This window comes from Leucopleurus acutus, assembly GCF_964270905.1.
Source record: "Leucopleurus acutus genome assembly, chromosome: 18".
Classification (NCBI taxonomy): domain Eukaryota; kingdom Metazoa; phylum Chordata; class Mammalia; order Artiodactyla; family Delphinidae; genus Leucopleurus; species Leucopleurus acutus.
The window spans coordinates 21,266,431-21,337,313 of record NC_139160.1 but is presented as its reverse complement, the minus strand read 5'-3'; the positions used below and the strand labels follow the sequence as shown (position 1 = coordinate 21,337,313).

At 45.0% G+C, this 70,883-nt stretch overlaps 2 protein-coding genes across 4 annotated transcripts; one reads left to right on the top strand and one right to left on the bottom strand.

Moving 5' to 3' along the window:
* Positions 1 to 33,141: 33,141 nt before the first annotated feature.
* LOC309974509 (eukaryotic translation initiation factor 4E-like) lies at positions 33,142 to 34,061 on the bottom strand. The gene has a single exon (XM_082859160.1). It carries the CDS (start codon positions 33,801 to 33,803, stop codon positions 33,405 to 33,407), a length of 399 nt encoding a protein of 132 aa, XP_082715286.1. The 5' UTR covers positions 33,804 to 34,061; the 3' UTR covers positions 33,142 to 33,404.
* Positions 34,062 to 41,058: 6,997 nt separating this feature from the next.
* On the top strand, positions 41,059 to 69,978 carry SLC25A30 (solute carrier family 25 member 30). 3 transcript variants are annotated; one of them, XM_082859320.1, is made up of 11 exons: positions 41,088 to 41,119; positions 44,621 to 44,646; positions 52,987 to 53,108; positions 54,674 to 54,821; positions 58,633 to 58,727; positions 59,626 to 59,711; positions 61,496 to 61,591; positions 62,282 to 62,406; positions 63,678 to 63,816; positions 65,178 to 65,258; positions 66,186 to 69,978. In XM_082859320.1, the coding sequence occupies exons 3-11, from the start codon at positions 53,045 to 53,047 to the stop codon at positions 66,225 to 66,227; spliced, it is 876 nt and encodes a 291-aa protein (XP_082715446.1). In that variant the 5' UTR covers positions 41,088 to 41,119; positions 44,621 to 44,646; positions 52,987 to 53,044; the 3' UTR covers positions 66,228 to 69,978. The 3 variants fall into 3 exon arrangements, with proteins under 3 accessions (XP_082715444.1, XP_082715446.1, XP_082715445.1); XM_082859318.1 differs by lacking the exon at positions 44,621 to 44,646 and having other exon boundaries at positions 41,059 to 41,119; XM_082859319.1 differs by lacking the exon at positions 41,088 to 41,119 and having other exon boundaries at positions 44,415 to 44,646.
* The last annotated feature ends 905 nt before the right edge of the window (positions 69,979 to 70,883 follow it).

Below are 70,883 nucleotides of genomic sequence, written 5' to 3'. Positions count from 1 at the left end.
CAGCCGCCTTGTTCCTGAGGCCCTGGAAGGGGAGCCAGCTCCCCGGCTGGTCGCTCAGATTCCTCCCCGGCTCCCAGCTCTGATCGCCAGCCTCCCCGCAGGATCCGCCTGTAACTGCTGAAAGGCCGGTTTTCACCAATTGCCTCTTTTCCTGTGCTTCGCTCACTTGCCTGAACAAAACAAATGTGCGGTCGCGGTTTCTCCCTGTAGGCGTGGCTTAGTTTCCTCACCGGCTCTTGTCAACTAGAATCGGGGATAACCTTACTAGTAGTCACGTGGCCTGTGGCGGCTGCTCCGTCTCCTGGAACATCTCCAGGCAAGGTCAGCTCTGGGCGGGGTTACCACGTACCTCCTGGGGCAGGCAGTGCGGTCTAATGGAAAGAAAATGGGTTTTGGAACCAGCCAGGTGTGTTTTCAGATCCTGGCTCAGCCACTTACCAGTCACGTGACCCATGAAGCCTGTCTGAACTTTAGTTTCCTCGCCAGTAAAATGAGGTGTGACTTTCTGGGTGATTGTAAGGAATGAGTGCCGTCAAAGCAGGTGGAAGCATCTACCTCACACCCAACTGGATGGCTCTGCTATAATAAAAAAAAACGGAAAATATGTTGGTGAAGACGTGGAGAAAAACTCTTGTGCATTGCTGGTGAGAATGTAAAATGCTGCAGCCTCTGTAGAAATCAGCGTGGTAGTTCCTCAAAAAATGAAGCATGGAATTACCATATAATTCAGCAATTCCATTTCTGGATATATATCCAAAGGAACTGAAAGCAGGGGCTTGAACAGATATTTGTACATCAATGCTCATTGCAGCATTATTCATCGTAGCCAAAAAGTGGAAACAACCCAAGTGCCCATTGACAGATGAATGGACAAACAAAATGTGATACAGACAGTTAATGGAATATTATTTAGCTTTAAGAAGGAAGGACATTCTGACACAGGATAGATACAACATGGATAAAGTTTGAAACCATTATGCTAAGTAAAATAAACCAGTTCCAAAGGATAAACTCTACATGATTCCACTTTTTTTTAGGAACCTAGCAAATTCATAGAGACAGAAGTAGAATAGAGGTCACCAGGTGCTGGGGGTAGGAGGGAATGAGTAGCTATTATTTAATGGGTATGGAGTTTTAATTTGGGATGATGAAAGAATTCTAAAGATAGATGGGGTTGATGGTCACACAGCAATGTGAATGTCCTTAATGCCACTGTACTGTACACTTAAAGATGGCTACAATGGTAAATTTTATGTTATGTATATTTTCACACACACACACACACACACAGCTACACAGTGAGTGAATTTGGATCATCCACTGTTTCATTTTATTGACTAGCATACAAAGGAACGGCACACATCATCCAAAAGGTGCTTTGGTAAAGCTCATTTGTAAAGTTACAAACACTGAGGTGCCTTGAGTCTTGTACACTTTCATGTCTTTCTCCCTTTAAGTTGCTAATTCTGTCCTCTCCTTCAGTAGAACCGTTTTCCAGAACATCATATCTATGGTGGAATAATGCTTCATAATTACAGAGAGGCAATTTTTCACAGGGAAGGGACATCATCTTCTTACCGGTTACTTGTTTGACCGAGAGACAAACTTTGAGAGACTTGGTATTTCCCAAGTACTTTCTGGCCAGGGAACTGGAGCAACTGAACCAATATTCCCAGGGAACAAGAATCACCCCTTCCTTTCCAAGCAGCCTGCTTAGGCTTTAGGAATCAAGGATGGTAGTTACAGTAAATCCCATTAGGGAAATACTTCTTCCAGAGCAGCTGTAATCTCAGAGTTAATAAGATCAGAACGTTTAAGGGGAAATTCCATTTAAGTGCTAGTTTTCCTTTCCATTAGGTCAATAAAAAATAGGGTGATGTATGCTTTGTGGGAATACTGGAGCCTATAGCTCAAAGATCATTATTACAACAAGCATGAGGTAGATACCCTTTCATTTACATTCTCTTCAATCTCCCCTCTTCCTCCTCCCTCCATTTCTTTTTTTTTTAATAAATTTATTTATTTTTATTTAATTTTGGCTACATTGGATCTTTGTTGCTGAGTGCAGGCTTTCTCTAGTTGTGGCGAGCGGGGTTTACTCTTAGTCGTGGTGCGTGGGCTTCTCATTGTGGTGGCTTCCTTTGTTGTGGAGCACGGGCTCTAGGCGCACGGGCTTCAGTAGTTATGGCTCGTGGGCTCTAGAGCTCAGGCTTAGTAGTTGTGGCGCACGGGCTCAGTAGTTGTGGCTTGCGGGCTCTAGAGCGCAGGCTCAGTAGTTGTGGTGCACGGGCTTAGTTGCTCCGCGGCATGTGGGATCTTCCCGGACCAGGGCTTGAACCCGTGTCCCCTGCATTGACAGGCAGATCCTTAACCACTGCACCGCTAGGGAAGCCCTCCATTTCTTCTCAGAGTGTGCTATGGGTGAGATTTCCTTCAACTCCCCTCTTGGATCCCAGGCCGTGGGCCAGGATGTGGGTGCTCCCAGGCCCAACACGTCAGAGGTGTAGTCACCACGGTCTCCCTCACCAGTCAGGACCAGGCGAGCTGATGAGTCAGGTCTAATTTCCTTTCATGGATAATTAACGAGTGGAAAGGACTGCGATTCCAGTTCTACATGTCGGTCTTCATTCTTTTAATTTTAACAACCTAAATAAGGATTGGGGAATTCCCTAATGTAGAATCTTAAGAGCAGAAGCAACTTTTTTTTTAAAATAAATTTATTTATTTTTATTTTTGGCTGCGCTGGGTCTTCCCTTCTGCACGCAGGCTTTCTCTAGTTGCTGCGAGCGGGGGCTACTCTTCGCTGCGGGGTGCGGGCTTCTCATTGCGGTGGCTTCTCTTGTTGCTGGGCATGGGCTGTAAGCGCGAGGGCCTCAGTAGTTGTGGCCTGCGGGCTCAGTTGTTATGGCTCGCGGGCTTAGTTGCTCCAGGGCATGTGGGATCTTCCCAGACCAGGGCTCGAACCCGTGTCCTCTGCATTGGCAGGCAGATTCTTTAACCACTGTGCCACCAGAGAAGTCCCAGAAGCGACTTTTAATTTTTTAGAAATGTTTTTGTTAACATATAATATACATGCAGAAACGTGCACATTTTATAAGTGTACAACCCAATAATTTTTCAGAAATGGAGCACCCAGATCTATAAAGAGATTGTTACCAGCCCTGAAAAGCCCCCTTTGTGTTCCCGGAAGGGCCTATGAGAAGTTATTTTATACATTCACCTGTCTTTAAGTAGGCCCACGCCTAAATCCACCTACACAGATGAGCAAACACTCTACCTTTTTATTTTATTTATTTCTATGTATAAAACTACATCTAATTCATTTTAGGAAACGCATAAATATTGCTGTATCATATGTGCTTTTTGTGTTAGCAGAATGGTTTTCTTCTTTTTCTTGGTTCTCCCCTCCCCCCTCCTCCTCCCTGTGCTATGGTAATCTCAGCACGCTGGCTGCAAACACCCTCCTAATCACAGGAACTAGAAGAGTTTTGAGCCACCCCAAAAGTTGCCCGTTGTGCCCCATCCCCATCATTTGTCCTGCCTTTCTATAGGAATCCTACCCTGGCTAACCACATAATAGATGCGGGAAAGTGTCTTTTTATGAAAGGGTTCCAGTAAATACATTTTTTTTTAATAAATTTATTTTTGGCTGCGTTGGGTCTTCGGTGCTGCGCGCGGGCTTTCTCTAGTTGCAGCGAGCGGGGGCTACTCTTCGTTGCGGTGCGCGGGCTTCTAATTGTGGCTTCTCTTGTTGTGGAGCACGGGCTCTAGGCGCGTGGGCTTCAGTAGTTGTGGTGCACGGGTTCAGTAGTTGTGGCTAGCGGGCTCTAGAGCACAGGCTCAGTAGTTGTGGTGCACGGGCTTAGTTGCTCCGTGGTATGTAGGATCTTCCTGGACCAGGGCTCGAACCCGTGTCGCCTGCATTGGCAGGCGGATTCTTAACCACTGCGCCACCAGGGAAGCCCAGTAAATACATTTTAAATAAGAAACGGTAGAGTTTGTTTGGGATAATACAAACATTCAGAAACAGTGGTGATGGTTGTACAGCATTGTCAGTGTGGTTAATGCCACTAAATTGTACACTTAAAAATGGTTAAAATGGTGAATTTTATCTATGACTATTTTTACCAACATAAAAAAAGAAATGGTAGGATAGAAATCACCATTTTGCAGCCCTCAAATTAATCCTATCCCACCTCGCCCCTGCCTTTTCCTGATTTTGTAGTGATCACTTCCTTATAGTTTTTTATAGTTTTATCAGCCAAATGGCATGCTTACACATAGTCTTGCATTTTAAAAAGATTTGATGGGTCTTCTAAAATTTTTTTTAACCTGTAAGTTCTCCTCTGTTCCTTTCTTTTTTTTTTTGCGGTACGCCGGCCTCTCACTGTTGTGGCCTCTCCCGTTGCGGAGCACAGGCTCCGGACGCGCAGGCTCAGCGGCCATGGCCCACGGGCCTAGCTGCTCCGCGGCATGCGGATCTTCCCGGACCGGGGCACGAACCTGTGTCCCCTGCATCAGCAGGCGGACTCTCAACCACTGCGCCACCAGGAATGCCTTGTTCCTTTCTTTTTGTCTAACTCATCTGTTGGCAAATTCAGATCGTTCGACCTTTTGCCTTCTATAATAATTTCTCAAGTTGATCTTTCATTTTCACGAATTCTGTTCTTGGCTGCATCAATTTTATCATTTATCCCATTAATTCTGTTGTTTATTTCAATATTATGCTTTTCATTCTGATTTTTCATTCATTTCATTCATTATGCTTTTCATTCTTTTTTCACTTGAAGTATATGGTTTCTGGCTTTTGTTGGGGGTTGGAAGGAGGGGTAGTGAAATAAATGCGGGCAGATACTCCTAGGGTGGAAAGTTCCAGGCACAGAGGACTACAGTCTCACTCCTAAATCAAGATCAGGGCTTTCCCTTAACTCCCAGGTAGAGTACTGAGGGTTGTTGTTTTTTCTTTTAAAGCTTTATTGATTGATTGATTGATTAGCTGCATCGGGTCTTAGTTGCAGCACGTGGGAGTGTGCAGGTTTTTCATTGCAGTTCGCGAGCTTCTCTCTGGTTGTGGCACACGGGTTCCAGAGCGCCTGGGCTCAGTGGTTGCGGTGCGTGGACTTAGTTGCCCCGCAGCACGTGGACTCTTAGTTCCCCAACCAGGGATCGAGCCAGCGTCCCCTGCATTGCAAGATGGATTCTCAACCACTGGACCACCAAGCAAGTCTCTACTGAGAGTTTTAGGAAGAGGCTTCCCTTAGACTATAATCCCCCATCCTGTCCCTGGATGGGAGGGTGGAGAAGTGAATCCCTAGGTCTGATCAGTCCCACCTGTTGACACAGCGTTTCACCCACACCTGCCTCTTGCCCTGCATGGATTTTCCTCTTGAGCCTGAGGATCCCTGTGTCTAACTCACCTGATGAGGAGGCAAAGTATCAATTGTCTCAAGCAGGACAAGACTCCTTCCCCGGCCACCCTCTCCCACCTGTACTCACAGTTCCAAACCACTTCCTGTCTCCCAGGGCTCCTTGCTGCCTGTTGTGATCTGTTACCTCTCTGCTCTCTGGGTGACACTGAGGAGGAAGCCAGGAGTCCTGAGCTACTTCTGCATGGAGCTACGAAGGGAAAGCAGAATGTCCCATTTGAGAAGACAAATTCACAGTTGATTTGTATTATCCTAGTTATTTTTTGTTTCTTTGCTGTATCCATGATATTCAAAAGGTGGCTTGTTTGCCAGCCATGTCAGCATCACCTGGGAGCTTGTGAGAAATGCAGCATCTCTGTGGCCACCGCAGACCTCCCAAATCAGAAGCTGCGTTTTAACAAAATCCCCAGGTGATTCATATGCTCATTAAAGCGTGAGAAACCAATTCTACAATAAATATACATTTATAATTAAGAAAATGATAGATTTTTTTTAAATGGTAGACTTCCCCAATGACTTATTTACCCTGTTTCTGGGCTGTCAGGCTAGAAGCTGGAGACTTCTCTGCATAGAATTGCACCTCCCTGTGCGATTGTTGGGCCTTAGGGTGAAGAGTTATCTTTCTCCCTACTATGGGGACAAAAACCTCTTAAACATTTAGAGTAGCGATTCTCAAGCACCCAAAAGGGATGTGAAAGAGAAAAATATAATCTGCACATTGATGAATGAGGAGATTATTATTACCATGGGATTATGGGGATGAAATGATTGCTAAAATCATAATGGCTTCTGGGGGGGGGATATAAAAGAGCAGAAAGAGAAGTGGGTGAAATTAGGGTCAGTGGCAGGGAAAGATAAAAAAAGGAAAACCACCGCAGGAAATGACAAGACTATGACTCATAATACCTTAGTCCCACCCATCCTGAACGCTTCTCCCAAAGGTTTGTGGGCACCTGCACCTGAGCTGGCACCCTGTCCACTCCTCGGTGTATCCCTGTGAGCCCAACAGGAGACTGAGGGGTTACAGGAAAGTGTTGAGACATCTTTCTATTTCCCGGTGTACTTACTACTTCCTAGTATAGAGTGATGGATGGGCTTAGACAAGCCTATGGCGCCCTACGAGCTAGCCTAGACTTGGCACTGACCGCTCTGAGTCTGGGCCAATTCCTCCCCTTGTGTAAGGAAACAGCAAGGAGGTGTCTTCCTTTTTCAAAGGACCTAGGCTGTGAGTCCTAGGCTGCTTTTGTTTTGTAATTTCATCCTTCCAATTGGCTCTCTTTCCCTGTCTCTGTCTCTCTCTCTCTCCCACCTCACCCCCTTCTTTTCTCAGATCCAACCTCCAAACGTTGGAGTTTCTGAAAGTCTGGTCCTTGGAACTCTTCTCTCCCAGGGGAACAGCATCCATTTCTAAAGAGCACCTATTAGGCTAAAAACAACACATTCACGGAGGGCTTCGCTGGTGGCGAAATGGTTAAGAATCCGCCTGCCAATGCAGGGGATGCGAGTTCAAGCCCTGGTCCGGGAAGACCCCACATGCCGCGAAGCAACTAAGCCCGTGCGCCACAACTACTGCGCCTGCGCTCTAGAGCCGGCGAGCCACAACTACCGAGCGCGTGCGCCCTAGAGCCCGTGCTCCGCAACAAGAGTAGCCACCGCAGTGAGAAGCCCGCGCACCACTACGAAGGGTAGCCCCCGCTCAACGCAACTAGAGAAAGCCTGCGCACAGCAACGAAGACCCAACACAGCCAAAAGAAAAGCTTACAAAGATGTCTCGTTATACTTAGAATAATAAAACTCAAGCTCCTTATCAATGCACAGAGGCAGTAGAATATTGAGGCTGGGTGAAGCTGTACCACTGTGGTTTAAATCCTAGGTTTGCCGCCTACTATCTACAGAAATAGATACCTCATCTCAACTCACACCCTCACACCAAGCCCTTACTCAGGATGCTCCTGGCTTCCTTTGCCTCAAATGGGAGCTCCTTAAGCCACCTGGAATCCCCTCCCTGCTTTGTGTGGCTCATTCCTTCTCAAATTTCAGATCTTAGCTTCAAGTGAGCTCCAGAGAGGACTTCCTTGACCATCCTTCCTAGAATAAGGCTCTCAAAACCTAGTTCTTTCCTTCAGAACATCCACACCATTTGTAAGTAGATATTTATGTTTGTTTATTTGCTTAATACCTGTCTCCATCACGAGACTATAAACTCCACGAGCAGAGAGTTGTTGTTTATTTATTTATTTATGTCTTGTTTTGTGCTAGAAAAGTGCTTGGTATTTACTAGGCATTTAATACTTGTTGGGAAAGATTAATGAGTAAATGAATCAAGTTTGGGCAACTACCAGGGAAGCAACTCTTTACCAGTGGTGCCCAAAACTACTGAATAAACCATGTATGTACCCGCCTCCCCTGTCCGCCCCCCCTCCACCAGAGCATGTGGTTAGTACTGTTCTAACTAAAAGCAAATTCTTAATTCATTTGTTCATTCATGAATAGACTATGATCGTTATGCATTTTCTCAGTCAGCTGGTATTAGTAGTACTCACGTCCACATGACGGTGGGGAACTGCATTACATTTTGTGATATTACAAAGGGACTGGTGAGCGCACCTGGAGCCCCTGTATACATACCCCTAGGGGAATTGGTTGCACTTTAGATTTTTACCGCGTGTCCAGCAGAAGGCGCTGCGGAGACACAGCTGCCGCGGGCGCAGGCGCAGCCCCGAGGGAGGGGCGGGGCGAGAGTAGAATGACGTTCTAAATGACGACAGTGAGAAGCGTTAGCAAGGTCTCCGGAGGCTTTCTGAACTGCTGGGCGGCCAGTATCATGCAGTGGTTTCCGAGTCCGGCTGAGTATCACTGGTATCCGGAGAGACTTTGAAAAATATCTGATTTCTGTGTGGCCCTCCCAAAAGTTTCTGGTTCAGCACGACCTGGGCGGACTCAGGACCGTCTTGAAGATGTTCCCGCTGATTTTGATGATCAAGAGATTTGGGACCCATCGGTGGGCATTCCCTGGGCCAACTCGGGGAGCCGAAGGGGTAAGGAGGAGACAAAGCCGGTTTCCACGCCCAGCCCTGTTGCTTTTTAGCTGTGACCTTTCAGAGTACTCCACCCCCCTTGTAAACTGGAGTTAATAAAGATGGAGTAATAGTGCATACTTTGTAAGGTTGTTTTAAGGACAAAAGGATATCCAGGTGTAAAGAATGCTAATAATAAGTGTTCAAAGTAAGGTAGTCTCTGCTCTGAGTAAAAGGCAGAAGAGGCATTCTGGTACCTCTACTGGGTCTTTCCATCGGCAGGAAGGAGGAGATCGAGCAATTTAATCATTTGGGAACTGACTGTAATATTTGGCTCTAGAACCTCCAGGCCACCTCTGTCGCTGCCTGTCTTTAGTTCATTCACTTTTCCTCCAGAAAGCAGGCAAGAACAACCTATGAGGAGATAAAGGACGATGTTTCTAGAAGTTAGAAGGGACCTTACGCAGCATTTAGTGAACCCCTATATTTCTCAGATGGGGAAACAGGTTCAGAGAGGTTGAGAGACTTAACCCAAGGCCACACAGCTGGTGAGCACAGAGCCAGGCAGCACTGAGTGCTCTCGCCAGCATTCAGTGCTGCCTCTGGAAGGTTTCTGGTGAATCTTTTTGGGTCTTGCCCTTGTCCTCCAGAGAAGAGAATCAGTGCTTCTTACATTTCTATTTCAGGGATAATAACGTAAGGTCCTTATTACTGACTTATCCAACAGATCAGATTTGGAACAAAAGAGGAATGATAGTAATAGTGATAATAACAAATGCCATTGTTAAGTTGCCTGACACCCTCCAAAAGCTTAGGCACATCCTCTCATGTAATGCTCATCTTATCCTATGCATGCATTCATCAACGACTGATTAAGACTTCAAAGTGTTTCAGGCACTGGGGGTACCACAATGAGCAAACAAGCTCCCTGCTCTCGTGCAGCCTGCATTCTGCTGAGAATTGAGAGAGACTGACAAAGACAATCACACATCTAAGATGATTTCAGAGAGTGTTGAGAGCTTTGAGAAAACAGAACACGTGATGTGACGGAAAGTGCCTGGGAACCAGGGAACTGAAACTGAGCAGGACCCTGCGGGGCCCTCCCCCATACAAAAGTCCCTGTGTCCCTCACCCCCCTTCTTGTTTGTAGAAAAAGGCTTAAGTCTCCTAGGCCTTCTGGGAGTTCCAAAGAGCACACTCAAGCAGTTACTAATTAGAGTGAATGCAGAAACAGAGGGAAAGCGGTCAAGAAATGATAGCTCAGGGATAAAACCAAGTCCTAGTTCCTCCTCAAAGGGTATGCATAACAATCTGATACAAATCTTTGAGTTGTTTTTCAGGGACTAAGGCCCCCATCCAGGTGGAGGATGGTAACTACCTGCTGAGACCCTAGACTGGTCAGAACCAGTAGGTTCCAGTTGAGATTCCTGGTCACCTCACCACCAACCCGAAGAAAGTCATGCACCCTCCAGCCCCCACCCCAAATTTTGCCTTTAAAAAGTCTTCCTTGAAGCCATTGGGGAGTGCAGGTCTTTTAAGCCCAAGCCACCTGTTCTCCTTGCTTGGCCCTGCAATAAACCTTTCTCTGCTCCAAATTCCAACATCTTGGTTTATTTGGCCTCGCTGTGTGTCAGGCACATGGAGTTGGGTTCAACAACAGAACCAAAGGCTTGTGGGTCCAGAAAAGCCTCTCCAAGGAGGTGACATCTGAGCAGAGCCCTGGACAATGAGAAAGAGCCTGCCACGCTAAGGTCTGGGAGGAGAGCTTGCCGGGCAGTGAACAAGGCAAGTCATCAGAAGTGGCTTGGTGTGTTCATTGACCTGGAAGGAGGCTGGTGAGCAGTAACGGAAGCCAACAATAGCTGGAGGGGAGACGCATCTGGAGAAGGCGGGGAGGGCAGCTCCGTGAGGGTCCAGCCTGCCTGTCCAGCCCCTGCCCCAGGACATACCCTTAAGCAGGTAGTTACTTCCCTTCCCTTAGGAAAAATAGTGCAGGGAGGACTTTGGGGGAGGGGTAATGGGAGGCTTTTGGAAAATAGTTGCATAACTTTAAGAGGTATTATTTAACTTGTTTCACACAGGAGGCCCTGAGCCAGGGCAGGTTGAATGATGGCTTCTGTTTCCTTCCAAACCGTGCCTCTCATTTTCTCTCATCCATGCCTTTCGGTATATGAGAGGCTTACCCTCCTCTCAGCCCAATCCTGCCCCTCCCCAGCTGTCGCAGGGCCCCCCCTCCTCTTTGAGCCTCTCGGGGCTCAGAGCTGAGCTCTCAAAGGGACTCTGGTAGTCGGCCTTGTTCTCAGGTCCCTGTTCCTATTGGAATTAAAACCCACTTCCTTTTGTGTACATGTCTATTGCTACTCTATGCCAAGGCCCTTTCTCTTCTCTGTTTACTAAGTGACACCATCTGTCTTCCAGGTTGTCTCTGGGCTCATGCTACCCCCTTGAAGGCTTCCCGAGGGGCTGCTGGGGATGAGGGAAGGGCCTCCTCACCTTCCCAGCAGCCTATATAGTGACAATAGCCAATTAGGAATGTATTTCACTCCGGATTTTACAAGTAAGTGACGTCAGCTTTGGTTTCTAAAGGAAAGAAACACAAGACACTTCCCTCTGGGACTTGGTTGATGGTCATGTCCCTCACATAGCTTCCTACTCTCAGCCTGGGAGAAGAATTCCCTCATCCAGTCATACATTTACACAAGCCCTACTACATGCCAAGCCCGAAGACTAGAATTCAGTCTTTGAACTTCACGGAGTCACAGCAGAATAATAATGTCAGGCACAGTCTATAATAATGTTCCCCTGTGTTCCCTCATTTGATGGTCATAATCACCCTTGGCAGGTGGGGTGGCTGTGGGTATGGTGGTCTCCTTCTGCGTGTTGTCCAGGGTCACAGCAGGTTCCCGCAAGAACTGGGCCTAACCCAGGCCTCTCAACTCTGTTTTTATTCCCCTGGAATCTTAATCCTTTCGACTTTAGAATGGGTGAATTCAGGACATTGGGGGTTAGGTTTCAACATATGAATTTGGGGGAGATGAGCGTTCCGTCTACACCACCATCTCCCATCACTCCATTTCTAGCCACACTGGCCCCATCGCTGTTCCTCAAACAACCGCAGCACACTTGCCTCAGGACCTTTGCACTTCCTGTTGCCGGTGTCTCAAATTCTTAGGTGCCTTCTTCCCTTTGCCCTTATCCCAGATGTGTGCAGCCTGTGCTTTCATCTCATTCAGTCTGCTCTCAGATGTGCCTTTGCCTGGCCATTCCATCTCACGTGGCACCCCAGCACACCCCCACCATCATTCTCTCTCTCTCCACCCCGCTTTCCTTTTCTTTGTGACGTGGCTCACCTGACGTTATTTCCTTGTGTGTGCGTTTCTTATCTGTCTCCTCCTAAGCATAGTTAAAGTCTGGGAGGGTAAGGATTTTGATGTTGCTCACTGCTCCACGCACTGTGCCTAGTATAGTACCTGGCGTATCAATAAAATTAATATGGGTCAACAGAATGGAAGAACTCACACATCATCTGTCTGAAAGAATGTATTTTTTGAAAATACAACCAAATGGTTGCCTTAAAACCAGGCTGTCATCACAGGGTGGTGGTTCTTTTTTTTCCCCCATTCTACATATTTAAATTGGTTTAAATCAAGAATAAGATTTTATGGAAACGAAGTATTAAGGAAATGAGAGGTAGACAACTGGGTAATCTGCTCACCTGCCATTGAATTCCTTTCCCTGGTGCCTAGTGAATTTCCTGTGAATCATAAAAACAGGTCATAAAGGAGATTAAGTATAATATTGCTGTGTGCATTAAGCTCTGGTTTCTAATTAGAAACCACAGGGGCTTCCCTGGTGGCGCAGTGGTTGAGAGTCCGCCTGCCGATGCAGGGGACGCGGGTTCGTGCCCCGGTCCGGGAAGATCCCACATGCCGCGGAGCCACTGGGCCCGTGAGCCATGGCCGCTGAGCCTGCGCGTCCGGAGCCTGTGCTCCGCAACGGGAGAGGCCACAACAGTGAGAGGCCCGTGTACAGCAAAAAAAAAAAAAAAAAAAAGAAACCACAGAAAGTTATTGCTTCACAACCAGGTGGGCCTAGCCAGCACAAAAGGAAGTAGAGACTGGGTAAAATAAACATCCTGTCTAGATAAAATCAGGGCATCCGACATCCAAATGGGTCACATTATTTAGGTACTTGCCAATGTCTGTTTCATGTTGCGACAACCAGCTGAGCTCGCAAAGGCTCATTTATTTAAACAGTGAGGGGATGGGATAGAATATCTGTACAAAATAGTGATGAATTGTAAACTTGGTCTTTTATTTAAAAAGGAAACAAGGGCCTGACACTGTGGTGGAAACTGACTGCTGAGAACTCTTTGAGAGGTGACTGGTTTGTCACAGTTGGGGGTGAATACACGTATGGGCGCAAAAGGACTGTATGTGCTGTGGTCAGCTGAATAATGGACCCACAGATACCCAGGTCCTAATTCCCAGAACTTGTGCTGTCAACTTATATGGCAAAAGAGACTTTGTAGATGGGATTCAGTTAAGCATCTTGAGATGGGCAAGCTACCCTGGATTATCAGGATGGACCCTAAATGTAAATTACAAGGATCCTTGTAAGAGGGAGGCAGAGGGAGATTAGACCACAGAGGAGAAGGCAGCGATGTGACGGTGGAAGCAAAGCTTGGAATGATGTGCTTTGAACATGGAGGAAGAGGCCACAAGCCAAGAAACAGAGGCCATCCCTAGAAGCTGAAGAAAGCAATGAAACAGATTCTCCTCTGAGAAGCCCCCAGAAGGAACCAGCCCTGCTAACACCTTGATTTCAGCTGGCTGGAACTGATTGCAGACTTCTGACCTCCAGAGCTGTCAGAATGAATTTGTGTTGTTTTAAGCCACAAAGTTTAAGACCACTTGTTACGGCGGCAATAGGAAATTTACACAAGTGCATTCTGGGAATTCTTGGCTTCGCAGGAGTGGGAACCGGAGCATCTGAATCAGAAAGGAGCTTCCTAGATGTGACGTGCACATTGGCCGCTACGTTAGCAACAAGCAGAACCTGAGGCTTTTAGGTGTGCAAGCCCCAGGCAGTGAGGGAAGTAAAGCAAGGAAGGAGGCATAGACTCGCTCTGAGATACGTTAACGCCTGGCCTCTGCTCTACAGTGAGCTGTGAAGAGACACAGCGGGTTGTTCAATAGCACATCAGGGTTGCAAAGAGGAGCTATTCCTCAGAGTCGTCCACAGAGAGAGGAAGGAGAGAAAATGTCTGACTGTCTTGCTCAGGTTTCTCATTCCCAGTTGGTCAAGGTTCATCCATGTCGGGGTGGAGGGTGGCGTTAATGCCCTGGAACTTGGAGTTGATTCCATCCAGCCCTCAGAGGCTGCGTAGGAAATCCTGTCCTAAGCCTCAGACTCTGTTGCTTCTTTTACATCCGAAACTGAAGTTCAAGTTCACACTGTGGTTGGGTAAGGATCCAAGAGACTGAACAAAAGCTGGAAGCTTCTTGAGGCCCAGCCTCGGAACCCACACAGCGCCTTTCCAGCACATTCTAACGGTCCAAGCGGCCACAGGCCAGTCCAGACTCAGCGGGTGTGGAAATTGATTCCATCTCTTGACGGGAGAAGCTGTGGAGGACCTGGCTGGCAAGAGGAGAAGGAAGGATGGGGAGTTTTTTGCAAATAACTTACCACAGGCAGTTAGCAGAGGAAAGGAGTGGAGGGGGCCGGGCGGGAAGAGCACGGAGCTTGGACACTGGGAGGCAGACGTACCGCGGGTGTGACCAGAGCTGAGACCAGCTTAGCGGCCGTGGCGCGGAGGAAGATGGGTGGAAGCCGAGAGCCGCATCACGAAGGGCCCCGGGTGCCGAGCCCGGGCGTTCGGATTTTGTTTGGAAGGCGGCAAGGAAGCACGAAGGAGAGGGAGACCCGCAGGCTTTCCGTTCTGAAAGCTCTTCTGACTGGGACGCATAAAGTAGGTCATCCAGGCAGGCCTAGGGGCCGGGGGCGGCAGCACGGGAAGGAGATGGCGGTGGCCTGATGGAGGGATGTGTGGAGGGGGACACAGTGGATGTGTGGGGGGGCATATGGAGGAAGAAGATGCACCGGGACGTGACGGAGGCGATGGAGGTCTGGTCAACGTAAAGGAACAGGAATGAAGGCAAGATGCTGGACCGAGAAATGGGTACCATGGTCAATAGTTAAGGAAAGGAGGTAAAGAGTAGGGTATTCAGACAAGGGAAAGAGCCCTACACTGGTCCGGAGCGACTGAAAGATACCCTTCCTGTTCAGCTGGATACCAGGCTGAGCGTCAGAATTTCATTATCCTGTATGATCCAGGAAAGGGAATGGGAGTGGTTATTGCCACCCACCAGCCCTCAGAACCACTATTTTATGTTCTTGATCTTGAGCACAGTCCATTTCCAAGTGTATTTGTGTGGTTCTAACAGGCCTTTGAAGAAAAGGGGGGGGGGGTTGGAGCAGGGGCCTTTGCCGTGGCCGCCACTTCCTGCTTTGTAAGGCTTGCAAACAAACTCACGGGAGTCTGATATAGAAAACTCAGAATGTCACTTCCTGTATGTTAAGTGAAAACTACAGAGTAGATGTGAAACTTGTAGTCACTGCCCAGAACATTTTCCCCCAAAGCAAAGCTATACAGGAAGTTAAGTGATCGTCAGGGTGCTTGGTAAGTCCATCTCCTGAGCCTCGATTTCTCTGTCTAGAAAATGGGGGTAATAATTCCTACCTCCCATGGGTTGTTACAAGGATTAAACAAAATGATGTGTGTCACACACAGCACATAAACATGATTTTATAAACCTTGAACCCAAAAGTCAATTGCTGAAATAAATTTAAAAACTGACTATAATTTTATAACTAATGACAACGTGAATAACCATATCCTATTAGTTAAGTGAATTCTTGGCAATCAGACCTGTTTGGTTCAGAAGTTAGAAAGATTGGACCCTTACTACAACGGACCCCAAGTCTGTGTCCCCTCAAAATTCATATGTTGAAATCCTAACCTCAGTGTGATGGTGTTAGGAGGCGTCGCCTTCGGGAAGTGATCAGGTCATGAGGGTGGATCCCTCATGAATGGGATGAGCGCCCCTATAAAAGGGACCCTACAGAGCTGTCTTGCCCTCTTTCTGCCATGTGGGGACACAGCGAGAAGACAACAGTCTGTAACCCAGAAGCTGGCTTCACCGGCACCCTCCTCTCAGAGTTCCAGCCTCCAGAACTGAAAGAAAGAAATGTTTCTTGTTCATAAACCACCGAGTCCATGGTATTCTGTTAGAGCAGCCCAAACTGACTAAGACGGTTACCAAGGTTAATTCTGAAGTATCTAACAAAGCCACACTTAAGATGCAGGGTGGTAAATGCTGTGTTGCACAAAGCTGTCCTATAAAATCCCCCTCAAGGCAACATTTTGCTTGGTGTTATGTTCGTATTCCTGGTATCAAGCCTTTAAGACTGTATGCTTTCGCTTTGCTTTCTGGTAATTCCCTGGAAACCTTTGAAAGTGTAGCCTCCATAGATGAGTTTCACTGTAGCTTTTGCACTTACTGCCTTTGTCAGTTCTAACTATGTCCTTTATCAAGGTCACCTCCCAATGAATAGTGTCTCATGATCCTGTTTACAGTCCAAAGTAGTTATTTGGCCTCAGGACTTTTTCAGTTTGGAAGAATTATACTCAGCGGATTTTCCTCAGTCACCCAGAATGTTAGCCCAGGGAATCTTAATTCCACTTAATTGCCCTCTCTGAATCTTGCTGTTTTCTCTTGAGTGTTCTGAGTTTTTCTGGAGATGAGAAATTTTACTAGAGGAAAGTGTTTAAAGTCAGAGGACAAACAGGTGCAGAGTTAAGGATGAGTCCAAAAGGAGATGAGGGAGAGGAAGCCCTTTGGTAAAATTCTAGATTCTCTGTCAGACAACAAGTGTCATGGAGCAGCTATTATGTACAAAACACTGTGCTCATTGACGGTAAAGAGAAGCATAAAGATGTGATATCAACACTAGATTTGAGAGATAAGATTTCAACTTATGAAAAGTTAAATAATATAAGAGAGGGACTTCCCTGGTGGTCCAGTGGTTAAGACTCCACGCTTCCACTGCAGGGGGCACTGGTTGGATCCCTGGTCGGGGAACTAAGATCCCGCATGCCACGCAGGGCGGCCAAAAAGAAAGATAATAATAACAATACAAGAGAAATACCAAGCTAGGCTGATGGTCGATGCTATTAATTAGTGCAGTAATAGCATCAGCAGAGTCATTCTTTCACAACGTACTTGGTCCCAGCCCCTGGGATGTAATAGTGAACAAGCCACATGGTGAGGCATCCTGGAGGACTGGCCATCCATTCCAACTCAAGTGAGGAGAGAGGGAAATGACAGTGTGAACAGAGGCACTAAAATCTGGGATGGATTTATGGGACCAGGAGTAAATCATTTGAATTATTTCTTCTAAGCACAATAGCTGACATGAGAGAAACTTGTTAGGAGGCTTAATTTTTTTTTTAAGAGAATTTTTAAAAATTCATTTATTTATTTTATTTTTGGCTATGTTGAGTCTTCGTTGCTGTGCGCGGGCTTTCTCTGGTTGCAGCGAGCGGGGGCTGCTCTTCGTTGCAGTGCACGGGCTTCTCATTGCAGTGGCTTCTCTTGTTGCAGAGCACGGGCTCTAGGCACGCGGGCTTCAGTAGTTGTGGCACACAGGCTCAGTAGTTGTAGCTCGTGGGCTCTAGAGCCAGCGCAGGCTCAGTAGTTGTAGCTCGTGGGCTCTAGAGTGCAGGCTCAGTAGTTGTGGCACACGGGCTTAGTTGCTCTGTGGCATGTGGGATCTTCCTGGACCAGGGCTGGAACCCGTGTTCCCTGCATTGGCAGGTGGATTCTTAACCTCTGCACCACCAGGGAAGTCCCGAGGCTTAATTTTTGATAGAGCAGCTCTGAGCTCTCCTCAAATTAGGTCAGTCACTTTCACTTTCTGGTCAGAAGAGTCCCTGTTGTGCTGGAACCTGGCATGACATGCGGGATAAAGGTCTAGGACAAGCTTGGGGCACAGTTCTGAAAGATGGGAGGAAAGTGGGAGCTGACACACCTGTGCTTGAACCCAAAAGGCCTGGGACCTGCACCAGCGCCCTGTTGCACTCCCAAACTCCCTGTGTTCTAACTCCGGGCATCAGTGGCCCTGCTGAGCTGGGGCAGCTCTTCCTGTTCTAACCAGGGAAGCAGGGACTCCAGGGTTCTCTAGGGTGGGAGACCCCTGTGAGTAGATCTGTCTCACCTACCACAGCACCTGGTCTGATTCCATTCCCTGGGACTCAGTGGGACCCTTTGAGGAGGAACTGGAGAAAGGCTAGGACGCCATTTGCATGAACAGAGTCCGTCTTAAAGGAGTAAGGAAACTTTGAGGTCGTCCAGGTTCACGTCTTTGCTGAGAGATGGTCAGACGCAGCTTGTTAGTGACGGAGCCGACCCAGAGCTCCACCACGCTTCCCGTCTTTTGTGGGAAGCGTGATGTCATTCAACTCCTGGGCTAGTGTGTGTCACCAGCTGTTGTGGGTAATCTCAACTCCCATGTGTCTCTGACACTATTATTTGCCTTTTTCTTCATCTCTGAGTCCTCTTTTTATCCTCCCTTGGTTCTTCACTTCTTTCTCAGAAGAAAAGGTAGTATCCTCCACCCCAGAGTTTATCTCATTTGTCCTTTGGTAAGTGATGGGTCGGCTGTTCCTTCCCAGGGGCGCTGCCCCCTCGCTGGCTCTCTGGCCCATGGCTCCGTGTTGGCCTCTTCGGAGGTGGCTTCTCATCTCACTGTCCCTGGGAGCCCACAGCCAGAGCTGTGGACTCCCCTGCTGCTTGTATAACTTCAGTTAGTCTACATTCATTTCTAGCTCCTACTTATTTCCTGAGCTCTAGAGCCGTGTAACAAATTGACTTAGACACTTCCATGTAAAGTCTCTCAGACACCTTAAACCAGCATACCTCAGACAGAAGCATCTCCTTTACCTCTAAGCTGCCCTCTTCCCCGCAGTCTCTGCTCTGAGTGGCACCACCAGACACCTTGGGACACAAGTCAGGAGCCCAGGCGTCTGCCTCAACTACTTCTCCTCCACCTCCAGGGTGACCAGTCAGGCTCTGTGCATTCTGCCTTGCTCACCTCCCCAGTTCCCACTATCACTGTCTTATGTAGCTCTTCAACTGGGAAACCTACATTGATTCTTCAAGACTTGGGCATCTCAAGTGTCATCTCCCCCAGGAAGCTTTCCAAAAGCCTGTTCAGACCATTAAATAATTGTTAGGTTCTTTTTTTTTCTTTTTCATTAGACCATAAATCTCTAAAGGCAAAGTCTTTAAAGTCTTCTTTCCCCTTGTATACAACATGGTACTTAATCAGTGATGGTTCAGTCCATGAATGCATGAGTATATAAATGACCAAGGTGAGGAAATCATTCTTATTTTCCATAGCTGCACGTAGGATTCATGGTCGAATGTGGGTGTTTCCACTTTTACCTACCACTCGCCACAGGTTTTATCAGTTTTTTTCCTAGGCATGTTTTCTCTTGTTCTATTTCATTCTCTGCTTTTTACTAAATACAAAGGGAGATAAGACTCAAGACTCAGGATACACACTAGTGGCTGGAAATTCAATTCTGCTTTCCTGGACCAGAGAATTAAGTGAATATAAATCTTCAAAGGAAGTTAAATTTGCAAACCACGGTTAGACCAAATTAGCAATCAGAAACCCCACTGTTCTACACAGGAGAATCTTTTTACATCTCTCCCAGGGCTGGCTGTGGAAGCGTCACTGTTAGACAATGCACCTCCCTCCTCTTCTCGTGGGATAGTTGGCTGTTACGGTTCATTTTAAGGTAAAGTGTTGTTAGGGAATGAGTGCACATAATAAAATGTGAACTTGGAGACATTCATTATGGATAAGCCCTGACAGTATTCTTGTGATATTCTCACAGAAAACGGAGGTCAGAAAACAACTGTCAGCCTGCTCTTGAGAATTTCCAGATTGGCGTCACTGATTATAATTTACCTAACACTTATTAATTAGTCACATCTTGCTGTGTATCATATAGTCACAACTGCGAAAGCCACCTGGCCATCCCACCAGCATTTTTTCTTTACAGCATAAATGGAAAGCGAACAGTGAACATCACACAGAAACCATCCTTAGTTTTTATTTTTCCATGAATTCTGATGAAAGGAAACATATCTGGGGAAAGGGTCATCCTGTTTGTTTGTATAGGACTTTTTTTAATTTGGGAAAGAGACGGTTGAGTCAGAGTGTGGAGGGCATTCTCTTGAACTGATCAATAGTCCTCACCTAAGGTAAGTAGGTGAAAGGGGAACAGTGGTAATGTGTGTCCTTGTCGCTCTGGCTGTAGAATTTTCTCCAGGCTGCTGGAGAATCTAAATTAAGGACAGGGGCTCCTGGTCGTATATTTAGGGACTGCTATCAGTTCAGAGCCCCTGTGTGATGTCAGTGGAACAAGTCTGGCATTTGTCCACTCTGAGAGGAAGGCATGTTCATGTGACTCAGCCCATCAAGTGAGAACCGGCCTTGACCTGTGGGGACAGACGGTGATGATGAGAGAAACCCGACCCGACATTATCAGTTTCAACATAAGCGTGGGGTGGAGACGTGGCTGCTGCTTGTTCTGCAGAGGACTTTGTTAGTTAACCAGCCCTGGTTCAGTGTCTGCTCGATTTAGAGTTCCTGTTATGTGGGCTGCTGAAAGGATGTGCTCTTCAACTCATAAATACAGTGAGCATTTTGAATAGACAATATGTGTGTGGCTTGTATCTCTCTAGGAACCATCCGCTAATTATTTTATGTAGGGTTGCATCGATTCTGTGATAGTTGTCTTTAACATAAGCAGTGAACAGATATGCTTAACTACGTCAGTAATTCGGTTCTTCGCGTGCTTACTGCATGAAACCACGTCCAGTAGCCAACGTGAGCAGTGTCTGTGTAAGAGGCACATTCAGACGTAAATTATTCCCTTTCAGATGCCTCCGCAGAGCCTAGGCACTGACCTGTGCAGAGGCTGGGTCCCCTTCGTGCATCTCCTTAGCAAAACCCAACGTGATGTTTAAAACTGGAGATTGTATAAGGAGTTGTTGGAACAATTGGATACCTCTGTGGAATGAATAATGTGCAATTTTTAGAAGTGTACTTAAGGAAATTATAAATCTATAAGACATATTTTGTTATTAGTTTTATGTATACACTAGTATACGTGTTAGTGTTATCACACAGGAAATCTGCAAGTAATAATGCCTGCTTAAAATGATACTTTTCTCATAGAACCAGAAGTCTGGAGGTCGGAAGCTACAGGCATTGGCGTAGCTTCCCAACAATGCCAGTGAGGACCCTGACTGTCTTCCGGTCCTGCCCCTCTTAGCACGTGGTCTTTTGTTACCATGCTTGTCATTTTGTGATCGGCTGCCACAGCTCCGGGTACCATGTTTGTATTACAGGTGGGAGGATGGGGAAGGGCAGTGCCTGTGGCCGCTGCTCCTGGGCCTGGCCCTTTTATTAAAAAGTAAAAGCTTCCTCAGACACTCTCCCTTCCCCACAGGAGCGACACCTTTGTCTCTTTGGCCGGAACTTGTCACTTGGCCATGCTTAGCCGCAGAAGGACTGGGAAAGGAAGTATTACGTTTCCCAGCTTCTGTACTGGAGGCTGACAAAGCAGAGGAGGGTTAGGGAGAAGCTGTCCTACCAATAACATCAGAGAGCAGCCCATCAGGGAAGCGGCGAGTGGCCAGAATCCTTTGGGTTGCTTCCTTTTGTGGCACTTAAATCAGTTTCTACCCAGTTTCAAGTCAAGACACCTCTTTAGGTGGCTTCCACTTACAGGCTCCACAGGGAGGTAAAGGAAACGGGAAGACACTGGAAGTTGTCTCAGGCTACACCGTCAGGCAGGGTAAGACGGTCCCACGTGTAGTCTTTGCTCCATTACTCCGACAGCAGCTCTGGTGACACGGACAACACAACAATGCCTGGTAGGCGACTCTTCAGAATGGGGCGCTATCCCACCCCTCTAGGTGGTCACAAAGCACCGAGCTGATCTCCCTGTGCTATGCGGCTGCTTCCCACTAGCTATCTATTTTACATCTGGTAGTGTATATATGTCCATGCCACTCTCTCACTTCGCCCCAGCTTACCCTTTCCCCTGCCCGCGGCCTCAAGTCCATTCTCTACGTCTGCATCAAAGATACGTTTTTGAACAAGTGATCATAAATGCTGAGGATGATCTGGTCCTCTGTGTTGAAAAGACTGTTGGCACTGCCCACAGACTCACCCCAGGAGCCATGCGCTTATGGATTCGGTATAGACTTTAATGAAGAAAAAGCTATCTTTCTGACTGTTACCGGACATCTGTCCCAATTCTCAGAAACCTCTCACTCTCCCCCTTTCAAACATCCCTCAGCTGCAAAAGTTGCAGTGAGAAGCTGTTTGTTTGCTGAGGATTTGTTGTTTAACCACTTTATGGTGGCTTAGATAGCAGTTAATTCACAGCAAAACCAGCAAATGATGACCAAACTGAGTCAGGTTCAAGGCCATGGGTGGACTTGGTGTGACATGAAAATAGAATCTCTCCTTTGATTCACCCAGTGGGAGAGGAATTTTCCAGGTTAAGTCCTTAAGATGAGTTATCGGATGGCCAAGTCACTATTCAACCTTAACAGCGTTTGTCGCAGAGCCCTTTCCCCTTCTTTGGCATACTCGCAGAGTCAGCTCATGGGATCCTCACGGCAGTCCAATGAAGGAGGCAGGGCAGGTGTTGCCATCTCGCGAGAAGAGGACCCTGTGCTCTGAGAGCATCGTCCGCAATCAGACAGTGGCTGCCTCTCTTCTAGGCACTCACCTCCTCTAACTGTAGAGATAGGAAAGGAGGGCTGCAGAGGCCCCTCTAATTACAGAATAACTCGGAGAGTGTATGATTTGATTTGACTTTTATAACCAGTATTTTTCAAACTGTGGGTTTTCCATTTAGTGGGTTATGAATAGTATGAACAAAATGAAAGAAAATAGAATAATAAATATCAGAGTGCATTGTAGTCATAGTAAGTATTCTTTCCTGAAATGTTTGCCTCAGTCGTGTGTGTGTGTGTGTGTGTGTGTGTGTGTGTGTGTGTGTGTGTGTGTTAGTGTGTGTGTGTATGTATGTGTACTGGGTCATGATGTACAATGTGTTTCCTAATGTGGGTTACAGTTTAACAAATTCAGATTTGAAAGCCGTGGACAGAAATGGCTGCAGTCCCTTCAGCACTGTTCAGATCTGAGCACTGCCAGCCTCAGGCCTCGCCTGCTGCCCAGACCCTCCACATATTACCAGGATGGAAATGTCATGTGTGTGTTCAGAGTACTGTGCTCTTTATCAGGGGCAAACATTTAGTGTGACCATCTGCCCCAAAGGCAAGTTCCAAGAACCAAGAGCATGACTGTCACTGGTTATACAACTTTTTGACTTTCCAGTGGTAAAAACAGTGTCAGTCTTGGCTTTGCTGTCCCCATTTATTTTGTGAATGTCCTCGAACATTCTAGGGCATTTCTTTCTTTTTTTTTTAATTTAAATTTTATTTATTTATTTATTTATTTTTGGCTGCGTTGGGTCTTTGTTGCTGCATGCGGGCTTTTCTCTAGCTGTGGCTAGCGGGGACTACTCTTCGTTGCGGTGCGCGGGCTTCTCATTGCGGTGGCTTCTCTTGTTGCAGAGCACGGGCTCTAAGCACGTGGGCTTTAGTAGTTGTGGCTTGCAGGTTCTAGAGCGCAGACTCAGTAGTTGTGGCTTGTGGGCTCTAGGGCACAGGCTCAGCAGTTTTGGCTCGCAGGCCCTAGATCGCAGGCTCAGTAGTGGTGGTGCACAGACTTAGTTGCTCTGTGACATGTGGGATCTTCCCGGACCAGGGCTCGAACCAGTGTCCCCTGCATTGGCAGGTAGATCCTTAACCACTGCGCCACCAGGGAAGCCCTCTAGGGCATTTCTGTAGACGCTGGCGAGCGCACAGACCTCCCTCCCGGCCCCAAGAAGCACGCTGCAGGGAGCTCTGGCTAAAATTACCCTGCAGAGGCTACCTGTTAACCTCCTTTTATCCTGTGCCTCTCAGCATCAGGTGGCCTGGATCACTTACACTTCCCCAAATCCTTTTTTGTGGAAAAAGCCATTTATTCTATCTACTGGAGATTTCAGTTGGCCCCTTTATTTTGCTTCTGATAAACTGAAGTCTGATAGTTTCTTAGGCAGTGTCTACGTGAGGGCACCCAGAAAGGGAGGAAAATATTTAACCAAATGATTGACTTAAACAAATGCAGGACTTCCCTGGTGGCGCAGTGGTTAAGAATCCGCCTGCCAATGCAGGGGACACAGGTTCGAGCCCTGGTCCAGGAAGATCCCACGTGCCGCGGAGCAACTAAGTCTGTGCGCCACAACTACTGAGCCTGCACTCTAGAGCCCGTGAGCCACAACTACTGAAGCCCGCGCGCCTACAGCCTGTGCTCCGCAACAAGAGAAGCCACCGCAGTGAGAAGCCCGCCCATTGCAACGAAGAGTAGCCCCCGCTCCCTGCAACTAGAGGAAGCCCGTGCGCAGCAACGAAGACCCAATGTAAATAAAAATAAAATAAAATAAAAGAGAAATGCAGACAGGGACTTCCCTGGCAGTGCAGTGGTTAAGACTTCGCGCTTCCACTGCAGGGTGCGCGGGCTCCATCCCTGGTCCCGATAGTGGGAACTAAGATCCCACATGCCGCTGGGCACCGCCCAAAAAAAAAAAAAAAAAAATGCAGACAATTCTAATTAAAGCCCAGAATGATTTTTTTTTTGGGGGGGGGCACGTTGAATTGGCTAATTTTCATAGTATTTCAAAGATATGACTTGCCGTAGGAGCAAGTAAGTAGCCATTTTGGTTTCTGTTCCTATTACATTTTTGAAGCTGTATCACTCAATAAAAATTAATTGGAAGTGCTGAGTGTAAATCTCAGGACAAAACCACTAAGAAACGTGAAAGGCTTTAATTTTAGACTCTTACCCTGTTAGCAATACTGGTTTTACTTAAATGGAGTGAGCCTTTTTTTTTTTTGGCCAAACAGGGATTGAAGCCAGGCCCTCGGCAGTGAGAGCGCAGAGTCCTAAGCACTGGACCTCCAGGGAATTCCCAATGGAGTGGGCCTTTTGTATATAACATGAAAGAGTCATTTGGAATAATGACAATCATGATGACGTAATACTAACAATGGCAATAGTGATGTTGATTATATGCAAGGCACCGTGGTCACGATTTCATTTATTTCCTTTAATTCTTACAAAAACCCTCTGAAGAAAGTATGTTTATGATTTTACTTTGAAGAGAACTGAGAATTATAAAGAAGATAAATAACTTTTAAAGTTCTCCCGAGTTGGATGCCAAATCCCCTCCTTTGTGGAGGCAGAGAAATTCGGCAGGCATGTGGACCCTTTGAGCCATTTTCATGGAGGTGTTTACACTTTTTTGTTCCCCCTCCTACCTGACTGTTCTGCCTGTCAACTCACCAGGTGCAAAACCGGAGGGGAGGGAATTCCCTGGCGGTCCAGTGGTTGGGACTCAGCGCTCCCTGGTCGGGGACCTAAGATCCAGGCAGTGGGGGGCCGGGGGTGGGGGAGAGAGAAAAAAGAAAAAAAATTGGAGGGGAAAAACTTTAACACGTTCCTGAGTGTTTATGGAGAGACTGGGAGAAGTGAAGGCCAGTTCCCAGGAGAGGTCCCAGAAGACCCAGGCATGGACCCGCCGGAGATCCAGATGTGCAAGGGAAGAACAGAGGTCTTGTTGGGGAGAGAGATTAGTTGCAGACCCAGCTGACATGGCAGGGAGATGAGGGTGGTCAGGGAAGAGTTAGCGAGCATGGGTTAGTGTCCTATTGCTGCTGTGACAAATTACCACAAACTTGATGCTATAAAACAATAAACATTTATTATCTTTTGTTCTAGAGGTCAGAAGTCTGGACTGGAACTCATTAGACAAAACTCAAGGGCGTTTCAGGGCTGTATTCCTTCTGGTGGCTCCAGGGGAGAATCAGTTTCCTTGACTGATTGGGCAGCTTTTGGTGCTGCCCACATTCGTTGGTTTATGACTCTTTTCCATCTTCAAAGCCGACAATGGCAGGTAGAGTTCTTCTCACATCAAATCACTCCAACCTACTTCCACAGTCATATTGTATCTCTGACCTTTCCACCTCCCTCTTTCACTTATAAGGACCCATGTGATTACATCGGACCAACTCACTATCTCATTGTCTTGGATAATCCCAAATAACCTCCCTACCTGAAGGCCAGCTGATTAGCCACCTTAATTCTATCTGTAATCTTTTTTTTCTTTTTCTTTTTTTTTTTTTTGGGGGGTACACGGGCCTCTCACTGTTGTGGCCTCTCCCGTTGCGGAGCACAGGCTCCGGACGCGCAGGCTCAGCGGCCATGGCTCACGGGCCCAGCTGCTCCGAGGCATGTGGGATCTTCCCGGACCGGGCCACGAACCCGTGGCCTAACATAGTCACAGATTCCAGGGATTAGGACATAGAGTTCTTTGGGGCTGTTACTGTGACTATCACAGTGGCCTCTTGGATGAAGCAACATTTGGCCTGAGACTAAAAACATGGGTAAATGTCAGGTTGTGAAAAGAGGGAGCAGGACGGTAGTATTCCGAGCAGAGGTGACAACCTGTGCAGATGGAGAAGAGCTTGGCACAGTGGAAGAACCCATGTCATGCTGGCCTCCAAGGCTGGCATAAGGATTTGGGGGCTAATGCTAAGTACAGTGGAAAGCTTTTAGGCAGCAGGAAGACTTGATCCAGGTCACTGTGCTCTGTGGAGATGGATGAGGGAGGCAAGAGTGGACATGAGAGGCTAGCTATTATCATATACCTTCCCTCCTGCAAGTACATTCTGCCGAAGTGGGAAGAGATTCACCAGATATTCACCAAAATCCATTTTTTTCCCCTAGATATACAATTAAAGCACACTTCCCAGCATCTTGGTATCTTAGTGGGGCTTTGGGACTAATTCTTGCACATGGATTGTGACCAGAGGCAGTAAAGAGCAGGTGGGCCTTCCCCATGCTCTTTTCTTTCTTTCTTTAAAAAATTAATTAATTTTTGGCTGCATTGGGTCTTCGTTGCTGTGCGTGGGCTTTCTCTAGTTGCATTGAGCGGGGGTTTCTCATTGCGGTGGCTTCTCTTGTTGCAGAGCATGGGCTCTAGGCATGTGAGCTTCAGTAGTTGTGGCACGTGGGCTCAGTAGTTGTGGCTCGCGGGCTAGAGCGCAGGCTCAGTAGCTGTGGTGCACGGCCTTAGTTGCGCCGCGGCATGTGGGATCTTCCCGGACCAGGGCTCGAACCTGTGTCCCCTGCATTGGCAGGCGGATTCTTAACCACTGTGCCACCAGGGAAGTCCTCAGCTGTTTCTTCTGGCATTTACCTCCTTGATTTCTAATAAGCTGATTTATCTGCCATTTCCTGATTTTTCTCCTTTGATATCTATAGACTTCCTTCTTCTGAAGACAAAGATTTACGCCCATCCACACTCACTCTCACACCTACCCACACAGACACACAGAGCTCTTCACTATCCTCTAATTACAATTTCATCACCAGTTTTGGTTAAACCAATATATAGGTTTTTTTTTTTATGAACATTTTTCTTTAGCAGTGCCTCACGGCTTGCAGGATCTTAGTTCCCAGACTAGGGATCGAACCCCTGCCCCTGCAGTGGAAGCACGGAGTCCTAGCCACTGGGCCACCAGGGAATTCCCAATATGTAGTGTTTTAATTACTCTGACTTTGTAAATGTTATTTATAGCTGAGCCATGTAGTATACCATGATTATGTTTCTTCTTTTTATGACCTCTGGTTTTCCCTGGAATTAAAAATGGTCATCATTTAAAAGGTTTTTGGGGACTTCCCTGGTGGCACAGTGGTTAAGAATCTGCCTGCCAATTCAGGGGACACGGGTTCAAGCCCTGGTCCGGGAAGATCCCACATGCTACGGAGCAACTAAGCCTGAGTGCCACAACTACTGAAGCCTCCGTGCTTAGAGCCTGTGCTCCGCAACAAGAGAAGCCACCACAATGAGAAGCCCACGCACCACAATGAAGAGTAGCTCCCGCTCGCCGCAACTAGAGAAAGGCCGAGCACAGCAAAAAATAATAATAATTGGGCTTACTTTTCTGGGTGCCTATTTCAAATTCATCCCCAAACCCTCTCTTTGTAGTTAAAGCCCCCATCACTACTTTCACAAACATCAGGTGATTTACCAGTCTCAGTTTTTCTCTGCAATATATTTCCAGGATCTCTTTGTATCCCTGCTCTGATCTAGGCTGGTTGCTGTTGTCCTGAGATTGATTTTCACTGTCATCTTAGGAAGTCCTTTCCCCACCCTCCTGTGTTGGAGCTCCTATTTCCCATGTGAACCTTTAAAAAAAGTTTATTCCTTAGTTTTGAGGAAATATATCCTTTATTAGCTTTTCTGAGGACACATACAGGAGAGGCTAATTCTTTGAGACCTTGCACGTCTGTAGCTTTTAAATTTTGGGAGTTAGATATGGTGTTACAGTTTGGCAATAATTTTCCCTTACATTTAAGGCATTGCTCCGTTGTTTTCTAGCTTCCAGTATTGCTGTTGAGAAGTTTGAAATTGTTAGTATTCTCAATCCTTTAAATGTGACTTGCTTCTCTCTCTCTCTCCACCTAAATCAGGCTCTAAAACAAACAAATTGGGTTTGCTGAGGGAAAGTGACCAGGGATGAAGATAGAGAAACGAAATTCCAAATGAAAGGCTTAGACTTGAGGTCCCTGCTACGTATCAGACACAGCTCCTCTGTAAAAAGGGAACACATAACTGGAGTGTGTCTCACAACACTTCAAGATAATCTTATTGATGTCCTGATTTTTTTCATTATCTAGTTACTCAGCTGACCTGAGCTAGTAAATCTGCTGTTAGTTGGGTACATTATTATATGATTATATAACCGCGAGAAGGTTTAGAATTAAATATAGCAATGGTGAGCTAAATCAAGCCCATAGTACTAATATTTTTAGTACTAACCTTGGAAGTGTAACACAACCCTTACGTGTCTGTTATTTATGTGCAGTGTCTGTAATAAAAATAGAAACTATACTCTAGAGAATCTGACAGAATACCTTGTGATTTCAATTTGAAGTGTGTAATTGATTTTATATTTATGATTTTAAAGTGAAGGTGCAAGAGAATTTGGTTAAGTGTGTAAACTGCATTGATTGTATTAAGAGAATCATGGTACAAATCTGTCCTGTCAGGTGCCAGGGGTCTTTGTGAGGGTCTCATGATAGTCGGTTCTGCTACCATCAGCTGTCACAAGGCTGTGCTCTTCCCCCTTTACCAAATGAGCCCCAACAGGCTGATGACACAATAGCCAAAGCACAGCTGAGCAGAATGGAATATTTAAATGCAAATACGCTAAGGGATAGAGCAGTGGTCAGCAAGCTTCTTCTGTAGAGGACCAGATTGTAAATATTTTGCTCTTTAGTCCAGGAGGCAAAATTGAGGCTATTCTGTAGGTACTTACATAGCCATTCAAAATGTAACTATTGGGAATTCCCTGGCGGTCCAGTGGTTAGGGCTCTGTGCTTCCATGGCTGGGGTCACGGGTTCGATCGCTGTTCCGGGAACTGAGATCCCACGTGCCATGTGCGGTCTGGCAAAAAAAAAAAAAAAAAGTAACCATTAAAAAAATGTAACAACCATTTCTATGGCTATACAGAAACAGGCAACTGTCCATATTTGGCCCATAGACCATAGTTTGCCAGCTCCTGGGCATAAAAATTAAAAGGCTACTAAAAAGGAAAACAATGCAGAGAGTAGCGTAAAGGTAGATAAATGAGATCTCCAAGTACAGCTCACCAGAATTCATGTGAGATTCTCTGCACTATTCTTCCATTTTCTCTACTGAAGCACAACTAGGGAAGCTTTGATCAAACAAAACACACAACTGATATCAATGAGAGGAAGACGGGGTGGACCATTTTGAAAAGCCTTTCATGTCTCTGCAGATCCCAGATTATGTAGACTCTTCAAATGTGTGTATATTAATTGACTGCCTACCACATCAGGTGCTGTACTGGGTACTAGGCATACAGTAGTGAGCGAGACTGCGTCCCCACCCCGAGGAGCTTACTGTCTGGCGGGAGACTGACAAAGAAAACGTTAATTCTACTGCAGTGCCGTAACTGTTCTGATCGCAGGATGGGTGTGCATGGGGGCACCCACTGTGCCTAGATTTTAGGAATCAGGAGAGACTTCCTGGAGGAGATGATGTCCAAACTGAAGCCTGAAGGATGAGAAGAAATTAGCAAGAGAAAGAACTTAGCAGGTGCAACTTAGTGTGTGCAAGGTTCCACAGGTGAATGGGAGCAATGGCATGTTCAGGGAGCTGCAACTGTTTCATACAAACGAATACTCACAGACTTATGCAAAAGATGTGCTCTCAAAAGAGCACCTGTAACCAAGGAAAGCATACGCCAAAAGCAACATTCCTACAAAACAGGATTTTTCAAACCTCAGCCCTATTGCTGTTTTGATAGTTCTTTGTTGTGGAGGCCTTTCCTGGGCATCGTAGGATGTTTAGCAGCAGGTCTGGTCCCTACCCAAAAGATGCTAGTAGCCATCAGTCAGTCATGACAACCAAAAATGTCTCCAGGGACTTCCCTGGTGGCGGAGTGGTTAAGAATCTGCCTGCCAATGCAGGGGACACGGGTTCAATCCCTGGTCCGGGAAGATCCCATGTGCCACGGAGCAACTAAGCCCGTGCACCACACTACTGAGCCTGCGCTCCGCACCCTGCGAGTCACAACTACTGAAGCCCGTGCACCACAACTACTGAGCCTGCGCTCTAGAGCCTGCAAGCCACAACTACTGAAGCCCACACGCCCTAGAGCCTGTGCTCCGCAACAGAAGCCACCGCAGTGAGAAGCCCTCTCACCACAACTAAAGAAAGCCCGTGGGCAGCAATGAAGACCCAACGCAACCAAAAAGAAAAAATAATGTCTCCAGACATTGCCAAATGTCCTCTGGGGGGCAAATCTCCTGGTTGGTATCCACTGCTGTAAGAGGTGAGGATAAAGAATTTCACTGGCTCATTCCCCGAGCATACCAGCTGGGAACACCGCCTATCCAGCTGTTCTTGTTAAGAGTAGCTATCGCTCATTACTGCTCCACTTTGCCAAGAGCAGGGGAAGGTGACCAGATGTCTCAGATACAATGTTCTCCCCCCCACCAATCACTGAAGGCTACCCTAAAAGTGGTCTGATTCAGGCCTTTCATTCTGCATGGCATCAAGCATCCAGAAAAACTCAAGAGACTCCTTCCTGACAGATGTAGGGCCATATTACAATCTATCAATATCATTCCTGTAGTTTAAGTTACTTGCATACACACTTATTAAATTCTAGCTGATTCCAAATCATTTGTTCTTCATCACAGTACAAATGTAACTGCCAAGATGATGAAAACCAAGATGTGGATGAGGAATGGTTCTTGTTGCCTCCTCATGAGGCCTGGCATAGCTCAACTTATAGACTGTGGCTTGTTTGAGGACCTTACTGTTCTAAACAGTGGCATACACAATGTGCTAATAAAGGGCTGAAATGGAAATACAGTGAAGAGTCCAGCTCCTTGAGATGGCCAGACTTTAGAACGCAGGGTTGAGAGGCAGATGAACAGGGGAGGATGGGGAACTGATTCCTGTGACTGGAAGCTCTAAAAACCACACAGGGAGGGGCTTCTCTGCCAGGCTAAGGGCTTATCCTTGATTCTGAAGACACTGGGAAGACAAGGCAGAATTTTAAGCTCATGAGTGACATAGCCAGATGAATTTAGAAGATATTTCCACAGCACCTACATTTTACAGAGTGTGTTTTTGCACACATCACCTCATTTAACATTCTGTAAGGGAGGTATTGTTTGCATTTTGCAACTGAGGACTTAGAGAAATTAATTAATCAGGGTCGGAGAGCTAATACAGTTTGGCCAAGATTGAGCAGAATTCAGGTCTTCATTTCCATATTGCCATCTGGGTGTCTTGACTGTAGTCAGATAAAACGCACATACGAAGGGCTGTTACAGGGCAAAGGTGAGAGCAAAGAATAGGTGAGAAATTAGCTGTGTTTAGCAGGGACTGGCACTGAGTAGTTAGTAGATTTGTTTCTTGACTTACATTTCTTTTTTGTTATTCTTGTGGTTTCAAAACTGGTTATAATGATGTAACCATGTTACTATTCCCTAGAGCAGTGATTTCCAACCCGTGGATCAGGACCCTTGGGGGAACCCAAGGTTATTCAGAGGGTCCTCAAGTTCGGTGTGAATTTTCTTGATAGATGCTGAAAGTACCACCATCCATCTTATAGGGACTCCAAGATTTTTTTTTTTTTGGTCTAAAAGACAATTCACTGTACACATTTTATTTATAGTTTTGTACACTGTCTTAATATGAATGGGACCGCTTTTCTACTTGAGCCATTTTTTTGTTTGTTTGCGGTACGCGGGCCTCCCACTGTTGTGGCCTCTCCCGTTGTGGAGCACAGGCTCCGGACGCGCAGGCTCAGCGGCCATGGCTCACGGGCCCAGTCGCTCCGCGGCATGTGGGATCCTCCCGGACGGGAGCACGAACCCACATCCCCTGCATCTGCAGGCGGACTCCCAACCACCGCGCCACCAGGGAAGCCCTTGAGCCATTTTTTAACCAAAGCAAAATAACCTAAGTATAACAAAGTGTTAAAATACAGCATAAAGATACAAAAACAGACATACTAATTCTAACTAGGAATGTAATTATGATGTTACATTTTTTATAATCCACAATTATATTTAGGAAATCACACAAACATAGATCACTGATTTGAATGAAATGCATAAATTTGTAGCAAAGCTTTGTAGTTACAAAAAAAAAATTACCAAAGAATGCACAAAATTAATGTTTATTCCACCTTTGTGTCGTATTCCTGGATCCTTCACCAATGTTACATGAGGAAAAAAAAGCAAAACAAATGAAAAACTGAAATCAGAATCACTAATGTTATCAAGTAGGGAAACAAATAAATTAACATCTAGCAGCCATCAGCAAGAGTACAGCACAGACAATGCTGTAAAAAGAAACAAAGAAAATTGTTAGAAAACTGGATGCATCATACTCTTTCAAACCAGCAAAATATGCTTCTGCATACAATGGAACATAAACAGAGTCGTTCTCTTGTAAGGTATAGAAATGCAAATTCTTTAATATTGTAGATGGGTCAAATGTGTTTGTAAATCGTTAATTCTTTTTTTTTTTTATTTAGCATCTTTTTTTTTTTTAATTAATTTATTTATTATTTATTTTTGGCTGTGTTGGGTCTTCATTTCTGTGCGAGGGCTTTCTCTAGTTGCGGTGAGTGGGGGCCACTCTTCATCGCGGTGCGCAGGTCCTCTCACTATTGCGGCCTCTCCTTGCGGAGCACAGGTTCCAGACGCACAGGCTCAGTAGTTGTGGCTCACGGGCCCCGTTGCTCTGCGGCACGTGGGATCTTCCCAGACCAGGGCTTGAACCCATGTCCCCTGCATTGGCAGGCAGATTCTCAACCACTGCGCCAGCAGGGAAGCCCCTGTAAATCGTTAATTCTTTTAAGCTATTACAGAGTGGGCCAGGAACACATTTATGGATTCTGGGGACGATGTGTACTGTAATTCTTTGATTGGGATAGCGGACACTCTAGCCAAAATTAAAAAAAAAAAATACGAACACAGAAGTACAAGACAAAGGCTAATGAGACGTCTCTTATATCTTAGCAACATTTAGATGGAAATCAAATTTAAATGCAGTCCACTCTGCTTTTGAAGAGGCTTTGGTTCAGCTCCCAAATCTCGATTGCTTGACGCAGTCTCCTATGAGAATACTCAGGAGGTGTCTTCTTAAACAACAAACCTATTTTTAGTGGTGGAGCCGCTCTTAGTAGCTGTGTCTGCGTGGGACTGGTAAACAATCACTATCTTTGGAGGAAGTCCTAACCTTTCCTTGTATACCCTTCCTATATGTGTAACTGCTTCTCTGTTTTCACATCCAGTAGTCCATATTGCTATTTTATCACCTTTAGCTCTAACATTAACCACAGCTCCACATACGTCATCACTGTAGTCATCAAAAGACTCTCCAATAAGGCACAGCAGTGTCTCTAGCCAAAAGCGATGGAGGTCACTTCGTCTCTGCTGTTTGTTCAATGTAATTAGCCATCGTCCTCCTCGTTTGTTTTTCTCATCTTCCCACATAGGCTCAATACCATCCTTAAAAAGTGAGTAGTTACAGCCAGGCATTAAATTACTAGACAACTGGATATGGTTGTACAGAGCCCAAAAACCTTCAACAGTTATCAAACTTAGAGATCAGCCGAAGGTTTGCTTGCCAAATTTTGCTTTTATCTTTTTTTTTTTTTTTTTTTGTGGTACACGGGCGTCTCACCGCCGCGGCCCCTCCCGTTGCGGAGCACAGGCTCCCGACGCGCAGGCTCAGCGGCCATGGCTTACGGGCCCAGCCGCTCCGCGGCATGTGGGATCTTCCCGGACCGGGGCACGAACCCGTGTCCCCTGCATCGGCAGGCGGACTCTCAACCACTTCGCCACCAGGGAAGCCTGCATTTGCTTTTTGACCCAACAATCCCACTTCTGGGAATTTACCCTGAAGCTATACCTCCTGCAATGAACACAATATATGCAAAAGTTTCTTCATTGTCTCACTATTTGTCATAGCAAAAGATTGCAAACCAACTATATGCCACATTTATTCGTTTTCTATTGCTGCATAATATAAAACCAGAAGTTTAGCTTCAAGTGACACCCATTTAGTAGTCGATCAGAAGTGTGGCGTGGTGTGGCTGGGTTCTCCACTCGGGGTATCACGAGGCTGAAATCAAGGTGCCAGCTTGGTTTAGTTCTCATCTAGAGAACTCAGCAGGATGAACCTGCTTCAGAGTCATCCTTATTGCTGGCAGAGTGTAGTTTCTCGTGGTGGCAGGACTGAGGATGCTCGTGGGGTGTCAACTCGGGACGCTCTCAGCTCCTAGAGGCACCCTCATTCCTTGCCGTGTGAAGCCTCATTGTCAAGCCGTTGTGTCAAATCCTTCTTGTGATTTGAAACTCTGACTTTCCTTCTGTGACCAGCTAGAGAAAATTCTCTGCTTTTAAAGGGCTCGTATGACTAGGTCAGGCCCACTAAATAATCTCCCTATCATAGGGGCAACTGACTTGGGACTTTATTTTTATTTTTTAAAATTTATTTATTTGGTTGCACCGGGTCTTAGTTGTGGCAGGCAGGCTCCTTAGTTGTGGCATGCATGCGGCATCTAGTTCCCTGAGTAGGGATCGAACCCGGGTCCCTTGCATTGGGAGCATGGAGTCTTAACCACTGTGCCGCCGGGGAAGTCGCTGGGACTTTAATATACATGCAAAATCCTTTCACAGACTTACCTAGATTAGTGTTTGATTGAATAACTAGGAGAAGGTATGTGCACATCGGGAGCCAAGAATCTTAGGGGCCATCTTAGAATTCTGCCCATCACACTACAAGAAGCTAACTGTTAAATAACCTGGGTCCATCCACATGAGGGAGAACTATGTTATAGTAATGAAGGATGAGAAAGGCCTCTGGGAACTGTCTTTTTTTTTTTTTTTTTTTAATTGGAGCACAGTTTATTTACAATGTCATGTTAGTTTCAGGTGTACAGCACAGTGATTCAGTTATACATATACATACTTTTTCAGATTCTTTTCCCTTATAGGTTATTACAAAATAATGAATGTAGTACTGGGCACTGCTTTTGTTTCCGAGTCAAACTTGGGTCACCTGCTTGCAGTAAAGCCAATCTACTGACACAGGGTTGTGGTGAAGGAAATTGCAACATTTATTGCAGGTGCCAAGCAAGGAGTCCAGGGCAGCTAGTGCTCAAAACACCCGAGCACCCCAGTGGGTTTCAGGAAAACATTTTTATTTATTTATTTATTATTTATTTATTTTTTGGCCGAACCACACTGCTTGTGAGATCTTAGTTCCCCAACCAGGGACTGAACCTGGGCCCTCGGCAGTGAGAGCACGGAGTCCTAACCACTGGACCGCCAGGGAATTCCCGGGAAAGCATTTTTAAAGGCAGGGTGGGCAGGGGTGGTGTCACAGGGTGTGTGATCAGTTCGTGCACAATTCTTTTTTTTTTTTTAACTTATTTATTTTATTTATTTTTGGCTGCATTGGGTCTTCGTTGCTGTGCGCAGGCTTTCTCTAATTGTGGAGAGCGGGGGCTACTCTTCGAAGCCTTCATGGTGCACGGGCTTCTCATTCTGGTGGCTTCTCTTGTTGCAGAGCACAGGCTCTAGAGCGCAGGCTCAGTAGTTGTGGCGCACGGGCTTAGTTGCTCCGCGGCATGTGGGATCTTCCCGGACCAGGGCTCAAACCCGTGTCCCCTGCACTGGCAGGCAGATTCCTAACCACTGTGCCGTCAGGGAAGCCTCGTGCACAATTCTGATTGGTTGATGGTGAGGGCGGTGTCACAGGGGTCAACAGGATCCATCCTTAGGCGCCAGTAGGTCTGGGGACTGTGTGCTCATGGTCATCATGTAGTTAAAGTCTTCTATTTGGTAGGGGTTTTAGCATCTGTAAAACAACTCAGGAAATGTGCATCAGATAACTGTTATCTAGGTGCTTCAGGGAGGAGCTAAAGCAGAAGATGGGGGAGGGGTCTGTCCTGGGAAGGCCCCATAGGGTCCTGCTCAGTTATACTCCAGAGTGATTTCCAGGATACATTATCTATTGTTAAACAGCGAAAATAGCAAGGAAGAATAAAATGTGCTCCTTTCATGGAAGAAAAAAGGGGAAGTAAAATAAAATATATAAATCGTGGCAGGCAGGCTCTGAGATGGCCCCCCTGATCATTGCCTATTGTGTAATCCTTTCCCCTTGAGTGTGGGCTGGACTTACTGACTCTAGAAAAGCAAGTAAGATATAGCAGAAGTAGTGGGATGTCACTGTTAAATAATGTTACAAAAAGACCGCGCCTTCCATGCTGGAATCTCTCTCTCTTTTTTCCTTTTTCTCTGTAGTGCGAAGCAAGCTGCCATGTTGTGAGTAGTTTTACTGAGAAACCACGATGCAAGAAACTGATATTTTCGGTGTTGTGGGTTGAATTGTGTCTCCCAGAAAGACATACTGAAGTCCTGATCCACCTGGTATCTGTGAAGTGACCTTATTTGGAAACAGGGTCTTTGCTACTGCAGTCAAGTTAAGCCAAGGTCATACTGGATTAGCGTGGACCCAAATACAATGACTGGTGTCCTTAGCAGCAGGAAATTTGGACACAGACACACAGAGACACACACACACAGAGACACACACACAATGTGATGTAAAGGCAGAGGCAGAGACAGAAGTTATGCAGTTACAAGCCAAGAACACCAAGGACAGCTGGTAACTGCTAGAAGCCTGGAGAGAGGCAAGAAAGGATTCTTCCCTGCTGACATCTTGATTTTGAACTTCTAGCCTTCAGAACTGTGAGAGAATAAACCCCCCATTTTTTTTAACATCTTTATTGGAGTATAATTGCTTTATGGCGTTGTGTTAGTTTCTGCTGTATAACAAAGAACTCCCCATTTTTTTTAAACCATCCCGTTTGTGGTAATTTATTAAGGCAGCCCCAAGAAACTAATTCACTGGCTGACAGCCAGCCGCGACCTGAAATCTGCCAACAGTCACGTGAGGTAGCTTGAAAGAGGATCTTCTGAGGCCAACTGACAGCCAGGTTGAGTGAGTTTGGAGGCAGATCCTCCCCCAGTCCAGACTTGAGAGGATTGTAGCCCCAGGTGTCATCTTCATTGCATTCTTGCGGGAGACCTGGAGCCAGAGGTAGCTACCTAAGCCTTCTTGGATTTCGTTATTTTCTTTTTCTTAAAAAATTTATTTATTTATTTATTTTTGGCTGTGTTGGGTCTTCGTTGATGAACGGGGGCTTTCTCTAGTTGCGGTGAGCAGGGGCTACTCTTCGTTGCGTTGCGCAGGCTTCTCGCTGTGGTGGCTTCTCTTATTGCAGAGCACAGGCTCTAGGCTCATGGGCTTCAGTAGTTGTGGCACGTGGGCTCAGTAGTTGTGGCTCCCGGGCTCTAGAGTGCAGGCTCAGTAGCTGTGGCGCACGGGCTTAGTTGCTCTGCGGCATGTGGGATCTTCCCGGACCAGGGCTCGAACCCGTGTCCCCTGCATTGACAGGTGGATTCTTAACCACTGCGCCACCAAGGAAGTCTCTTCTTGGATTTCTGATGCACAGAAACTGTGAGGTAATAAATGTTTGTTGTTTTAAGCTGCAAAGCATAATTATACAGCAATAGGTACCAAACAAATAAATATTCTTAATTTTGTGGGGGGAATGGGAGAATAAACTAGAAACTAATGACAATGGTTAGTGATAGGAGGTGAGTGGGAACAGAGTGCAGGAAACGGGAAGGGAGAGCTTCCTCTGAATAAAACATTTGTAAGATTTGATTTTGAACCAGGTGAATGCTTTATACATTCAAAAAATAAAACTAGGGGCTTCCCTGGTGGGGCAGTGGTTGAGTCCACCTGCCGATGCAGGGGACACGGGTTCGTGCCCCGGTCTGGGAAGATCCCACATGCCACGGAGCGGCTGGGCCCGTGAGCCGTGGCCGCTGAGCCTGCGTGTCCGGAGCCTGTGCTCCACAACGGGAGAGGCCACAACAGTGAGAGGCCCGCGTATTGCAAACAAAAAAACAAAAACAAACAAAAAAACTAGATAAGAAAGATGAAAAAAGCAAACTAAAATTATGCAAATAAAAAAACAAACCTAACAATATATCACATATATTGCACATCGTTGAGAAGGGCCGTATTTATAAAGATAAAGAGAACTGAAAAGAAATCCTGAACTTAGAAGTTTTGCTGCTGGTATTAGTACTGAAGTCTCAGCTCTTTTGTGTATATTGTAGGATAGAATAAATGAGTAAATATATTGATGCTGATGGGAACCAGCATTTTCCTGCATTTTTACCCCTGCCATGTTTACTGTGTTTGACATCATATTTCATATCTTTTTGTTAGTAACCAGGGTTACTTTGTGGTAGAAAAAAGATATAAATATGGAAAGAGGAAGACTAGAATGAACCTCACGGTGTTGAATTTTTAATTGGGGTTATCAGTATGAACTCATGATTTTAAAATATATTTGGGTAAAGACTATACTGTTTTTTTTTTCTTTTTTTTTTTTTTTGCGGTACGCGGGCTTCTCACTGTTGTGGCCTCTCCCGTTGTGGAGCACAGGCTCCGGACGCACAGGCTCAGCGGCCATGGCTCACGGGCCCAGCCGCTCCGCGGCATGTGGGATCTTCCCGGACCGGGGCACGAACCCGCATCCCCTGCATTGGCAGGTGGACTCTCAACCACTGCGCCACCAGGGAAACCCTGTTTACTGTTTTATATCTATATGAATACATATACACTTGGTCCACTGAAAGGGCCTAGAAGAAATGACATCCCAGTAGCAAACACTCAGATTTAGTTTTCCAAGTACCATTTCCTACTAAAAGGAACTAAGGTTTCTCTGCATAAGGCAGAGAAAATGCAAGGAGAGCTTGGGAGGTCCTGGGTCAGAAAGCAAGGTAATATAATGTTCAAAAACTGATAGGATATATGTAAGGAAAAAGGAGCCGGGTAGGGGGCTTCCACGGCTCACAAAAGGGCAATTTGAGCACCACAAATAATAATGGTATTTGATTACAGTAATTTAATTAAATTGAATTTTAAAAGAATGCCAGAGTTCACACTGTTATTCAGAAGAAGGTGGGGGAGGGGAATTGTGAAGGGGAGGAGAAACAAAAAAGAAAAGGAGAAAGTGGGGGGCGGGAGTCCTCTTCTTTAGAAAGGAATGCCAGCTAATAAACGGAGAAGGAATGACAGCATTAGAAAATCTCCATTTTATAACGTTTGCGCTAAGTGTTTGCTACCCCTATTGGGTGAAAATACTCATCTGGTTGCAGCCTAGCATTGCAGATATCTGTTGCAGAGGGAGAGACGATCTTTGTGGAGAGAACTACCAGACCACCCTTGATCAAGTGATCAAGCTTGACATCACGGATAATAGGCCAAAAGGATACTGTGCCTGCTGATGGAAGTATATAGCATCACCTCCGACTTTTCTTACTAAAAAGTTTGACTGGAATCTAACCATGAAGAAACAGTTCAATAAACCCATACTGATATAGTCTACAATTGGCCTGGACTTTTCAAATATGTCAAAGTAATGAAAGTGTAACGGAGCAGGACCCCATGGGGCCTTCCAGGGACAGGCCTTCCCCCATCTCCTCTGTCCTGGCTCCTCTCTGAAGAACCTAGATAATAGTATTTGATGCACACTTCCTGAGTTGTTTGCAGAAGTGAACACCCCCTCCCGCCCCCCCCTCCAACAAATGGAAGATGTTAATTACTTGACAACCCCTGTGAGCAACTAGCCCCAGGCCTCCTGGAGCCTGAGGACAGATACTGTTGACCCCTGTGACACCACCCTGCTACCTCACCGTCAGCCAGTCAGAGAACTGTGCACAAGCTAATCACATTCCCTGCGACGCCCCCTCCCTCACCTGGCTTTTAAAAGTGCTTTGCTGAAACCCTTTTGGGGAGTTCGTTGCTTTTAGGACGTGAGCCGCCTGTCTCCTTGCAATAAGCTTTTCTCTGCTCCAAACTCTGATGTTTCAGTTTGTTTGGCCTCGCTGTGCCTCCGCCCACGAACTTGCGTTAACAAACGATTCTTTTTAAAGTGAGAGTACTAGTACTAGGGTGGCAGACTAAAGGAGTTTGTACAGAGAGGCATGAAATCAAATGCAACGAATCCTGGGTAGATCTCGAACTGGAAAAAAAAAAAAATGTGTGTGTGTGAGACCCTTAGGGACAACAAAGGAAATTTAAATATGGACAGTATATTGGATTTGACTGAAATGGTATTTAATTTCTTGCATGTTCTAATGCCGAGGTATTTTGGGGGTGAAGCAGTGTTGTTTGCAACTTTCCAATGGTTCGGGGTAAAAAAAAAACTATACAGTGAGAGAGAACGCAAATACTGTGAAATGTTAGCATTTAATTTAGTGCAGGGTATACTGTTTAAGTCTTCAGTCGGTTTATAAATTTTCACACTAAAAAGCTGACTTTTTAAAAAAAGGAGTGCAAGTTTACTTCCTTCTGACTGCAGAGGTTCACGTGAACAAAAAGAATCAGCACCCTGAGAAGGCTCTTCCGTGGCTCTTAAGTTTCTCTTTCACCGCAGAGTTGACCTCGAGGCCGTCGGAGGCGTCACCGAGTCCGGACAGCTCCTACCCCCGCCAGCGGCGAGCCGGAGTCCCGCAGTCCACTCCCTCTGCGGCCCCTCTCCGCGGGCTGCCGGGCGCGCGACCTGGGCGTGGCCTGTGCCGGGAGCGGCCAATGGGAGCCAAGGCTGCGGGCGGGGCCGCGCAGGGCGGGGCGGGGCGGGGCTGCGCGCGGGCTCTTGGGCCGCCCCCGCCGCTCCCCAACCTTTCCTCCAGTTCCCGTGCGGCCGCTGGAAACGGCTGCTGCTGCGCCTGGGGAGTAGGAGGTGCAGGGCAGCCGCCACCCGGTAAGTGTCTGACTTCCCGGCTGGGGCCGCGCTGGCCGCTCCGCGCCTGCTCCGGGTCGCCCCTATTCCGGCCCGCCCTCCATTGCCCCCCGGTGTCCAGAAGCACTGGCGCGGAACTCCCGGCCCCAGCGCGGCGGCGCTGCCCCCCCTGGTCGGCCGCGGTCCCGGAGAGCCCTGGCGCCGGCGGTCCTACCCAGGGGCCACCTCTGCTCTCCGGTTCGTTTGCGGGGCCTGGCTCGGTGGGGCGCGAGGTTCCGGCGTGGGCCCTGCTCCTCGGGCTGCAGCTGCCTGCGGCCGGGCCGGTTCTGCAGGAGAGCCGGCTCCCGGCCTTCATCACTCGGTGGCGTAGGGGGTGATTTCTCTTCCAGTGTCACCGAGATCAGGCGTGAGGCCCGTCTGGCATCTCGGCGTGTGTGCCCTTGCCGCCGAGGTGCGTTTCTCCTGCCTCTGCATCCCTCACACCTGCGGTTCATTCAAGAGCGTGCAGCCCGGGCATCCGTGAGCTGCCTACTATGGGAAAAGGCTTTCTGTACTTTGAATTGCTCCTGGAACACACCAGGCTGGCTCACGTTAGCAAGGACCGGTTGAATTCATTTGCTTGGAAAGTTAATGCAGCTCTGGATTTTAGCGTAATTCTAGGTGTGAGTAATTTCGTGTAAAACAGTTGAAATGGCATTGTTCCTGCGCAGGAATAGCAAAACGTGTCGAACTGCCCAGCAAGAGTCGACATTCGGCCTCCTCCTCTGGCGAGGAAAGTTGAAAGGCATGAATTCTGTTCTTGACTTTGCTGCTGCCGAGCTCTGTGACCGTGGACTCAGTTAATTCACGTGAAATAAGATAAATTTCTAAGATTCCCTTCAAATCCCACGTGTTATTAGTCTGATGAGCTTATTTTTCGCCCCGTACCTTTAAAAAGAATGAGAAATAGGAAAAAGCCATGAAAGGCAGCCCTGCGAGGAACAAAGATTTATGAGCGCACAGAAGTTGAGAGACTGGATTGGGGTTTAAGATTGGGGACTGAAAAGGGAGCACAGTAAAAGTGAAAGAACTTAGCCAGAATTGATTATATAAGAGAAACTTGGAAAGCTTTCGGAAGTTCCAGCAGCAATTACTGTTTTTAATTCCCTCTCTTTGTAGCTGTATAGATGAGGTAAGGAGAAAATAAATGCTGTTATAGAAAATGTAGTAGAGAGGAATGTAACTTTAGCATATATCTTAGGTGTAGGGAGAATCCTTTGTAGTTCTTAATTTGTATAGACACTTCTGCTCAGAAAACACTTTTTTTGGTTGTTAAATAGGTAAAAATTTTTGTACATCCCGCTCGGGAAAACCCTACCTGTATTTTGAATATGTCGATTAACTACCCTCCCACCCACCGCTTTTTATTGTGTTCTTATTATTTGCGCCAGTATTTTTAACAGCCTTTGGTAAATAGCGTTTGGCTTTGTAGTACATAGAGGAAGGATCAGCTTTGCCTCAGGGAGAGCTCAGTTTGAGTACTTCCTAGCTGTGTGACTAGGCACAGTCACTTTCCCTCTCTCAGGCTGTCTTTCCTCCATTGTGAAGTGAGATAATGATACCTATTTCATAGGGTTGTGAAGGTTAAATAAAATCCTTCATGTGGAAGACATATAGCAGTGCCTGACATGTCAGGCATTAATAATGACAGTATTGTGTTCATAGTGCAGCACAGAGAAGTGGTCTCTGGGTTTTAGTTTGGCTAGAAGGTAGGGCCCCAAGAGGAGAACAAAGTAGCAAGCGATCAATAGCCACTTCCGTGCCGGAAGCTGGAACTTTTGCAGGTTGTAAGCCCTTCCTTCCCTGAGTCTCAGGCTGAGCTGCTGCTCAGACACTAGTGATCGCTAAGGGACACATCAATCTCCCTGGCTGTGTTGGCCTGTTAGTCTTGACACTTGAGTAGCGTTGGGATTTTTCCCAAAAATTGAGCTAGCAAGTTAAGGAATGTGTGTGAGGAGAACCCCTCAAAGAGCTCAAAAACAAAGAAGTGGTTTAGTTTACTGAACAGAGAATTCAGCCAAGATAACTGAAGCGCTTCACCGCTTGCCCTGGCCAGTACAGCTTACTTATTCTTTATTTGACTCTGCAAACAGTAACCTGGGAAGGCACGGTAGTCTTAACTGCTCAGGAAGCTAGTCCTAGCTTTGGGAAAGGAAAAGAGAAGAGCCCCAAAGTTAATTTACCCTTGTCTTAGTTAACTTTTAAACATCGTAGTGAATAGACTGTACTTTCTTACAGTTTAACCAGGGATACTGGAGGGGGGACCCTTGTTTGTGGAAGATAAGTTATTGTGGGGTAATATCTGAATAGGAACTAATGGGTGTGTGCTTCATCCCATGTGATTCAAAACCCTGGGAGGCAATTCCACAACAAGGTCGAGCTCTACTTGAGTAGTTGCATATGAGTATAACCCAGAACCTCTGGGTTTTAATATTATAACTAACTAAAAATTTAATATCAAAACCAACAGAAGAAAAAGTAGCCAGATCTCATTAAACTTAAACTGGCAAAAGTATTGGCAGGAAATCAGAAAGTTAATGGATGAGATGGCATGAAGTCACATGACAATATAGTTTTTTTTTTTTTTAAATAAATTTATTTTTCTCGCTGCGTTGGGTCTTCGTTGCGGTGCATGGGCTTCTCATTGCTGTGGCTTGTCTTGTTGCGGAGCGCAGGCTCTAGGCTCACGGGCTCAGTAGTTGGTGGCTTGCGGGCTCTAGAGCGCAGGCTCAGTAGTTGTGGTGTATGGGCTTAGTCGCTCCGCGGCATGTGGGATCTTCCCAGACCAGGGCTCGAACCTGTGTCCCCTGCACTGGCAGGCGGATTCTTAACCACTGCCCCACCAGGGAAGCCCCCCGACGACATAGTTTCTAAAAAATGTTTCTAATTAGAGATCAGAAGTTGTAATCCCATTCTGAATAACGTTTTTGCTGACATTTTAGAGGATATCTTGTGTGTGTGTGTGTCTATATACATTTATGTATACACTGTAGGAAAAAAAATCTCTACTAAATAAGATGAATGCCAAGAAGAACCGGCTATAATGTCAACACTACCTAATCAACTACCTAATTTTAAGTGATACGTATTCCAAGGCCATCATTTATTTGACTCATTGATGCTTGGGATTTCCCTCATTCAGTGGCCGGGGCCCTGTGCGTCTACTTTTAAGAAGCTCCTCAGCCAGGTTAGGAACTACTAATAAGGAGTCTTGTGTTCCACAGAGATGCTTGATACATGTATAGGATCACAGCCAAGAAAATAAGAATCATAGAGGCTAGGGGGCGGGGGAATGAAGAGGAACTGCTTAATGGTTTCCTTTTGGGGTGCTGGAGTATTTTGGGGCTAGCTAGAGATGGCGGTTGTACAAAATTAGAATGTACTAAGTGCCACTGAATTATTTGCTAAAATGGTTTATTTTATTTTTGTTTGTTTGTTTTTGCCTGTACCGTGCGGCTTGTGGGATCTTAGTTCCTCGACCAGGGGACCAGGGATTGAACCCTGGCCCGGTGAGTGAAAGTGCCCAGTCCTAACCACTGGACCGCCAGGGACTTCCCTGGTTTATTTTGCAGTACGTGAATTTCACCTCAGTAAAAAAACTTTGGGAAAAAATACGAATACTGTCTTTGTATACTGTGTATTGGAAAAATTAATTATAACTGTTTAGATTGACTACCTTCTGACTATATATTTTTCTCTTAAGACTTTTCTCTTAAAGCACATTTTCATTGTTTCTAAGGTACATCTTATCAGTAGTACCTTTTCCAAGGTGCTTGGTAATATTTTCTCCTTAATTAAAATGCCATCACTCCTTTTTGATCATGTACAGCCTCAGGTGGTAGCAGAAAGAACACTAAACTTGGGATCAAAGCATTTGGGGGTTGGAGGTCCACTTCTGCCCCATCAGCCATGTGGCCTTGGACAAGTTGCCTTCCTGAAACTGGGTTTCCTTGTCTCTTTTTCTGTCCTATCCCAAACTTGAGGGGGGATCCACTGAAATCATTTATGTTGAACACTTTTGTAACGGCAAGTTACAGTGCTTCCAGACGCTAACGTTATGTAGTTATTTTGCTTTTTTTTTTTTTTTTTTTTTGCAGTACGTGGGCCTCTCACTGTTGTGGCCTCTCCCATTGCGGAGCACAGGCTCCGGACGCGCAGGCTCAGCGGCCATGGCTCACGGGCCTAGCCACTCCGCTGCATGTGGGATCTTCCCGGACCGGGGCACGAACCCGTGTCCCCTGCATCGGCAGGCGGACTCTCAACCACTGCACCACCAGGGAAGCCCTGTTTTGCTTTTTAACTTGGACTCGACAAAACCCAAGAATGAGTTGAGGACAGTAATGAATTATTGGATTTATTATTAATGTGTTTTATAGTCTGTAACTTATAGTGTTAATCGTTCCCTTAGTTATGAATTTAGTAAGGCTAAGAATTAAGCACAGATATTAAACTTTTTCAAGGCTAATAGTGAGATGAGTTTTGGGGAGCAGGACTTGTTCTTTGGTACTGAAATACATAAAACATGATGATTTTTTAAGTTCCATGCTCAGGGAACCTTCTACCTTAGTCATCTGTAACCACTCTGAATTTGGTTAATGTCTGTAGATGAGGAACAGGTATCTGTATGTCTGTTAGGGTCCTTTTTGAGTTCCTTTGTTTTCTCTTGGTGTAAGGAAGCCCCTTGGCCATCTTGTGAAGTGACGTTCTTGGCAGTGGTGACTTGTGGTAGGTCTCCTGGGAAATACAGACTTGGGAACACTCCCAAACGTGCGAAGTAAAAACATTGGGCATATTGCTTGCCAATGACTATAGTAAATTAGGATTTTATTTTAAACTGACAAGAATTAGAGTTGATAGTATATACAGAGAAGTGTGCTAATTTCCATGTGTCTCCTGTTAATTGGCGCAAGGCCAGATTTGCCGACGGAAATCGCATAAAACTGCAGAACACGGAATGAATGTGGGGGGCCTGGCTGTGGCAGGTGCGTGCATATATGTCACAGTGAGTGAGGACCTATATAAGGAAAGGAGGATGGAAAGCAACATTTGTGTCTTTTTTTTTTAATAGATCTTTATTGGAGTATAATTGCTTCACAATATTGTGTTAGTTTCTGTTGGACAACAAAGCCCTTCAGCCATATGGGCACATGTCCCCATATCCCCTCCCTCTTGAGCCTCCCTCCCACCCTCTCTATCCCACCCCTCCAAGTCCTCGCAAAGCACTGAGCCGATCTCCCTGTGCTGTGCTGCTACTTCCCACCAGCCAACTATTTTACATTCCGTAGTGTATATATGTCGATGCTACTCTCACTTCGCCCCAGCTTCGCCCTCCCACCCCGTGTCCTCAAGTCCATTCTCTATGTCTACCTCTTTATTCCTGCCCTGCAACTAGGTCATCAGTACCATTTTTTTTTTTTTAGATTCCATATTATATGTCAGCATATGGTATTTGTTTTTCTCTTTCTGACTTACTTCACTCTGTATGACAGACTCTAGGTCCATCCACCTCACTACAAATAACTCAATTTTGTTTCTTTTTATGGCTGAGTAACACTCCATTGTATATATGTGCCACATCTTCTTTATCCATTCATCTGTCGATGGACATTTAGGTTTGTTCCATGTCCCGGCTGTTGTAAATAGTGCTGCAATGAACATTGTGGTACATGACTCCTTTTGAATTACGATTTTCTCAGGGTATATGGCCAGTGGTGGGATTGCTGTGTCATATGGTAATTCTATTTTTAGTTTTTTAAGGAACCTCCGCACTGTTTTCCATAGTGGTTGTATCAATTTACATTCCCACCAACAGTGCAGGAGGGTTCCCTTTTCACCACACTCTTTCCAGCATTTATTTTTTCTAGATTTTTTGATAATGGCTATTCCGACTGGTGTGAGGTGATAACTAATTGTAGTTTTGACTTGCACTTCTTTAATAATTAGTGATGTTGAGCATCTTTTCATGTGCCTCTTGGCCATCTGTATGCCTTCCTTGGTGAAATGTCTATTTAGGTCTTCCGCCCATTTTTTAACTGGATTGTTTGTTTTTTTGATATTGAGCTCTATGAGCTGTTTGTATATTTTGTAGATTAATCCTTTGTTGCATTTGCAAATACTTTCTCCCATTCTGAGGGTTGTCTTTTTGTCTTGTTTATGGTTTCCTTTGCTGTGCAAAAGCTTTTAAGTTTAATTAAGTCCCATTTGTTTATTTTTGTTTTTATTTCCATTACGCTAGGAGGTGGGTCAAAAAAGATCTTGCTGTGGCTTATGTCAAAGAGTGTTTTTCCTATGTTTTACTCTTAAGAGTTTTATAGTGTCTGGTCTTAATTTAAGTCTTTAATCCATTTGGAGTTTATTTTTGTGTATGGTGTTAGGTAGTGTTCTAATATCATTCTTTTACATGTAGCTGTCCAGTTTTCTCAGCACCATTTATTGAAGAGTCTGTCTTTTCTCCATTGTATGTTCTTGCCTCCTTTGTTGTAAATTAGGTTCCCCTATGTGCGTGGGTTTATGGGCATTCTATCTTGTACCGTTGATCTATATTTCTGTTTTTGTGCCAGTACCATACTGTCTTGATTACTGTAGCTTTGTGGTATAGTTTGAAGTTGGGGAGACTGATTCCTCCAACTCCATTTTTCTTTCTCAAGATTGCTTTGTCTATTCGGGGTCTTTTGTGTTTCCATATGAATTGTAAAATTTTTTGTTCTAATTCTGTGAAAAATGCCATTGGTAGTTTGATAGGGATTGCAATGAATCTGTAGATTGCTTTGGGTAGTATAGTCATTTTCATAATATTGATTCTTCCAATCCAAGAAAATGGTATATTTCTCCATCTGTTTATGTCATCTTTGATTTGTTTCATCAGTGTTTTATAGTTTTCTGAGTACAACTCTTTCGCCTCCTTAGGCAGGTTTATTCCTAGGTATTTTATTCTTTTTGTTGCAGTGGTAAATGTGAGTGTTTCCTTAATTTCTCTTCCTGATTTTTTGCTGTTGGTGTATGGGAATGCCAGAGATTTCTGTGCATTAATTTTGTTTCGTGCAACCTTACCAAATCCATTGATTAGTTCTAGTAGTTTTCTGGTAGCACCTTTAGGATTTTCTATGTATAGAATCATGTCACCAGCAAGCAGTGACAGTTTTACTTCTTCCTTTCCAATTTGTATTCCTTTTATTTCTTTTTCTTCTCTGATTGCCGTGGCTAGGACTTCCAAAACTATGTTGAATAATAGTGGTGAGAGTGGACATCCTTGTCTTATTCCTCATCTTAGTGGAAATGCTTTCAGTTTTTCACCATTGAGTATGATGCTTGCTGTGGATGGGTCATATATGGCCTTTATTATGTTGAGGTAGTTTCTCTCTGTGCCCAGTTTCTTGAGAGTTTTTATCATAAATGTATGTTGAATTTTGTCAAAAGCTTTTTCTGCATCTATTGAAAGCATATGTTTTTATTCCTTAATTTGTTAATGTAGTGTATCACATTGATGTGTGTATTTTGAAGAATCCTTGCATCCCTGGGATAAATCCCACTTGATCATGGTGTATGATCCTTTTAATGTGCTGTTGGAATCTGTTTGCTAGTATTTTGTTGAGGATTTTTGCATCTATGTTCATCAGTGATATTGGTCTGTAATTTTCTTTTTTAGTGATATCTTTTTCTGGTTTTGGTATCAGGGTGATGGTGGCTTCGTAGAATGAATTTGGGAGTGTTTCTCCCTCTGCAATTTTTGGAGGACTTTGAGAAGGATCAGTGTTAGCTCTCCTCTAAATGTTTGATAGAATTCGCCTGTGAAGCCATCTGGTCCTGGACTTTTGTTTGTTGGAAGATTTTTAATTATGGTTTCAATTTCATTACTTGTGATAGGTCTGTGTATATTTTCTAATTCTTCCTGGTTCAGTCCTGGAAAATTGTACCTTTCCAAGAATTTGTCCATTTCTTCATGGTTGTCCATTTTATTGGCATATAGTTGTTTGTAGTAGTCTCTTATAATCCTTTGTATTTCTGCAGTGTCAGTTGTGATTTCTCCTTTTTCATTTCTACTTTTATTGATTTGTGTCGTCTCCCTTTTTTTCTTTTTTTTTTCTTTTTTTTTTTTTTTTTTGCGGTACATGGGCCTCTCACTGCTGTGGCCTCTCCCGTTGCGGAGCACAGGCTCCGAATGCGCAGGCTCAGAGACCATGGCTCGCGGGCCCAGCCGCTCCGCGGCATGTGGGATCTTCCCAGACCGGGGCACGAACCTGTGTCCCCTGCATCGGCAGACGGACTCTCAACCACTGTGCCACCAGGGAAGCCCTCTCCCTTTTTTTCTTGATGAGTCTGGCTAAGGGTTTATCAATTTTGTTTATCTTCTCAAAGAACCAGCTTTTAGTTTTATTGATCTTCGCTTTTTTCTTCGTTTCTGTTTCATTTATTTCTGCTGACCTTTATGATTTCTTTCCTTCTACTGACTTTGGGTTTTCTTTGTTCTTCTTTCTCTAGTTGTTTTAAGTGTAGGGTTAGATTGTTTATTTGAGATTTTTCTTGTTTCTTGAGGTGAGATTGAATTGCTATAAACTTCCCTCTTAGAACTGCTTTTGCTGTGTCCCATAGGTTTTGGGTTGTCATGTTTTCATTGTCATTTGTTTCTATGTATTTTTTTATTTCCTTGATTTCTTCACTGATCTCTTGATTATTTAGTAGCACACTGTTTAGCCTCCATGTATTTGTGGTTTTTACAGTTTTTTTTTCCTGTAATTGATTTCCAGTCTCATAGCATTGTGGTCAGAAAAGATGCTTGATACAATTTCAATTTTCTTAAAATTTTCCAGGTCTTGTTTTTGTATCCATGCAGTCAGTCTGTGTCTTTTGGGACATTTAATCCATTTACATTCAAGGTTATTATCGATTTGTTTGTTCCTATTACCATTTTCTTAATTGTTTTGGGTTTGGTTTTGTGTGTCTTTTTCTTCTCTTATGTTTCCCCCGCTTAGAGAAGTTTCTTTAGCATTTGTTGTAAAGCTGGTTTGGTGGTGCTGAATTCTCTTAGCTTTTGCTTGTCTGAAAAGCTTTTGACTTCTTTATTGAATCTGAATGAGATCCTTGATGGGTAGAGTAATCTTGGTTGTAGGTTTTTCTCTTTCATCACTTTAAGTATATCCTGCCTCGCCTGCAGAGTTTCCTCTGAAAAATCAGCTGATAACCTTATGGGGATTCCTTTGTATGTTATTTTTTGTTTTTCCCTTGTTGCTTTTAATATTTTTTCTTTGAATTTAATTTTTGTTAGTTTGATTAATATGTGTCTTGGTGTGTTTTTCCTAGGGTTTATCCTATATGGGACTCTCTGTGCTTCCTGGACTTGGGTGACTATTTCCTTTCCCATGTTAGGGAAGTTTTCGACTATAATCTCTTCAAATATTTTCTCAGATCCTTTCTTTTTCTCTTCTTCTGGGACCCCTATATTCCAACGTTGGTGCGTTTAGTGTTGTCCCAGAGGTCTCTGAGCCTGTCTTCCGTTCTTTTCATCCTATTTTCTTTATTCTGCTCCTTGGCAGTTATTTCCACCGTTTTGTCTTCCAGCTCACTTACTCGTTCTGCCTCAGTTATTCTGTTATTGGTTCCTTCTAGTGTATTTTTCACTTAAGTTATTGTGTTGTTCATCTCTGTTTGTTTGTTCTTTAGTTCTTCTAGATCTTTGTTAAACTTTCTTGTATTTTCTCATCCGTGCCTCCATTCTATTTCTGAGATTCTGGATCATCTTTACTCTCATTACTCTGAATTCTTTTTCAGGTAGTTTGCCTATTTCCTCTTCATTTATTTGGTCTTGTAGGTTTTTACCTTGCTCCTTCATCTGTGATATATTTTTTTGCCGTCTCTTTTTTTTTTTTATGAGTGGGATTGTGTTCCTGTCTTACTGGTTGTTTGGCCTGAGGCTTCCAACACTAGGGTTTGTAGGCTGTTGGGTAGAGCTGGGTCTTGGTGCTGAGATGAGTAGCTCCGTGAGACCTCACTCTGATGACTATTCCCTGGGGTATGAGGTTCTCTGTTAGTCCAGTGGTTCAGACTTGGACCTCCCACCGCAGGAGCTTCAACCCACCTCTGGGCTCGTGAACCAGGGTCCCGCAAGCCGCCTGGGGTGGCAAAAAAAAAAAAAAAAAAGTAAAAAATAAAATTCGACTAGGAAACTAACAGACATGTTAGGAAGAATATAAAAATAAAAATATAGATGAATCAACAACCAGAAGGTGCATCTTTACCATAATAATAAATAAAGAGGAGGAGGGAAAAGAAAAAAAGCAAGTGTGGGGGAAGTCCTTGGCTGTGGAGGCGGGGCCTAAGCAAGGGCGAGGTTTGGGCGGGGCCAATGCTCAGGACGCACAGGGCTGGAAAAGGGGGGCTGTGGGGAACAGAAGGGGCCTAGGCGTGCCCCCCAGCCCTGGTCTCAGAGGGCAGGGGACCTCACCTGGGAGCCCCGCAGGCTCCCGGGGCCTGAGTGGGCGGGGCAATCGCCCTCCACTCCTCTCACTTCTCTTGCACGGCCTCTTCAGCGCGCCGCTCCTGATCTCCCCAGCCTCCCTCCTATGCCCCCAGGACCCACGTGGCCTGGATGGGGTTTGGCGGGGGGTACCGGCCTGGGAGCTCAGCAGGCTCCCGGGGCCTGAGTGGGCGGGGCAATCGCCCTCCACTCCTCTCCCGCTGCTCCAGGAGAGTCCCGCCCGCCTGCCTCTCCTGATCTGGCCTCAGGGGCGCCGATCCTGTCTGGCCTCCGCGCCTTCTCTCCCCTCAGTCCCCCTACATCCTACTGGTTCACTTTGGGTTCCCTCACGTCTCCTTGAGCGTCAGAGTCTCCAGGCAGGCGCACTAGTTGTGGGGAGACGCTAACTCTGCGTCTTCTCACGCCACTATCTTGACTCCACCTCCCGTGAGTGTCTTTTTTGTATTTAATTTCCACAGTAGGCATGAGTAAAGGTGTGGACTCTACCCCTAATTGGTTGTATTGGCTGCTTCAACTATGATGATGATGAGGGAGAATTTAAAAACCTAGAGGTTAACAGGAAGTTTACTAGGAAGGGGGTGATGAGGCTCTGACTCCATAGTCTGCCTCGTTCCTTCATCCCGGGCCGCCTCACAGCTAGTAACATAACGTGAGTAAGAGAAGAGAGCTAACATTTATAAACTACAGGTTCATTTTGGTCATTTTAAGTAATTATCATTTTAGCTTGTGACACTGGGTTGCAACATTTTTCTGCTTCTGTGTATCTGAAAGACTCCAGTACCTCCTGGGAGGGACTCACTAAGACAGTGGCAAGCAAATGGCAAATATTTATTAAGTGAAGAACAGATTTAAGGTAACATGGACTACGCAGAAAATCACCTCCATTGTACTACACTAATCAATGCATATCAAGATATCAATATATCGGCTTATTTAAGGCCTGGGTTAGAATTAAGGCAACTGATCGAATGATTTGGGGTTTAGGAAATAGGGGTGCTTTCCTTTATAAGGTGAGGATCATCTTGGGAACCGTGCATGTGTGGGTGAGGGCAGGGTTCAGGGGTAGCATCTGGTAGTGCCCACTCCAAGTGAAACACGAGCTTAAAGAAGAAACTGCCCGGGGCTTCCCTGGTGGCGCAGTGGTTGAGAGTCCGCCTGCCGATGCAGGGGACACGGGTTCGTGCCCTTGTCCGGGAAGATCCCACATGCCGCGGAGCGCCTGGGCCTGTGAGCCATGGCCGCTGCGCCTGCGCGTCCGGAGCCTGTGCTCCGCAACGGGAGAGGCCACAACAGTGAGAGGCCCGCATACCGCAAAAAAAAAGAAGAAACTGCCTGTGTGAGAAGTTACAGCATTGAAACACCTTACTTTTGTGTCCAGGAAAAACCCTGTTGGAGGCTATGCGTCTGTGAACAAAGGAGAAGGGACAGCGGTGAGCATGTCAGCCCTGAACTGGAAGCCCTTCGTGTACGGAGGCCTGGCCTCCATCACAGCGGAGTGCGGTAAGGAGCCCAGGGCGAGGCCGGTCAGCTGCCTGCTGTACGTGATGAGGCTGAAACTTATGCATGTGATCGTTGGGTGTCATAAGACTTATGGTGTGAGTGTAGTTCAGGCACAGAATGTGAGATTATGAGACACTGAATCTCAGGATTCACAATTTCTTTCTTCCTTTGCGATACTTTTAAGACAAAATAGTGACTTCGGCTGCTTATTAGCAGTTTAGGGTTGAAAGTTCAGTGGGGAGACAGTTGGACCTGTTGCTAAAGGAAGTTTCATGCATCATTGTTGGATGCCATCTGTCCTGTTCTCCTTGTCCTTCTCCCCCCCCCCCCCCATCACTGTTAACACATTTGGCTTTAAAAGAAGTTTAGGGAGCCCCAGGGCCTTCCTGAGCCGGAGGCGAGTGACTGTCATCGTGTCATCATGTTCTAATCATGCCTATTGTTCATGTCCTGCTGGTGACTTCCTCATCCGCTCAGCTCCAGTCAGATCCTATTTGTTCCTTTGTTTATTCCCCTGATCATTCATTCAGCACATGTTAATTGACGGTGGCGATGGGGGGCGGGGTTAGGACTCTGCACTTTCACTGCCCCAGGGCCGGGTTCAATCCCTGGTTGGGGAACTAAGATCCCACAAGCTGTGTGGGCCCGGGTTCAATCCCTGGTTGGGGAACTAAGATCCCACAAGCTGGGTGGCGTGGCCAAAACCAAAACAAAACACATGTTGATTGAGATGCTGCCAAGTGCCAGGTGTTGGGCTGAATCGCTGCTGTCCTGGGACGGAGGCTGCCCCTGAGGAGCCAGTGGGGACCTGGGCTGAGGGGTTGAGGCACATTAACCACCGACCACTGGCTTAGGCTCCCTGTGTAGATTCATCGACACAGTGACTCAAGGTTACTGTGTATGGGTTTATATGTTTGGATGGACTATCTCTTAGGTACTACATTAAACGGTCTTACCTACATTAACAGAGTCACTTTTAGGCTGTAACACACAGGTGAGAAATTCCTTTAGAAAACGCATTTATCTCCGTTCATGTTGAACCCCGTATCAGCCTTCACATGTGTGAAAAATAGTAACTTACATTTTATTTTTATTTTATTATTATTATTTCTTGGCTGCACTGCGCGGCCTGCGGGATCTAAGTTCCCCAACAAGGGGTTGAACCCGGGCCCCAGCAGTGAAAGTGCTGAGTCCTAACCACAGGACTGCCAGGGAGTTCCTAGTAACTTATATTTGAAAGTGGATTTCCTGTTTGTGTAAATCATTCCATGTACCTACTTTTGATAGCAGTGCAGCCTCCTCAAATCCTAGGTAGAATAAGATGGGACATAAATAAAAATGTACAGAAAACACAGTTATGCATTTTTAAAAAGATTTTAAAAAATCTTTTGGTTCCTAATTTTTTTTTTAAATAGGAAGATTGCAGAGTATCTGCCATTTCTTATTTCTGTTTCTTAGTTTACGTTATAGTCTGAATGTTTCCTCAGTAATGTATCCCTGTGTATCCTTTGTTTAGTGAAATTTCTTTCTATTCAGTGAAACATTTCCTTCTTAAAAATTTTAAGGTACTTTTCCAATTGATTTAACCAAGACACGGCTCCAGATTCAAGGCCAGAAGAATGATGCAAACTTTAAAGAAATCAGGTATCGAGGAACGTTGCATGCGTTAGTGAGGATAGGCAGAGAGGAAGGCCTAAAAGCACTGTATTCAGGGTAAGTAGACCTTCGTGTGTTTATATTTCAGTGTTGAGCTTTCAAATGAACAGACTTCACACTAAGACTTCATAGAGAAAAAATACAAGTGTGGGGTGTATTCAAGAGTAAGTAGCAATCGTTGATTTTTTTTTTTTCATTTTTCATTTCAACTTTATTTTCTATATATGTGTTTTAATGTAGCGAGTGTTGTGGTGAAACTGTTTTCATTATATTCAAGTACAGGTAATAATACAAAAATTACATTTGTTTTAATAGCCCTTCCCCTGGGTTATTCTGAATTACTGAGGTTTTTGCTATAATGAAAATGATATGATATTCTCCATAGGTAAGAGTTGCAGTGAACAGCTTTTCTTTAATCCAACATTTAACGACCAGTGTACTGCAGGCACTGGATAGGAAAGTGAGTAAGGCGGGGTCCTGCCTGTGTCAGTCAGAGGCCCTGCAGGAAACAGTTCGTTCGGGTGGTTTAAATGAAGGGAGATTAATGAAAGGGCTACTTAAGGGTTAAGGGAACGAATAAAGGATTTTGAGGTACCTAGAAACTAGCAAAATGAGAAATTGTTACCAGCCCTAGGACCAGAGAGACAAGGACAGGAATGATGTTAGCAGAGCCTACTAGGGCTGGAGCCTGGAAGGACCCAACAGGAGTTGTTGAGAGATGCCTTGCTAGTGCCCAGGGAGAGGAAGAAATACCTCCGCTTCTTCCCCCTCCCTCCCTCCCTCCCTCCCTCCCTCCCATCTTCTACTGGCTGGAATCAGCTGGCAGGGGAGCTGGGTGGTGTCATCCATGGCGCCAGCCTCGGCACAGAGCAGCACGGAGAGGGGCGAGACTGGATCTGGGTGGACACATGGGAATCGGCAGCAGCCCCCTGCCCTGAACGAACTGTGGTTGAGTGGGGACTGCAAATGTGCAAACGGGATTACAGTGGCGTCTGCCGAGTACTAGACTCTGGTTGAGGCAGGGCATCGATCCCAGACTAAGAGGCCCTGGATCTGATCTTGAAGGACCAGGTCCAGATCCCAAACTGATGTCTCACAGCCCTCCCACCCACGGGTCCCCAAAGGTTTTTGTCTTTCAGTCGAGCCAGTCTTTTAAATGCGAGAAGTTGAACATAAAAACCATGCGATCTTCTCAAGAAAGCTAACATCTGGGCCCACATTGGGTCACTTATGATAACAGTAACTGGTGTTAAGGATGCTTTCTCTGGTTTACCAAACCTCTGGCGCTCACATAGCGTAGGTGTGCAATTAGACTCAGCCCGCTTCACGCGCTCATAGCATCTGCCCGGTACCCGTAAGTGTGTGAGTTTACTATACCTGTGGCAGACAGAAGCCACTGAAGGGTTTTGAGTAGAGGGACTGACATGATCAGGTTTCTGTTGTAAAAAATTCCCGCCTGCCATTGGGAGAAAGAGAGACAGTGACAGTGGAAGCAGGCTGGCACATAGGAAGCAGAGACAAGGATCTGACCTGAGGAATTGTCTTGGGGATGGAGAGAAAGAAGACAGGCTGTTTAGGGCAGAGGATCGACATAGTGTACGACCTCATACATGAGGGGTGGTGGGCATGGAGGAGACGGGCTAGTGTCTCTTTCTGGTTCTGGCCAGTGTGCAGATTCCTTGGTCTAGGACGCAGAAGAGGAGAGCGGATTGTTTGGAGAGGGAGGATAATTAGTTGGGTGAGACACTTGCTCTGGTGGTAGGTGTAGGACATGTGAATTGAAAAATCTGGGAAGCAGCTGGAAATGCATCTTGGGATCAGTGTTGGAAACATGAATTTAGGAGTCATCACTCTTTGGACAGTTGAAGCCATGCGAGTAGATGAGCTCATCTGGGGAGTGTGTGGAGCCGTGAGAGAAGAGAGGAAGGACAGAACTCCTGGGCCCCTCAGAGGACAGAGGTAGGATGTGCAGAGAAAGAAGAGGAATTGGAGAGAGTGAAGTTATGGCAGCTCAGGGAGGAGACGGCTGCAAGCAGGACAAAGAGTGGACCATAGCAAATACTGGAAAGACAGAGAGGCTTTATAAGATGCTGATTGAAAAGCATCATTTAATTTAGCTACAGAGATGTCCCTTGGGCCCCTTTTGGTGAGGGGGCTATTGATGAAGAGGGTGGAAGGAAGCCGCATTGCAATCTGAGAAGGAGGTGGGAAGTGTGGCAGGAGAGCCGGTGAGTATGAATGCCACAGGGTGGTTTTGGGGTGGGGAGGGTCCTGGAGGAGGGAGAGGGAATAAGTGGAACGGGGCCCCCAGGGAGGTGGGAGATGAGCTTGAGCAACCCTGGAGGATGCTTACAGAGGCCAGATTTCACCAGGTGCTTTGTCCTGAGAAAGGAAAGCCCTCCCATTATAATGTGAATGGGCAAATAGAACTCTGTGTGTTTTCATTGAGGATAAATATGAGGGGCTGAGCTATCACTTAGGGAACTAATAACTTGCACACATTTAACTGAACCCATATACACACACACCCCACACACACACATATACATATATTTTATTTTTTGTTCCTGTGTGGCTTGTGGGAGCTTAGTTCCCCGACCAGGGATTGAACCTGGACCCTTGGCATTGAAAGAGCACCTAGTCTTAACCACTGGATTGCCAGGGAATTCCCAAGAACCCACCTTTTTTTTTTTTTTTAATTTTTATTTATTTATTTTTGGTTGTGTGTGGGCTTTCTCTAGTTGTGGCGAGCCGGGGCTACTCTTCATTGCGGTGCGTGGGCTTCTCATTGCGGTGGCCTCTCCTGCCGTGGAGCGCGGGCCTCAGCAGCCGTGGCACACAGGCTCAGCAGCTGCAGCCCGCGGGCTCCAGAGCGCAAGCTCAGCAGTCGTGGCTCACGGGCCCAGCCGCTCCGTGGCACGTGGGATCCTCCTGGACCAGGAATCGAACCCGTGTCACCTGCATTGGCAGGCCGACTCCCATCCACTGCGCCACCAGGGAAGTCCCAGAACCCACCTTTATAAAAAAAATTTTTTTAACTTTTTTCTTAAAATATTTTTAAATTAATTACTTATTTTTTTAAATTTAATTTTTATTTATTTTTGGCTGTGTTGGGTCTTTGTTGCTGTGCGCGGGCTTTCTCTAGTTGCAGCAAGCTGGGGCTACTCTTCATTGCAGTGCGCGGGCTTCTCATTGCAGTGGCTTCTTTTTTTTTTTTTTTTGTGGTACGCGGGCGTCTCACTGTTGTGGCCTCTCCAGGCTCCGGACGCGTAGGCTCAGCGGTCACGGCTCACGGGCCCAGCCGCTCCGCGGCATGTGGGATCTTCCCGGACCGGGGCACGAACCCGCGTCCCCTGCATCGGCAGGCGGACTCTCAACCACTGCGCCACCAGGGAAGTCCCTATTTATTATTTAGTTTGTTTATTTTTGGCTGCGTCAGGTCTTAGTTGCAGCATGCAGGATCTTCGTTGAGGCATGCTGGATCTTTCGTTGTGGCACACGGGCTTCTCTCTAGTTGCAGCGTGCAGGCTCCAGGGCACGTGAGCTCTGTAGTTTGCAGCACACGGGCTCTAGTTGAGGCGCAAGAGCTCAGTAGTTTTGGCACTAGGGCTCTAGTTGAGGTGCGTGAGCTTAGTTGCCCCACAGCCTGTGGGATCTTAGTTCCCTGACCAGGGATCGAACCCACGTCCCCTGCATTGTAAGGCGGATTCTTTACCGCTGGACCATCAGGGAAGTCCTCCACCTATATTTTTGCTGGATTTTAAACTCTTAAGAAATCTGTCTTAGTGTAGTTTGATTGTGGAAGGCAGATACGTGATTTTAAGTGGTTTTTTAGATTTTTTTGTCCCTTTGTCCATTGGTTTGGCAGGATTGCTCCTGCGATGTTGCGCCAGGCTTCCTATGGCACCATCAAGATAGGCGCCTACCAGAGCTTGAAGCGGTTATTTGTTGAGCGCCCGGAAGGTGAGTGGGGAATTCTTTTTCCACTTAACAGGAGGTGGGTTGTTTGCCTTTTTGTTCAAGTGGTTTGGGATCGATTTTCTTATTTGTGTCTTTACTACTGTGGAGGAGAACTTTGGGTTGGGTGTAAAATCTAAATGAATTATACTTGCTTATATAAATAAGCAAGTCGGATATCAGCTGAATTTAGGGGGGCAACAGAGCTGTCTTACAAACGTCTTAATGAGTTGTCCTTGTTTCCTCAATGTCCAGACTAGAGGGTATGTTGTTGTAGTCCTAGCCCACTTAAAATTCTCTACAATCATAGGAATTATCACCTATTTTTCAGGAAAGCAGTGACTACATTTTCTTAGTATTAAGAACTCTGAGTTCTGATGTTCTCTTGCTGGTTGATTATTCGACTTTGCTTTAATCCCTAGAAGTTTGTCTTTTTTACAAAGAGATAAGCACTAGTCACTGTTCTATGAGAGCAAAGATGTTTTAAAAGTGCTTCAGTACATTTCAAATTAAATATGTATGATGTGCTTTAAAATTTTATCTCCACCTTATCTCATAGGAGGGTATCTTTTATTCTCCTACCAGTTGGTGTACGACCTCATCTTAATTACAGTGGTCTGCACTTACACACAAATGTGAATTATGGTTCACTTCCATGATGATTCCCATGGTTACTCTTGCGTGATAACTCACGTTCCTTTTTAGGTGTCAAGAAATTTTGCTAAGCAAAATCCCTTCAGCCAGCAAAATCCCTAATCCTTTGAAAATTACTTGATTCATTAAGCATGTATTTCTTTAGTCTCTTAAATGAACAAGTGTTGTGTAAGTGAATTGCACCTATACATGAGTTACTCATACGAAGAGCCCTGTAGTATGAAGAATCAAATAATGTCTTTGTTTGCAGATGAAGCCCTGCTGATAAACGTGGTCTGTGGAATTCTCTCTGGAGTCATATCCTCAACCATTGCTAATCCAACTGATGTTTTGAAAGTAAGCAGTGCTCTCTATGTCTTACAGGCACACGCTGCATTTTCTTATTGTAATCAACGTTCAGATAATGAAAATCTGTGAATATAACATATACTGTGTATGTGTGAATCTTTACAGTTTTAGTGCCGTGAAGACTCAGAAACATGCACTAGGTGGATTTCCCAGTGATACAGATAAGCTCGCAAGTAGGGCCCATTTTTGGAGACTTTGGAGGTTTTGGTGATTAACCAGAAAAAAGAAAATTAGGCTTAGATGCATTTGAATTTCATTTTTCATTGAAAATCTCCCTTGTTTTTATTGGCTCATTAAAATAGATGGGCTGTTGGGAATTTCCCGTTGGTCCAGTGGTTAGGACTTGGCGCTTTCACTGCCGAGGGTGCGGGTTCAGTCCCTGGTCCGGGAACTAAGATCTCAAAAGCCACACGACGCAGCCAAAAAATAAAAACTAAAATAAAATAGATGGACTGCAAGCTTTATAGCAGTCTAGGCAGCTTGTTGATGACCGTTTCTGAAGGCGTTACGTTTTCCACTAATTTGATTTCAGGAAATAGTAATGAAAATATTTACATAACTACAGTTAGACATAACGCATTAGATGACCTTATCAACAATACCAGGGATACAGCCTCCTTAAATCCTTTTTGTAATAAGGCAAGGGACTAACTAATTAAAGAAAATCAAAATCAGGTGTGAGTTATTGGTCACACCCTCTGAAGATACTCCTTTCCTTCCCTCATTCTTTTTCTTTCCCCCATTATTTAAGCAGCATTCACTGTGCTTCTGCCTTGCACCAGTTGGTGTACTATATGCTTAGAATCCAAAAATGAGTCAGGCAAGGACCCCGCCTTCAGCTTTCAATCTAACAGGAGATTCTGACATCATCAACATTGCATGCAGCAGGGTGTTGGGTACACTACAGTTACATGTGGTGTGAATAGAAGGACCAGGCCCTCTTGCCCTGAGTTTACCCTGTGCTGGGGTAGAATTGCTAGAGAAGAATATCCGCACTCCTGTTAACCTCTTAAAGCTATATCAGGGCTGTGGAAAGGCGGTTCCTGCATTTTGTTTTCTCACGTTAGCCTGGCAGTAACAGTTCCCTGTAGAATTAGAGGGTAATGCATGTGCTCCCTAAACCAAAATAAGGTACCAGTTTTTTAGTGAGAAGTCCCTTTTTATTCTTAAAAATGCAGAGCTACATCAAACATTATTTTTACGTTGGAATATTGGTCATGTGAATTCCATGGTGGTTGTGAAGTTCACTTATAAGTTCCCGTGTAACAGAGTGTGACAGACATCACACGGCCATCCTTTGGCCAGCACGTCTGCGTACCTTAGGGTTTGGCTGGTTGGAAATAACAGGGCTTGGAGTAACTAATTTAAGAAATGTGCTTACCAATGCGTGGTGCTGCCAGGTACACTGGATACTCATAAATTATGTTAAATCTTTAGAATTAACCATGATATTCTCTCTTTCCTACTTAGTAACCTAGAGGGAGATATGCCATTTTCTTTCCTTTTTAAAAGACTATTTAAAAAAATTTTCTTTTTGACACTTAACGAGCTACTGCATGCAAGACTGGACTCTACTAGATGCTTTTTGTTGATTCTAAAGTGCCTAAGAACCAATCCTGATAAATTTAAACTAGCATTGTAGTAATATTTATATTACAGTTCTTTTTCTTTTAATGATTACTAAACAACAAATTGAATAATTTTTTTTTTTTAAGTCTGCATTTGTGGGGAAACATGCTAGTTTCTTTCTCATGTTAGTCTTTAATTTCTAGATTCGGATGCAAGCACAAAATAGCTCCCTTCAAGGAGGAATGATAGGCAACTTCATTCACATTTACCAGCAAGAGGGAACAAGAGGACTTTGGAAGGTAAGCTTCAAAAACAGACCCAACTGACTTAGTTCTTCCCATTTTTAAAAAAAGTTATTTTTCCTATTTTTATTATTTTATTTAATCCAAATGGTATAATGGAGTAAAGGAAGAAGAATGACATCTGCCCTTGAAGAGATCTTCTTCCTTAATTTCCTTAATCTGTAAAAGTGAAAATGTCCTGATTTTACATAAGGAGTATGTCGTGATTTTAAAGTACCTTTCGGAAAATTCATATATAAGAAATTCTGTGAGGGTTGAATACTTGTTTTGTTTGCTTTTTTTCCCCCTAAGTTCTTATGGAGAAGAGGTTATAGTTACATTGGATTTTTTGATCTGTATGGTTTCATGGCTCTTAAGTGAAGACTGTTAGGCAAGCGCTGGTATGGAATGCTATTTCCTAGTATTCTAGGGACTGTCATCTCATAGATTAGACCCTAAAGGTCATCCAGTCCGATCCTCTCCATACATACAAGGAAACCGGAAGCTCTGAGAGGTGACTCGTCCTGGTCAAGGTCGTACAGTTAGTGCCAGAATCAGAATTACACTTTGGGGCTTCTGACTTCTTACCGTCTGCATTTTTCTACTCTTTCACTCTACATTTCTACCTACCAGCAGGAAAATGTAAAAATTGGCCATAGTTTGTAGGGGAGACATATCTGACTTGTTATTATTGATATTTTTACCCAGGGCGTGTCCCTTACTGCTCAGAGGGCCGCTATTGTTGTTGGTGTGGAGCTGCCGGTCTACGACCTCACCAAGAAGCATCTTATTCTCTCGGGCTTGATGGGAGACACTGTGTATACCCATTTCCTGTATGTTTATGGATTTTAAAAAAATTAATATTTTAGGTATGCATGAGCTTAGGGTAGAACTTTGCTGCAAATTTATAGACATTTTAAAGAAAGTTTATTATAAAAGTATTATATTCTCATATTTGAAAAATTATGATACGGAAGTAAACCAGGAAAAAGTATGTCCTTACCCCTTTACGTAGGTAGCCATTGTTAACTGTTTGATTATGTACCGTCAGGTGTTTTCTATGCATATGCAAATATGTCTGCAAAAGTATATTACATGTGCTTTATTATACAGCTACGATCATGCTTGGCATTCTCTTGCTTGCTTTTTATATTTTTTTATTTTTCTGCTTTATTGAGGTATAATTGTCAAGTAGAATTGTAAGATACTTAAAGTGCACAATATGGTTAGATACACGTATGCATTCTGAAATGATTACCCTCATCGAGTTAATTAACACATCCATCATTTTATGTCTGTGTGAAAACATTTAAATTCTACTCTCGTAGCAAATTTAAGTTATATATAATACTGTGTTGTCAACCATAATCACCGTGTTATACATTAGATCCTCAGACCTTATTCATCTCATAACTGACATTTTTGTACGCTTTTACCAACTTCTTCCCAACCCCAAGCTCTGGCAGCCACTTTTTGACTCTCTGTTTCTATGACATTTGGCCGTTTCGGAGACTGTTCTGATTCTTATGTGCTAATGACATCTACTGGGTGGAGGCCAGCGAGCTGCTAAACATCTTACAGTGCACAGGACAGACATCCACAACAAAGAGTTCTCTGTTCCAAAATGTTAGTAGTGCTGAAGTTGTGAAACCCTACTCTGTGTTAGTTGATACCAGGGCTGGTCTATGGTAGTCTTGTGACTGAAAGTTTAGTAGAACCCAGGGCCCTGGTGGGCATCACATTACAGTGAGGAAATCTTTTTCTCTGATCTCTAAGAGCAATGTAGTTATGAGATGGCTAAAATTACTCTGATGCCTATTTGTAGGTGAATAGATAGATGAAATAGATCGTCCTTGGAGGACATTCCTTCCTGTTTCTATGATTCGTTGACATTCCAGAACCTCAAAAGTATTCTTAGCCGAGGCTGGAATTTATAAGCCAGTATAAACAATGCTTTAGATAAGGGCCTCATTCTCATATATTCCATCTTGTTACCTGTTACTTCAACCTAGTTTGGGAGGAGGCTGTTTCCTGCCCTTGATAGTAGGGGCTGCAGCTCAGGGGTATTAAACGTTTTATTTTTCAAACGGTCTCTTCTTTATAGCTCAAGCTTCACCTGTGGGCTGGCGGGGGCCCTGGCCTCAAACCCTGTTGATGTGGTGAGAACACGTATGATGAATCAGAGAGTCCTCCGAGATGGCAGATGTCCTGGCTACACAGGTTCCCTGGATTGCTTGTTACAGGTGAGCGGGGATGTCCATCTGTACGCTCTTGTGAATGCCTTTCGTGGCTCATTGGCTTCCACGTTGCCTTCTGAAGAGTTTCTTTTCAGGATTTAAAAACACAAGGGTTTAGAGCCTGACGAACCTGTGATTCTGTCATTTGTAATCGTGTGACTTTGGTCAAGGTACAGACGCTACACCTCGGTTTCCTCACAAGTGAAATGGGACACTAAATAATAGCACCTGCATCACAGGATTATTATAAAAATCACTGAGATCATACCTACAAAATAGCACAGTGCCTGGAATAATGTTAGGTAGAAACATCATATACATTTATAATGATAAGTATAGACATAATAATAAAACCTTGTTAGTATAATAATAAGGGACACTGGTGAAGTAAGCACATTTATTTAAGTTAGTCTTCAACATTCTAGTGGATTGCTTCAATCCATGAAACAGCCCCCCAAATATATATTTGTATTTATATTTATTTAACCAAAGGAGTATCTGAATTTTGACGGCTAATATAACTAAGACGAGTGATGCTCTAAAGTCTTGAGATGGTACAGAGTTTTTGCCACACAGGGGCTAATGTTTTAAATACAAAATCTAAATGAATATTTAGAAATGAAAGTTCATTTTTCTTATATCTCTGCTCTGCTGTGAAGCGTGAGAAAATAGTCATATTTCCTGTGATTGTAGTAGAACTGTATCTCCTTCCAGAATGTATCACCTTCCTGTTGAGTCAAACTGGAATGAACATCCTTCATTCAGACATCTCTCAAAGGAACACATGAATCTTACCTTAATTCTCAGTTTAAATAATTGGGCCTACTGTTCCTGCGTAGATGAAAGTTTGTGACTGTCTCCCCTGCTGGGTTGCCGGCAGCCAAAGATGAGGGACCACGTTTGTGGTTGCTGTTTACCGGCGTGATGCTGGTGCATCCCTAGACTTCAAATATTGTTTTAATGAAGCAAAGACACTTAATGTTATCTATCCAACAACATGAAATAGTGGTACTCTGAATTACGTCTTTACTGCCATTGCCTCCTTTTTTTATTTCTGACCTGCTGTAAGCCCACATGGCAAGGAGGCAGAAGAATCTAGTTGGAATTAAATCTCATTTCTTATTCATCCAACTGCTGTTTGCTTTGGGTGTGGGATAGTTTGGTACAGAGCCTTCGTCTTCACCTATGCAGAAACCTTTAAAGAAAGAAGAGAGGCAGTGGGCAATGATTTCTTAGATAGTCCTTCCAAATAGAATTTTGTTTTTAAGAAAAATGTATCAGTTCAGTCTGGCTACTAATTATTAATGCATATTTGACATAATTGGAAAGTTGGACGTTAACTTTTTTTCCCCCCTCCCTTATAACAGACATGGAAGAATGAAGGGTTTTTTGCTCTATATAAAGGGTTTTGGCCAAATTGGTTGAGACTTGGTCCTTGGAATATTATTGTATCCTTTTCTGTTGGAGTAGATCTGAAAAAAGATACAGCTGAAGAATGTTGTTTATATAAACTGTCATGTTATTAATTATAATTTAGAAGTAGGTTCTTATTCTGTTAAGTTCCTCTGATTCAAGAAATAACTATTCAGTTTCTTTTTCAGGAGGTATAAAGTCTCTGCTAGGCACTGTGAAACGTGGCTTAATGGTGGTGATATTGAAAGACAATGGTAGCAATAAAAGCTTTTCTTTACACTCTGCTCTAGGAGCTGATTTCCGAGAGAGGGAGAAACAAGGATTTATTTACTTGTTTTTTCAATCCCTAGCCACCCTTGGGAAGGATGTGGCTTGGCAGCCGTGTTCTAGAATGCTTATTTCAGAGAGCGCCTAAGGATAGATAGGAATCAGCTCCAGAATTACTTGGCTGACTAGCACTTTTCCCTCTATGCCAAAGTGGGAGGCAGGAAGGAAGAGACAGTTCATTAGAAATGAAAGGACAGAATTATAAAGCAGGGGATGTCAGTTTGCACCATCCTTGTCTATCTGCGGCTCCCTCCCAGGCAAGCTTGCCTACCGGCAGCCCTGGAGGAGAGCTCCCCGGGGTTACTGTCTTTCTCTTTTTCACAGAATTTACTGTTCTGTGAAGTCTTCCTAAAAGTCAGAAAAGCTAGCAGTGTGGATGTAATCTTAGAAGCTTTTGGAGCTGATGCAGGGGATTTATGTGTCTCAGTTGTGGTCTGTCTCTTCCAAGCTGATCTTGGGAAGGTTAATGGGGAGATCTCTTGGGGTGGTTGAGGGTGGAGCCCCTCATGTCTAATCATGTCCACGGCATGTGGTCTGCCCAGAAATATTTGCTAGGAGGTGTGCTATTCGTGGGTCTGTTTTGATGCATTAGGGTTAAGATGACATAAAATGCCAGCCTTAACTAATACCTGCAGTTCTTCGTGACATATGAGCAGTTGAAGAAATTGGATTTGTGACAAGTCAAGACTGCATGAGACATCCCGCTGAAAATGCTCACGTCTGAAATAGCGAAGCTTCCTGTCTTTCCCACTGCTTCTCACTGCTTGGCCCGCCACATATTCTGAGGTGTGAGCAACAGGTGAAGACTGGGTTAGCTCGGATTGCTGTGTCCTGGCATTGGACGCTCTGCACTAGATGTTTAATGGCATAGACTGTAACATCCAGACACTAGTCCTTACCATTCAAGTGCCCTTCGACATCAAAGATAACATGAAATGCATGTTTCTTGCTAAAGAAAACTTGCATGAAGATCAGGAACTGTGGACTGATTCCCTCAGGGGAGAAGAACTCCTGATGCATCTCAGCTCATAGCTGAGACTCCCAGACTGTTCGAAAGAAGCTCTTCGGAACCATGGAATGAATAGAGCCTCCAAGAGGGTGTTATTGTTCCTGAACTTCTGGGGGGGCTTTGGCTTCGTGTCTGCTGAAGAAATTCACACATGGAGGCCTGGTATACCCCAGGTGTAAACAGTGCAGGATATAGATCCCTGGAATATTGCACTGCTTTCTAATTTCCAATTTTGGCAGGATCTTTCACTTATAATAAGTGATTTTTAAGCCTTTGACCACTCGACCTTTGTGAGGAATTGTTACAAAGCATTAATATCTAAACTCATGTTGGTGTGATAGGTTGGCTTGGAAGGTGGCAAAGTCTGTGCTGGTGGGAGGTGTTATTAATCTACTTGGGTTCTGTCTTAAGTAATGTTTGTAATTTGCTCTGTGATTTTAGCAAAGTTTCTATTTCCCAATCTGTAAAATGGGGATAATAACATCTATTGATATTGAGGGTCAGGTGAAGAAGATAGTAGCTGCTACTACTTGACTTGTAGGATTAGTGTGTTTACATCATGCTGTCATACAGCCATCATCCCAGAATAAATGGTCCGTGTGTATGGAAGAGAGTCATTTTATCGTGGGCTTCTCCTGAGTGATATCGTTTGTTAAAAGCCTTGTGCAAGAAAGAGGTTAAGGTTTTATTACGTTTTCTGTAGCAAAATGTTGCAAGTGAATCAAAGAGTTGATTTTTTTCCAGATTTCCCGGGTTTTACTTTAGTTCTGGTCACATTTGTCAAAATACTTCCTGTCTTGGACTTCCTAATCAGCTTGGAATGAAAATACTTGCTTGAAATTCGAAAGGTGAGTTTTTGTGTGTGTGCCTGTTTATCTGGAGTCTGATAAGAGGTATATAATGTCTTCCTTCTTCTAAAGACAGGATATCATTCTTCTTTTTCATCTTCATCTTATTCTTTTCAAAATAAAAAGTGATTCTCAGAGCCCCAAGATCTTTACCCTTCTAGAAGACAGCCCCAGGAAAGGGACGATATTGAATATTTACTTGGGTACCTTCGGTTCCACTCTTTGAGAGTAACATTAAATACATACTCCCTGTGGCCTCCAGGACAGACACCTCTGCAGTATATGCAGGTTCCCAGTGGGTCCAGCCCCTGGGCTGCTTCCTCCCTTGAAGCAGAATGGAAGGCACGCATGTTTTTCTTGGGGATTGGGCAGTTTTGCTCCCAGTCACCTTGACCTTGCCTTCTTTGAAAAAGATTTTGTGAAGCAGAATTTTAGTTCCGAAAGTAAGAGCTAAGTCAAGAAAGGAGGAGGTCGGAAGGGCAGGTAGGTGTTGATTGCTTCAAGGCTCAGATGGAAGCCCAGTTCTCCCTGACCAGTTCTGGACATGACTCTGGAGAGCTGAGCCCGTTCAGGCCTCGCCCCTCGTACTGAACCATATCTTCAGAGAGCAGATTATTCTTCTTCTTACTAAAACATTCCATTGATACGGTAAGGGCTTTCTATAGAAAGCCTTTTTCACTTTTGAGTTCCTTGAGTTTAAAGGATGACTTTTTATGAGCCACTCTTTTTTTTTTTTTTAACGTAGAAAACATGTTAAGTGTACATATAATTCCTAAAACAGTAGAAGCAAGTTCATTTTGAAGACAATGTAAAGATTGAATGTCATGCAATATTGATTATATCACTTTATTCAAAAATGTACATGTTCATACCAGGATGAAAGGAAAGCCAAACCTCACTGTAAAAGGTAAGTGTGTGTTTGTTTTTTTTATATAAATTTATTAATTTTATTTATTTAGTTTTGGCTGTGTTGAGTCTTCGTTGCTGCGCGCGGGCTTCCTCTAGTTGTGGTGAGCGGGGCCTACTGTTCATTGCGGTGCTCGGGCTTTTCATTGCGGCAGCTTCTCTTGTTGTGGAGCACGGGCTCTAGGTGCGTGGGCTTCAATAGTTGTGGCACGCGGGCTCAGTAGTTGTGGCTCGCGGGCTCTAGAGCTCAGGCTCAGTAGTTGTGGCGCACGGGCTTAGTTGCTCCGCGGCATGTGGGATCTTCCCGGACCAGGGCTCGAACCCGTATCCCCTGCATTGGCAGGCGGATTCTTAACCACTGCACCACCAGGGAAGCCTAGTAAGCATGTATTTAAGACGAAAATATAGTATTTCTTCAGTGCAGGTTTATTAAATACCTTATAGAACAGAGTCTTAACTTGTTTTGATTTTTTTTCTGCTTCTTGAAAGAGTAATGCAGTTGTTGAAACTTCTAACCAAGAAAGAAACTTGAAGAACTGGGAGACTTGGTCCCCTTGTTTCCAGGGCCGTGACTACAAGTCATCCATCCCCTTGGGTATTGCTACATGTGGCAAAGGGATTTTTAGCTTTGAAAACCAAAATGACAAAAGTGGATTTTTTTGTTTGCTTGTGGGTTTGTGTAATCATTGATGCTAAGTGTTGGCGGATTGTTATATAAAAAATGGCTTCTTTTCTCCGTATTTATTCATGTACTAGAAATAGTGTATATTATATAAAGGCTATAAAAGTTTTCATAAGCCTTTATATTTTGAGCTCTTTATATAAACATTGTTGGAATATGTGGCATAAACTGGTTTCAGTATTTAATAAATGGGAGTAATATATAATAGTAAAAAATGCTCCGTGGTTATTTCAGATGAATAGAAACATTTAAACAGAGATAAGCGGCAAAGCGTCCAGGAGGCTGGAGTAGAAATAGCATTTGTGAAAGTGGCCACAGACATTTCTCTCTGCTTAGAGAAGTTGTTGGGATCATCTTACTAATTGCCTAGAGACCTGTGTGGCCTCCCAGTCTATGAAACACTCTGCACCTCAGTAGAGGCCAGTGAATTCGGTTCGTGGGCTTGCTGGGCAAGGCACCTTGGAGATTCAGAACACCAGTGGTACGCCATCAGTGCCTTGAAATTTCAGGACCCCTCAGTCCTTCTTCTAGCATCTGGTGTTGTCTAGAGGCGGAGCCGGGATCCTTGGTTAACTGTGGGCCAGGCAGAGATACCTCTGGTTGGTATAAAACAGCCAGTGAATGAAATGCAAACCTGGTTCATTATTTTTTTTTATTTGAAAATGTTTTCAAGGTGCCTGTCTTAATATTTGAGTTAAAATACAGTGGTCTATTGAAAAAACAGAATTGGCAAAAAGAGGAAGCCTTAAATGCCTGGAGAACTCATGTCCCACTGGATCAGGGCACCTGTTAGAAGCATTAGGCATGAAATCCAGGCTACTTTTTTTTTTTTTTTTTGCCCACGTTGGGTCTTTGCTGCTTCGCATGGGCTTTCTCTAGTTGCGGCGAGCGGGGGCTACTCTTCATTGAGGTGCATGGGCTTCTCATTGTGGTGGCTTCTCTTGTTGCGGAGCATGGGCTCTAGGTGCGTGGGCTTCAGTAGTTGTGGCATGTGGGCTCAGTAGTTGTGGCTCGAGGGCTGTAGAGTGCAGGTTCAGTAGTTGTGGTGCACAGGCTTAGTTGCTCCATGGCATGTGGGATCTTCCCGGACCAGGGATCGAACCCGTGTCCCCTGCGTTGGCAGGCAGATTCTTACCATTGCGCCCCCAGGGAAGTCCCAGGCTATTTAATTTTAAATGGACAGCTGAGAAAAACTGATGGTAAAGTTTTGATAGATTACAAGTATCTCCAGCCTGCAGCAAAGCATGGGAATATAAGACAAAGGCATGGATAAATCTGTTTATTGAAAGCTTGATGCAAATCATGTAACCAAGAGCAAAAAACTGGAAACTCCCTATGTCTATATGTCCCTTGCTGAAATAATAATCTATACAGTGGCTTATCACATGGCTCATGAGAAGAATGAGTTACGTCTCAGCCTGCTGACCTGGGAAGATGTCCATGATATGCTATTACGTAGGAAAACGTTGAGATGCAAACTTCTTGGTGTATCATGAATGCATCTCTTAGGGAAAAAAAGCATAAACTTATGTAAGGAGGGAATGGATATAAAGGTTGTGTATTAGGGTTCTCCAGGGAAAGACAGATCAGTGGGCTGAGTGTGTGTGCCCACACATGATTCATTTTACGGAATAGATTTATGTGATTGTGGAGGCTGGCAAGGCTAAAATCTGTAGGGCAGTTGGGCCAGCAGACTGGAAACTCAGGCAGGTGTTTGTCTTTGTTGTTTTTTGGGCTGTGCCGCATGGCTGGTGGGACTTTTAGTCCCCCCCCACCCCGGCAACCAGGGAGCGAACCCAGGCCACGGTAGTGAAAGTTCTGACAACTGGACCGCCAGGGAATTCCCTCTCTTTTAGTCTTGAGTCAGAATTCCTTCTCTGGGAAATCA

What these genes read in the sequence shown, in the direction of transcription:
- LOC309974509 (XM_082859160.1), bottom strand. Translation starts at nt 33,803, where the DNA reads ATGCCTGGCTGTAACTACTCACTTTTTAAGGATGGTATTGAGCCTATG.
- SLC25A30 (XM_082859318.1), top strand. Translation starts at nt 53,045, where the DNA reads ATGTCAGCCCTGAACTGGAAGCCCTTCGTGTACGGAGGCCTGGCCTCC. An exon ending in ATTTGTTGAGCGCCCGGAAG is followed by an intron (nt 58,728 to 59,625) that starts GTGAGTGGGGAA and finishes CTTTGTTTGCAG; the next exon opens with ATGAAGCCCTGCTGATAAAC. An exon ending in TTGGTCCTTGGAATATTATT is followed by an intron (nt 65,259 to 66,185) that starts GTATCCTTTTCT and finishes TAATACCTGCAG; the next exon opens with TTCTTCGTGACATATGAGCA.